At 40.2% G+C, this 72,089-nt stretch overlaps 4 protein-coding genes across 5 annotated transcripts in view; 1 reads left to right on the top strand and 3 right to left on the bottom strand.

Moving 5' to 3' along the window:
* Positions 1-339, bottom strand: part of LOC142432306 (olfactory receptor 7A10-like) — a 978-nt gene extending 639 nt beyond the window's left edge. Inside the window, exon 1 of the mRNA XM_075537439.1 lies at positions 1-339. This exon is cut by the window's left edge and continues 639 nt beyond it. Within this exon, the coding sequence (XP_075393554.1) occupies positions 1-282 (282 nt within the window). The 5' untranslated portion in view covers positions 283-339.
* Positions 340-21,362: 21,023 nt separating this feature from the next.
* Positions 21,363-22,283, top strand: LOC142451540 (olfactory receptor 7C1-like). Its single transcript, XM_075553321.1, has one exon. The coding sequence runs from the start codon at positions 21,363-21,365 to the stop codon at positions 22,281-22,283; it is 921 nt and encodes a 306-aa protein (XP_075409436.1).
* A 12,688-nt stretch (positions 22,284-34,971) lies between these two features.
* Positions 34,972-44,689, bottom strand: LOC142432289 (olfactory receptor 7C1-like). 2 transcript variants are annotated; one of them, XM_075537425.1, is made up of 2 exons: positions 44,662-44,689; positions 34,972-35,930 (listed from the first exon to the last, which is right to left on the bottom strand). In XM_075537425.1, exons 1-2 carry the CDS (start codon positions 44,687-44,689, stop codon positions 34,972-34,974), a joined length of 987 nt encoding a protein of 328 aa, XP_075393540.1. The 2 variants fall into 2 exon arrangements, with proteins under 2 accessions (XP_075393540.1, XP_075393545.1); XM_075537430.1 differs by lacking the exon at positions 44,662-44,689 and having other exon boundaries at positions 34,972-35,931.
* An 18,901-nt stretch (positions 44,690-63,590) lies between these two features.
* LOC142432280 (olfactory receptor 7C1-like) lies at positions 63,591-64,514 on the bottom strand. The gene has a single exon (XM_075537417.1). It carries the CDS (start codon positions 64,509-64,511, stop codon positions 63,591-63,593), a length of 921 nt encoding a protein of 306 aa, XP_075393532.1. The 5' UTR covers positions 64,512-64,514.
* Positions 64,515-72,089: the final 7,575 nt, after the last annotated feature.

Raw genomic sequence — 72,089 nt, 5'->3', positions numbered from 1 at the left:
ATATGCAATTACTTTGGTCTGCATCTGGATATTGATCAGCATCTTTGGGACAGTGGTGGAGGTGAAACAGATGTCAGCAAAGGAGAGGTTGGAGAGGAAGAAGTACATGGGTGTGTGGAGGTGGGAGTCTGTGGTGATGGCCAGGATGATGAGCAGGTTCCCAGTGAAGGTGACCAGGTACATGGAGAGGAACAGTCCAAAGAGGAGGGACTGCAGCTTTGCCTCCTCAGAAAGCCCCAGAAGGATGAATTCTGGAAACTGAGTGTGGTTTCCTGGTTCCATGGAGCTGATGAAACTACTGGGAAAGAGACAAGAGCATTGCAAACTCTGCCATAAACTGTTAACAACAGTTTAAGGGATATACTGTCATTTATATTTTAAACAGTTAATTAATTAATCCCTGTTCATAATCTGTATATCTCATGTTCTTGAATCTCATGTGATCAATATTCAATCTGATGCTGAAACCGTCCACCTGTCCTTTCTTCTAACACCATCTTTTCCCTAAAGCATTATATTTCTCTACAAATTCCGTAAGACTTTGATAGTTCATTGAACAAATGTGTTTGACCAAATGTTTTATGTCAAGTATCCTTGAAAGTTGTGGGAACTTCAGTGAAAAAATAAAAATTATTACCCTTATCTGATGTGAACAGCAGCAGATGCAATTGTTGAACTCATCCCTTACAGAGGTAGGAAGAGTGATGGAAATTGAAAGTCACAAGGAAACATTTGGCCCAGTGGACTCATGGAACAGGCAAACAGCAGTCATGTCTGGAACAGAACTCTCCTCCATGTACTAATAACCAACTAAGTAAGTTCAAGAGGACAACACTTGCCGAGGGACAAAATTCATAGAGGAAGGGTGGGAGGAGGAATGGAAACAGGAAACACAAAGACACAGCAGTATAGGCTATGGTACAACAGGGAAATTAGTGGATGAGTTAATCAAAATGTGTATGATTTCTTGAATGCTGGTCAGGTCTGTAAACCACGTAATTTATGGTAAGACATAAGCAAATTACAGAGAAAAAAATAAATGGTTCTTAGTATAATCCCTTCTGATACAGAGGCTTACAGCAGAAACCTGAACGCAGTTAGGATGCTAGTCACGAGAAGAACAATTTGCACAGAGACAGTGCCTGTGCTCCCCCCCACAGGACTATTCCTCACCCCTCTGAGAACAAGTGTAACTGAGGTGCAAAAAAGGAATCTGGTTTGATATTGTAGTTAAGAATTATGGGAATATGGGTCAGATGGTTATGCGGTTGTAAAAGACTCCATTATAGCGAACACAAACGTCATTTATTATTTTTACTTGTATTAATATAACACAACATGCTATATAATATCCTATTGTATTATACTGAGCAAGCACTTGACCACTAGCTAAGAGTCTGGCATTTACAATCAACAAGGAGGAATCTAAAGGCAAGCCTGGTGATCTGCTTCCCAAAGGTCACAGCTTTGAAAATCCCAAAGCACAGTTCTACTCTGCACATGTGGGTTCATCCAGAGTTGGAGTTGACTTGGTGACAGCTGACAGCATTAATATTGTTATGTGATACAGTTTAGTGTTATTGGTATATAATAATATAATGTACACGAATGGTATATAATTCAGCCTTCCACAAAAGTTACTCTTCCCTCAATGTCTATGTGGTACCCTATTTCCTTTCTTGGTCTATAGATGGCAGCTTAAGTTATCTGCTCAATTTATAACTCATTTACTGATAACTGTTCCTACTTTCCTCACATTGATCTACGATGGTGTGTTATGGAGGCTGAGCCAATTCAACAACAAAAATGCACTAAATAAAAAAGCCAGTTTCACTCTCCTGTGAGAACTGGGTTGAGAGTCGATAATCCAAAACCAGGTCTTTGGGTCTTTCAAAAACCAGTAATCCCTTGAAGAGGGATTTTATTTGTGGCCATCTTCTGCCATATGATGATGGGAAGCCAGTCTACTGAGAGGAAGAAAAGAATGATGGAGACAAAAGGGGAAGAAAGGAGATTAGTACAAGCTTTGTAAGAATCAGAGACAGGAAGGTTATGTAACCTAGTTCTAAACTGCACAATACCCAGAAAAGTAAAAATAGTGGACTTAATGAACTAGATAAATATTTTAATATATATGCTGCAAATGAATTCCTATGCTCACATTATAAATATAATATTAAAATATATTGTTGACATATTCATATATAGAAAATGACAGAGAATTTTAAAAAATAACTTATTTTCATTCCTTTTAAAAAATTCAAGGCATTTAGGAGTCATTTGAATATTAAATACAGTGATTCTTTAATATTCTAGTGACATGCTAGTGGAGTCTACAAGCTTTAAAAAACAGTAATGATATAAATTTTCTGTAATGTGTTTCAGAAAGCAAAAGCAGAGGGAATATTTCCTAATTCATTCTGTGAAGCTGGCAGTTTCCTAATATCAAATGCAGGAGTCCTGGTGGGATAGTGGATTATCATTAAGCTGCAACAACAAGATCAGCAGTCTGAAATCACTAGCCGCTGCATAGGAGAAAGATGAGGCTTCTCTTCCATCGACAGTAAAAGTCTTGGAACCTCATGGGGATAGTTATACTCTGTCCTACAGGATCTCTGTGAGTCAGAATTGATTAGAGGGCAGTGAGTAATATCAAAACCAGATACAAATATATAACAAAGGAAGACTAATACCCATAACAATAAATGCAAAAATCTTCAACAAATACTAATCGAATCCAACAATGTATGACAAGAATAACATATTACAACTCAGTGGTATTTATTCCAGCAATGGGAGTGTGGTTCAGAATTTGAAAATAAGTTTATGTAACATCCAACATCAACTAGCTAAAGGAAAAACTGAAATTTAGAAAAACTAAACATCAACTAAAGACAAGAAATCATAAAGTCAAATCACAATAAGCATTTGATAGCATTAAAAACTATTACTTACTTTTAAATTTCCCCCAAAAAATGTTGTAAAAAGCTTTAAAAGTTCGCTTGATAGAGTACATCTATGAAACTTACTGCTAGGGTCATGTTTAATGGGGAAAATTTAGACATTTTCCCCTTTGGATTCATAACAGGGCCAGGATATTCTCTCTTAAAGCTCTTATTTAAAAGCAAGTCCTAAGAAGCACAATAATGCAAATGTTACAAATAAAACCACACAGACTGGGAAGGAGGAAATGAAGCTGTCTCTGTTCACAGAAGACCTCACTGTCCATGTAGAAAACCCGAAGAAACAGCCAGAAACATAAACTAACAAGGAGAGCAAAATGATAGCTTGCAAAATAAAGACAAAACCTCCAATAAATTACCACATAACAATAATGAACAGTAACATACCAAAATGAAATTCTGCGTCCATGGCAATGATAGATCAAAATGCAAATGAAATTCATAGTCAAAAACTACATAATACCAGTGAGAGAAATGAAAGGACCATATAAATAGACATTCTCTGTTCATGAAAAGGAAGGATCAGTAATACTGTGAAATGCAATATCTTCCCAACTAGATCGATATACTAAATATACTTCTAATCAAAACCTAAACCAGTGTATAGCTATTTACAAACTGATGCATAAAGTTCATACTTAATCCTTGTGGTCTTCTTCTCCAAACCAAGAAAACAAAATTTTAAAAAAATTTTAAATTCCAAAACTACAAACTCCTCATTAGACCAACATCAGACAATTGCCAAGTGAGAGACCTTTTACCAAATAGTTCACTGACACACATCAATACTTGCATGGTCATCAAACAATGAGAAATATCAGGGAACCTGTCACAGCCCCAGGAGTCTGACTATAATGCAGGATTTTGGATAGAGATGAAAATAGGCATCTAAGTGACAGGTTCATGGGAATTGTCTTTACTATATTTGTAATTTTTCTATAACAAACAAACCTGTTATCTCTAGAGCTTCACCCATGCTGGGTTGCATGTCACAAAGAGCATAGAAACCACATAACCGAGAGTCAAGAGTTACCAACAATGACAAAATAGAACAGAGATACATCCCAATATGCAAAAATAGCCAATATTAAAATACACTAACAATCACACTGACACAAAGTAGAGAGATCAAATGACAAGATTTTAACCATTGAAAACAAATTTATCATTTTAATCTACTATGGTCATCTCTACAATAGTCTGCTGGATAACCAGGTTATTCCTGTATCTCAATTATGGTCAGAGACAGTAACGAGAATTAGAGTTCCTGCTGAGATGGAAGGGGACCCAGATGGGGGCAGGGGAAAAGGATAAGAGGGAGTTGATATGAAGAAGTACAAGAAGGAAAAAAATGTTTTGAAACGATGATGTACAACATTGCTTGATATACACTGAATTATGAAATGGTATGATGTTTGGATTGGCTCTTAACACAATTGTTTACAAGAAGGAAAAAGAAATCACAATAAATTCGTATTAGAAAAAAATATTGAAAGAGTAAAATTAAGTAAAAATGTTAACATTAGTCATATGCAAATATCTTGAATACAACAAGCTGTGAAACTCAGAGTTCAATACTTACCTTGTACTAGAAAAATCACAGCTTTAAGTCGCATATTCTGCATCTCTTAAACCCAAATTCTGATGCTAATTTTATGGGAGACTTTAAAAAATCAATAACTTTTAAAAAATTTAAAATAAAATTTAAAAAAGCAATTTAAAATGTCAAGCTGCCTCATCTTATTCGGTCGATTTGGGATGTATTATAATTCAAACTTCACAGATTAATTGTCCACTTCTACAGTGCTTTCTCCACTCTTCATCTCTCTAAGCGTTTCTCAGGAGAAGGAGTCTGCTCTGCACATGGACAGAGCAATGTCTCCAAAGGCAAGTTAGACTGCAGACAGACTGTGCTGCTAATTCTGCCTTGACTCTCTGCTAATTTCAGAGTTGTCCTTCCTTAGCCAAAATATACAGCTGTGTGTTACATGGCTGCTTGCCTACCTGTCCACACTCATGATTCACTTTCCATTCCTTGCTTTCATTGTCAAGTTATTAATAGTATACCCAATTTCCAATGCACACCGTATGGTTTTAATAACCCCAACATTACTCCCCTTCTGTCTCTTCTTTCAAAGCTCAGTGTGTCCAGAACCTCTCTCTGTAAAACCTTCACAAATGTCCCCAGAAACGACAACATTATGATGCATTTCAGTAGGATTGCAGAGCCGGGATAAGCATGCACTTACCGTCTGTTACCTTACATAGAGTGTAAGATGCTTGCAAGAAGGGAAAATGTCTACTCATTTCTTTGTGTCCAGACTAAAATTTAATGCTAAATAAGAGTTCTGTGAGTGACTATGTGAACAAATAGTTGAAAGAGATTAACAGACAGGTTAACGCAGTGAAGCAAGGAAAGCTGTTGAGAGAAGGAGGTTGCAGGAATGAGAGCCAGCACCGGGGAAGACAGATCAGAGAAAGAAGACATTGTCATGTAACCAGAATCAGTTTCTAGAACCAGAGACTAACTCATCAGGACGTTATCCATTAAACTTGCTTTTATTTGTTATACCTGTTGATACGCCTACAGACACTACCAATAAGAGAGGGCCATCACGCATCACCATTCTCCAGGCATCTGGGATGATGTTGTACTTCATCTAGAGAAGACTTCACCAGTGCTGCTTCTCCCATGTGCCACTCCTAAAGTTAGAGGTCCTGCCCCCAGGAAGACATGGAGATGAACCACTCATTAGAATTCTAGAAGGTACAGCTGTGTTTTCTCATGCCCTTAGATGAATCCAGTAGATCTGGGTCAGTGTAGAGGAAGTATTTACAGTCCTTTGGCTCTAGTGGATGAAATCCCTTGTGCCTCATCAATGAACTATTCTTTTGTCTTACATTCCCTGGGAAATTTATTTCTCTGGAGCAAAGAGGACAAAATTCAAACGTGTGCCAGTTTGACCCTCAGGAGACAACGTGGAACTCATTGTACAGCTTCTCCCACTGGACTGCTTCTTCCCAGAAGGTGGTCATCTCTATTGTGCTGTGTCTCCAGCATGCAGGGTAATGTCTAATGATCACTCTCAGATGCATTTCCTTCTCCAAAGTCCCAACGAACACAGCTGGACATCATTTACCAAGATGCTAGAATTTTATGAAGCACTTCTGGTCACATAGAGCCCCACCACATCACAAGTGTATTTTTACCATTTTTTTTTGAATTTCAATTAATGGATAATAGACCCTGAGTAAATTGAATGGCATCTCTGTAGGAGGGTGTTGGAAGATAAGATGATAGGATATTCTCAGTGAGTGTCTACACATCTACGGGTCATAATACATAAAACACCTAAATGTCATAATGCATATTATTTTTATGGGAATGCTTTGCTAATTCAAGTCAATGACACATGTGATATACTAAGTGTTGTCTGAAAGGGAATCTGTCCATCTGTTAGCTTTCTGTTCTGTCAATGGAAGGAAGTATTGCAGAAGGATCCGCTCTAGTTGAAGATGTGAGGAGAGAAGAGGGAAGTCTTTGTGTGGAGGAGCCACGTAAGGCAATAGATGGAGGATGGGGAGTGGAAGCACTGTCCTAGGAAAGAGGCTCCTCCGGCCTGATTGGTATCTGCTTCAGGGAGTCTTTTTTCTTGGCAGGTGAACTACCCAGTCACTCTTCTGGTTTGGCCTGTCAGCATCAATGAAAGTCATAACCACCTGATCAGCACATGGGATGATAAACACATGTGAGTCCATCCTCACACAGAACCTGAATAAAAGTCTAATATTACAGGATACCCAGTGCTTTGCATTCATCGTTGCTTTCTATTTTGCAATTTGTTTGTTTTGCATGCTTTTATACAGTATTGATTATTAGGAGGCTTAAAAAAGTTTGTGGAATATTTGAATTAATAGTTAATGGAACTTTGCCACAAATATTTTCACCACTTACATATAGACCACATACATGCATTGCTAGTTGGGGGAAGGTGCAAATATTGTGATGAACAGATGGGTTGGTTCCTCCAAATGCCATCCCCAGGTTTAGCAAGTGACCAGCCATTCCACTGCTAGGTACTGCCCCAAAAGAATTAAAAAGAGGCATTTAAACAAACTCTGGTGTCTGAATGCTGACAGAAGCAGTATTCACAAGTATTATCTGGTAGAAACAATCCAAATGTCCATCAGCATATGGACACAATGTGGCCCTGACATACAATAGATGATTGTTCAGTCATTGAGCAACCATGAAGCAGGATTACATGATACGGAATGGGTGTTTCTTGGAAACCTACTCCTAGTGAGGAAGAAAGTGCACCCACCTCACTGCTGTGGAGTCAGTTCTAACTCAGAGTGGCCTGTGGGGTAGAGGAGAACTCCACAGAGGTTCCCCAGGCTGGAATCTTTGAAAAACAATCTTCCAGATATTTCTCCCATAGGGTAACTGGTGACTTGAGACCTCAAACCACTGAAATTTAGTTAGCAACTGAGTTCATTTGGTTTTGTGTCAACGTGGTTGCATTAGGATTCTTAGTAGTATAGCAGTTAGTGTTTGACCCTGATGTGACCAAATCAAAACAACTCCACGATGGAATTTACGGTGGACGGTACAGCAGATGCAAAAGGATTAGGGAGGAGACGGCCTCATCACCCAGGCCATAGCTCTGCTGCAATTGACAAGAAGTTTCATCAGCGGTGTAGCCTACTCTTATGTAAGTAGACTTTGTAGCAGACTGCGCCTTCCTCATTGCTGGATCTCGATCCTGCATCTGTTTCATTAAACCTGGTGTTTTGGCCTTGAGCCAGCAGCCTGCTACATTGCCTGACACTCTGGAAGCTATCATTGGTCTGCCACAATGACTGGGAACTTTGGAATTTTTTACTCAGCAGGCAGAAGCCGGACCTGTTGACATTGATTTTTTTTCTGCCTCTACCCCCACCAACCTGTGATCTTCCTGCTTCCCGGGCAGTCTTCTTGCTTCCTGTTTGGGTAACCACAGCAGTTTCTGGGTCATGTTATGATTCCAGTTTAACACCTGACCCCCGGATTTGAGCCAGATTGTGCTTACTCAACTCTCCATCTATCTATATGGCTATAGAGATGCAGAGACATAGACAGGAAAAATAATGTATACCAAGGGAATTCTCACAGTTGTAAAAGTGTGTTATAGATACATATATAGATGGATAAATAGATAGTTATAGATATCAAGATATCATGGGTCTCATTTCCACTGAGAACGCATTCTAGCCCCCAGAGGAGTGCTGAACCTCAGTGTCACCAGGGTTCTATTGGCCTGTGTGCGGTGAGGGAGGGGAAAAGAGACCATATATCATGTGCTCCCATTTATATGAAATATCCCAATCGCCAATAATTATGAGTTGTTCTAAATCGCATGTTTACCCATTTCATACTGGAAGCATTGGCAGAATCCTTCAATTTCTTCATCACTAGCCCTTATGCTTCATGTATAAATTGAAATGTTAGTTGTATTGTATGATTTCCTTGAAAAGGGATAAATATAATCCTATCACAGATATCACAGCACTTCAAGATAGATATTGAAATATCCTTTCAGTGGTGAACTGATCACCATGATCGATATGACCACCACCACCTTCAGGGGCACCGACAACAGAAATGTTGGTGAAAGGAGACATCAGACAGAGTGAGTTATGAAAATATTAATTTATAATTATCCAGGGGTCACGAGGGTGGGAGTGTGTGGAATGGAGGGGAAAAGAGGAGCGTATACCAAGGATTCAAGTAGAAACAAAATGTTTTGGAAAGGGTAATGGTGACATATATACAAATGTGCTTGATCAAATTGACACATGTATTGTTATAAGCACTATAAGAGCTCACAATAAAATTATTTATATTAAAAAGATAGAGAGATCCTTACTGTAATCACAGGGAATCCAGGACAGATGAACCCCTCAGGACATTGGTGTGACAGTGGCAATACCGGGAGCATGGAGGGAAGGCAAGGGAGAAAGGGGGAACAGATGACAAGGATCTACATATAACCTCCTCCCTGGGGAATGGACAGTGGAGAAGTGGGTGGAGGGAGACTTTGGATGGTGCAAGATATGACAAAATAATAATTTATAAATTATCAAGTGTTCATATAGGAGGGGCAGTGGGAAGGGAGGTGAAAATATAAGAAACTGATACCAATGGCTCAAGTAGAAAGCAAATGCTTTGAGAATGATGATGGCAACATATGTACAAATGTGCTCGACACAATGGATGGATGGATGGATGGATGGATGGATGGATGGATGGATGGATGGATGGATGGATTGTGATGAGCTCAGTGAGACTCCAATAAAATAAAAACAACAAATCCCCTAAACAACAACATTAATGAAACTTTTTAAAAAGGGACACAGGAAAAAAATCAGAAAGAAAGAGAAGAGAGAAAGAGAGATACTTTCTGACAATGAATTCCCACCTTTCCTTGTGATGGTGTCATTCCTGCCTTAGTGAATCGGATGATTTTCTGATTTTAAACGGCCCATTTCAGCTCATTCACATCTAGAATCTTGATCATTTTACGTTCCGTTTCACTTTTTATGACTTCCTATTTCCCTAGATTCCTACTTCATACATCCCAAGTTCTGATTATTAAGGTACTTTTGCAGATATTTTTCCCCCAATTTGAAGAATGCCCCATCAGCCAATGGAGATCTGGAAGGCTCTGCTCTGCAGCGTTGACACCGTCCCTGGCAATGGAGACGACTCTACTTGGAGAAGGCAGCTCTTCCTCTGTCACGTTCTGAGTGCCCTCTGACCTGAGGGGCTCATCTTCTGACACTCTGTCTGACAAAGCTCTCCTTCTGTTGGTGATGGTGATGGTGTCCTGATGGTGTCCTGATGCTGTACGTAAGGGGTTGCATGGTCAGTTCCTCTGAAGTGGACAGCTGCTTCCTTCCTTGTGATCTAATGTCAGTTTGGAAGCTACCCTGAAGGAAACCTATTCAGTTTGGGTGACCTGGCTGGCTTTTCAAATGTCAGTGACATGTCTTCCAGCAACACACAAGCCACCAACTACAATAAGGTAAGCATGTGGCAGTGGTCCATTTTAAACATATGATTAGCCTTTTATTGGGAACATTATAAATCACCTCTCTAGGGTATGTGATAACTACTTGATAGTATATTAATTTAGCTAATGTAGTATAATTTCAAAAACTCTTTAGGAAAAGAAAACAGACATGGCCAGGACAGCTTTCTTACCAAATTACATACTTTGATAGATTGTGGACATATACGGGTCAAATATTGAAGTGATTGGACAGTATTTTTATGAAACTTAGGGTTGGAAAAAGGTCAATGAATAATGCTCATTCACCAAAGAAGAACCATGTCTGCTAGATTAAGAAATGTCATTAAAGAGAATTCGAAGTACTATATGACCTTGCTGACCTGCCATTCATCTGCTTCTTCGCACAGTAGGCTATTTTAGCCTTAATCCAAGAGAGTCATTCAGTTTCTTAAATGCACTACAGGTGAGATTAAGACACAGTGCAGTTTACTGAGTGGGAGTTTCTAATCAGAACCTGTTGTGACCTGTGAAGGATGTTGTTCTTGTGAATCTTAAAAAGACAGAGTCTATACTCCTGGGTTACCAAAAGTTGGACACGAACTGGTTCCACAGTGGCCAATTAGAAAAATAATACCTGCATGTTCTCACCTTGGGTGGTGGTGGGGGGTGATCTCTATGAGTGATGTTATTGACTTTCTCCAATGGCAGATTGCCCCAGCTAGGTTACTCACCAACAGATGTGTGATTCCCTTCGCCAACACAGACCTACCTGCCCTCCTCTACTTGAATTTCCATTGAGGTTCACTGAGCAGCCTGGTAGGCGTGTCTGTTGATCTGGGGTGATCACAGAACCATGCCATATGACAGGAGATGACTTGTTTTCTCCTTCTCTCTTCAACATAGAAACTGGCTGCAGCTGAGGGAGGCCTCTGTCAAAGTGGTTACTAAGATGGACAAATAATTGCATGAGATAGCGATAGTGAGCATTAGCAGACATGCTTCCTCCTTACCTGGCAGAATACATTAGACATTTACGTGACTTTAAATCTGAAGCCTGCCTGCATTTTGGCATTTATCCTTATAGTGGTGGCCCATACAGGAATTCTTTTTAAGTGCTTGACTAACCACTCGGCACCATGGTTTCCCAGTTCATCCATCATCAGGACCTTCGTGGTTTCATCACTGTATTTTACGGATGCACAGTATCCAATGTGTTTATGCACCAGTTTCTTTATCTATTCTTCCACTGATGGGAATTTGACCTATTTCCAGCTTATTATTAGAAACTCGCTGTGATAAACATAGGGAACCATATGTCTGTTTGTGTTGTTAGTTCTTTCAGGTATTTACTCAGCAGAGGTAATCCTGGGTTGTCTGGTATTTCTATTTCCAGTTATTTTAGGCATTAACATACCAGTTTTCACAATGTTTTTATATGTTTACAAGCCCCCCACCCCCCATCAATGTATAAGGATTCCAATTTCTCCACACTCTTTCCAGAAATTTGTTTTTTGTTTGTTTTTCTAAAAATAGCACTACTGTTATAGGTGTCTGGGAGCTGTTTTCCAGGTTACTTGACTGAGGCATCAGTTATTGATCATATGTTCACCCTTGAAAAGGTGGCATGGCAATCCATGCTTTTTGGTATTTGGTATTTCAGAAGATGTGTGCATCATTCAAGATTTTGCCAATAGAACCTTTCAATATTGCAACTTGGAGCCTGAATTTTTTTCTTCAGTCCTTTCTCTTTATGAAATACTGTGGTTGTTCTTTTTGAGTTTTAGTACCAGTTCTGTGCACATTTCCTGGTATTATTTTATCTTCTTGAGCTGGCCTTTGCAATGTCCTTTTCAGGTTTTTTACTGCATTTCTTTCATTTGTATCAATATCTTAATATTCAAGAGCAAGTTTCCTAATCTAGATTGACATTTATTTGACTTCTTATTTATTTCTTGCTGTGATATATAGATTTATTGCACCAAATTGGCCAATAGGAAGATGTGGACCTAATTGGGTTGCAGTTTGATTGGAGGGCAAAAATATAAATGGCTTGGCAAGGCTCACCCCTCTCTCTCTTGCTCGCTTGTGATCACACCATTGTGAAGCTGCTTTAGCTAATTCTCTGCCTCAAACTGTGAGCTACACTACGGGTGTTAGACACCAGAAGAGAATGAGCAGAATATTTCTTAAGCAGGATGGACTGAAGAAAAAATTCAGGTCCCAAGTTGAAATATTAAGAGATTCTTTTGGCTAAATATTGAATGCTGCTGAAATCTTCAGTAGAAGATGGAAGGAATACTCAGGGGAATAGTAGCAAAAAGAATTCATTGAAACTCCACCCTTTCAAAAAGTAGCATATGACCAAGAACTCATGGCAAGAAAGGAATAAGTCTAGCTTGCACTGAACACATTAGTGCAAAACGGGCCTCAGGAATTAGTGGAATATCAATTTAAATGTTTTGACAACTGAGGAAGCACTTGAAGTCTCACGTGCCTACATCAGGGAACCTAGAAGACAGCTCCCATACACCTACATCAATAGCTTACTTCAAAATAACAAAGCCAGAAAACCAAAACTGCTGGATAGAGTATGGAGAAATTGGAGCCCTTGTACACTGATGGGGGGGCTTGTCATCGTGTGCAACCATTGTGATAACTGATATGACACTGCCCCAAATAACTGGAAATAGAAATACCAGACAGCTCAGCAATAGCTCTGCTGTGTAGATACCCCAAAGATGTAACGGACACAGCACACACAGACATGTGCTCTCCAAGTTTATCACAGCTAAGTTCATCATAATATAAGCTGCAAACAGCTCAAATGCCCATCAGTGGAAGAACTGATTAAAAAAAACTCTGGTACATAAAAAATGGAATTCTGTGCATCCCTGAAAAATAGTGTGGCTTACTCCCCCCACTATCATGATCCCAATTCTACCTTACAAATCTGGCTAGACCAGAGGATGTACACTGGTACAGATAGGAACTGGAAGCACAAGGAATCCAGTACAGATGATCCCTTCAGGACCAGTGGTGAGAGTGGCAATACTGGGAGGGTGGAGGGAAGGTGGGGTAGAAAGGGGGATATGATTACAAAGATCTACATATAGACTCCTCCCTGGGGATGGACAACAGAAAGGCAGGTGAAGGGAAACATCAGACAGTGTACGATATGGAAAAGTAATAATAACTTATAAATTATCAAGTGTTCATGAGGGAGGGGGCAGCAAGGAGGGAGGGGTAAAAATCAGGAGCTGATATTAAGGGTTCAAATAGAAAGCAAATGTTTTGAGAACGATAATGGCAACAAATGTACAAATGTGCTTGACACAATGGATGTTTGTGTGGATTGTGATAAGAATTGTAAGAGCCCCCAATAAAATGATTAAAAATGCAACAGTGATGAAACCATTACACTCCCGATGACATGTATGAACAGGAAAACCATAAGGATAGAGACCAAGATGAGAACCAAGATCTGCTCTCAGGTCAGGAAATCATCAAATCTGTTCTGTCAAGTACAGAGGAAGTGTGTCTGCCTAATGCTCATGATCATCCACTTCTCTGTCCATCTTAGTGACCACTTTGACAGAGGCCTCCCTCAGCTGCGGTCAGTTTCTTATGTTGAGGATAGAAGGAGAAGACAAGTCATCTCATGTCATATGACATTGTTCTGTGATCATCGCAGATCAACAGACAGTCCCACAAGGGTGCTCAGTGAACATCAATGGAAATTTAAGTAACGAAACTTGGGTAGATCTGCGTTTAAAAAGGTAGTCCTACATACATCTGCTAGAAACCTAGATGGGCAATCTGCCATTGAGAAACAGTTTACCATTACTCATATGGAATCCCCCAACCCAAAGTGGGAATATGCTTGTATTATGTTTCTAATCTGCCAAATTGATCTAGTTTGTATCAAGCCTTTGGCAGCCCAGGACTGTAGACTCTGTCCTTTCAAGATGCACAAGCACAACATCCTTCACAGGGCACAAAGGAAGGCTCTGATTTGAAGCCCCAGTAAGCAAACTGTTTGTCTTATATTTGCTTGTGGTGCATTTAAGAAACTGAAGGACTCTCTTGGACGTAAGGCAGAAGTGCCTTCGTTTGAGAAGAAATGGATGAATGGAAGTTCAGAAATGCCATATATGAATTCAGATTTTCTTTACAGTTTAGTGACATATCTTACTCTAGCAGGCATGGGTATTCTTTTGTGAATGAGCCTTATTAAATGACCTCTACCAACCCTAGTGTTTGTAAAAATAATGTCCAATCACTTGAATGTATATTGAATTTTTGATATGAATAGGTCAACAATCGATGTATTTGGGGCCCAAAAATCTGTCCTACAAGTATACATTATTTTCTAAAGAGTATTTCACATTCTACTACATTAGCTAAATTAATATCTTATCAATATAAATATCACGTATCCTAGGGGATGATTTAAAATTTTCCCAATTAACAGCTAATGATATTTCTACAATGGAACTCTCCCACGTGTTGGGCACACTGTGGGGGTTTGTGTGTTGCTGTGATGCTGGAAGATAAGTCACTGATAGTTCAGACACCAGCAGGGTCACCCACACTGAACAGGTTTCTCTCAGGGGAGCTTCCAAACTGAGAATAGAACACAGGGAAGAAATTTGTTGTCCTCTTCAGAAGAATTGACCACTTAAATCATTATGCTTAGCATCAGGACACGGTCAGATACTGGAGACCTACTGAACAGAAGGAGAGCTTGGTCAGACAGAGTGTCAGAAGATGAGCCCCTCAGGTCAGAGGCACTCAGAACATGACAGAGGAAGAGCTGCCTTCTCCAAGTAGAGTCGTCATCATTGCCAGGGACGGTGTCAACGCTGCAGAGTAGAGCCTTCCAGATCTTAATTGGCTGATGGGGTGTGACTCAGATGGAAAAATATATCTGCAAAAATCACCTAATTATCAGAACTTGGAATGTATGAAGTAGGAATTTAGGAAAATTGGGAGTAATAAAAAAATGAAAGGGAAGCACAAAGATTAAAGTTCCAGACATTAGTGAGCTGAAATGGACCATTTTGAATCAGAAAACAATAATGCTTTACTATGCCAGGGGAGACACAAACAAGAGGAAAGGTATTTCACTCATTGTCAGAAAGGATATTTCAAGATCTATCGTGAAGCACAATGCTATCTGTGATTATATTTATCCATCTTCCAGGAAATTGAGCGATACAACTAATGTTCCAATTTATACACCAACCACGAGAGTTCCTGATGAAGAAATTGAAAAATTATGCCAATGCCTTCACTCTGAAATGGATCAAACATACAATTAAGAAGCATTGATGCAAGGAGACTTTGTTCCCATCGCCTACCATTCAGTAATGCTCAGCTTCCCAACAAGATTGTTGAAGTTAAAATGGGTGCATAAGCAAGTATGGCTAGGTAAGCTGATGGTGCCCAGTTATTAAAATATATAGTGTCTGGGGTCTTAAATGGCTGAAGCTAAACAAGTAGCCATTTAGCAGGGGAGCAGCAAAGCCCACATAGTAGAAAATTGCACCAGCCTGTGTGATCACAACGTGTCCACTGGATAATGTATTAGATATCAGAAGACCCCAAACAAACAAATATGTTGATGTAAATGATGCGAGTCAGAGTGGAAACACAAAGTCCATCTATAAATAATTGGATTACCTCGCAGAATTGTCACAAGGAAAGAATGAGACAGCCAGGGTGCAGCACAGCATCGATGGAACACACAGCATTCCTCTAGTTCTTTAATGCTTCCATCCTCCCCACCATCATGACCCCAGTTCTGCCTAAATCTCTGGATAAACGAGAGCACGTGCAATGGTATAGAAGAGATGGCAACACATGGAATCCAAGAGAGATAAGCTCCTCACAGGAACAATGGTAGTAGCAATACTTGATGGTAGTGGGAAGGTGGGGGGTGGTGGTGAAGGGGAAAAACAGGGAAGTGACTACAATGACACACAGTCCACCACGCTCTCCAGGGGACAAACAACAATAACATAGATGCAGGGAGATAGCGGTGGTGTAAGATATGAAGATAATAGTAATTTATAATTTATCAGGGGTCTATGATTGTGGGCATAGGGTTTGGTAAGGATCGGATACCAAGGGTCAAACAAAGAAAATATATTTAAAATGATGAAGGTAACATATGTACAAATGTGCCTGTAACAGTTGATGTATGGATTGTTATAAAATTAGTGAGAGCCCCCAATGACATAATCAATTTATAATAAAGAAGGAGCATTCATAAATTATTGGCAATTGTCATATTTTATATAAATGGGAGGATATCATTTGAACTCTTCTGTTCCCCTCCCTCACCCCACCATGGCCCCTAGAACCTTGGTGACCCTGAGGTTGAGCACTCAGCTGGATCCCAGAATGAAACCTCAGTCAAAATAAGACCCCTGACATCTTGATATCTCCATCTATCTATGTATCTATCTATCTATCTATCCATATATATCATTGTATCTATCTATCATTCTATTTATAACTTCTAAACCTGTGTGAGAAATTCCTTTGATACCTATTTCTCTTCCATTCTGTACTTCTCTGCATATCTATATATCTATATCTCCATGAAGATAGAGAGAGGACTACATATCAAGGGAATGGCTCACACATTTGTAGGAGGGAGGAAGTACAATCTGACTCAAATCTAGGGGTCAGATTTTAATGGGAGACATAACATATCCCAGTCACTGGTAAGGTAGGCAAACCAGGAAGCAAGACCACCAGGAAGCAGGAAAACCACAGGCTGATGGAGGTAAAGGCAGAAAAATTCAAGTTCAACAGATCAAGCTGCTGGCTGCAGACTTAAAAACTCTAAGGTTGGTAGTCTTTATGGCAGGTCAATGATAGTTCCCAGATGGTGAGGCAGTACAGCAGGCTCAAGGTCAAAATACCAGGGTCACTGAGACAGACGGAGGATCCAGATCCAGCAAGGGAGAAGTGGCAAGTCTGCCCACTAAGTCTGCTTACATTAGAGTGGGTGACACCCCTGAGGAAACTATATTTTCAATTGCAGCAGAGCTAAGATTTGGGTGAGGAGACCATCTACTCCCTAATCCTCTTACATCTGCTTTACCATTCACAGTAAATTCCATCATGGAGTTGTTTCAGTTAGATCACATCAGGGGAAATCATCAATTGCTACTACTAAGAATCCTGGCCCAACCACGTAGACACAAATCCAAATTAACACATTGTTGACCTAAATTTCAGTAGTTTGAAATCTAAAGGCACCGCTCCTCGATCAGAGAAAACTTGGTCATTTGTTTTATAAAGATTCCAGGAGTTCTGTTCTTCCCCCCAGGTTACTCTGAGTCAGAACTAACTCACAGCAGTGAGTTGGATGCGCTTTCTTCCCCACTAGGTGTAAGTTTCCAAGAATCACCCATTCCATATCATGTAATCCTGCTTCATGGTTTCTCAATGATTGAACAATCATATATTGTATGTCAAGTCCACATTGTGTTCATCTGTCGATGGACATTTGGATTGTTTCTACCAGTTAGTACTTGTGAATACTGTTTCTGGAAGCATTCATTTACCACTGTTTATTTAAATACCGCTTTTTAATTCTTTGTAGGTAGCACCTAGCAGTGGAGTTGCTGGTCACTTGCTGCACCTAGGGATAGCATTTGGAGAAACCAAAGAGCTGTTCTTCACAACACTTGCACCCTTCCTGTCCCTCCCAATCCCCCCATCTGGAATATGTGTGGGCTATATGTGCCTGATTGACAAGTTTGTGGCAAAGTCCAATTCAGTATTAATTCAAATGTTCCACATACATTTTGAAGCACACTAATAGTTACTAATATATAAAACCATGCATAACTGAAAAAAGAATTACAGAGTATAAAGTAACACAGGATACAACGCACTGGGTATTCACGTGCAAATCCTGAGTATCCTTTAATATTAGACCTTTTATTCAGGTTCTTTGTGGGGATGGACTCACATGTGTCTATCATCCCGTGCACTGATTGGGTGGTTATGACTTTCATTGCTGCTGACAGGCCAAACCAGAAGAGTTACTGGGGGAGTTCACCTGCCAAGAACAAAAAGCTCCCTGAAGCAGATACCAATCAGGCCAGAGGAGCCGCTTCCCTAGGACACTGCTTCCACTCCCCATCCTCCGTCTATTGCCTTAAGTGGCTCCTCCTCAGAAAGATTTCCCCTCTTTTCTCCTCACATCTTTAACTAGAATGGATCCTTCTGCAATACCTCTTCCATTCACAAAATAGAAAGCAACCAGATAGACAGATTCCCATTCAGATAACACGTAACATGTCAGAGGTGTAATTGATTTGAATTAGCAATTCATTCTCAAATGTAATAATATAACTCTATGAATATATTGACATGGTATGAGAAATGTTATTAAGCTATATGATGTATTATTATATTGTATGATATTATGAAATAATATTTTAATATTATCTATGAACCCTCTTATGGACTTTGTGACATTTAGGCTTTTATCTATTATAACTTGTAGATGTGTAGATACTCACTGAGAATATCCTTCATCTAATCTCCCAAAACCCTGACTAAATGGATGGCGTTACATTTCATTAGGCTGTATTGTCAATTAATTGAAATAAAAGACACAGTAAAAATAAACTAGTGAGGGTGGTCGTGCTGTGTGTGAGCAGAAGTGCTTCATAAAACCCTGGCATCTTGGTAAATGATGTCCAGCTGTGTTCTTTAGGTCTTTGGAGAAGGAAATGCATCTCAGAGTGATCATTAGACATTACCCTGCATGCTGGAGACACGGCACAATAGAGATGACCGCCTTCTGGGAAGAAGCAGTCCAGTGGGAAAAAGCTGTACACGGAGCTTCACCTTTTCTCCTGAGGGTCAAACTGGCACAAGTATGAATTTTGTTCTCTTAGCTCCAGAGAAATAAAATTCTCAGGGAATTTAAGACAAAAGAATACTTCATAATGAGGCTCAAGGGATTTCATCCACTAGAGCCAAAGGACTGTAAATACTTCCTGCACACTGACCCAGATCTACTTGATTTATCTAAGGGGATGAGAAAACACACCTGTACTTTCCAGAAGCCTCATGAGTGGGTCCATCTGAATGCTCTTCCTGGAGGCATGACGTTTGACTTTAACAGTGGGACATGGGAGAAGCAGCCCCGGTGAACTCTTCTCTGATAATACCTGGATGAGCTACAACATCATCACAGGTGCTGAGACTTTGATGATGTGTGATGGCCCTCTCTTATTTGTAGTATCTGTAGGCGTATCAGCAGGTATAATAAATAAAAGCAAGTTTAATAGATAAAGTCCTGATAAGTTAGAGTCCCTGGTTCTAGAGACAGATTCTGGCTACATGACAATGTCTTCTTTCTCTCATCTGTCTTCCCCGGTGCTGACTCTCATTCCTGCCACCTCCTTCTCTCAGCAGCCTTCCTTGCTTCGCTGCATTAACGTGCCTGTACATCTCTTTCAACTATTTGTTGACATGGTAACCCTCAAAATTTTTATTTACTCTAAATTATACTATCGAAAGAAAGAAATGAGTAGACATTCTCCTTCTTTCCAGTATCTGACATTCTCTGTAAGGTAACAGACGGTAAGTGCATGCTTATCCCGGCTCTGCAATCCTACTGAAATGGATCATAATGTTGCTACCATCTCTGGGGACGTTTAGTGAAGGTTTCACAGAAAACGTGATGGTCACACTGAGTTTTGAAGGTGGACACAGGAGGGAAGTAAAGTTCGGAGTATTAAAACCATGCCATGTGCATTGGAAATTACACATAATAATTAATAACTGATGAACAAGGAAAGCAAGGAATGGAAAGTGAAGCATGAGTGTGGACAGGTAGGCAGCAGCCATGAAACATCAGCTATATTTTTCCTAAGGAAGGACAACTCTGAAATTAGCGAGAGTCAAGTCAGAATTTGAAGCACAGTCTGTCTGCAGTCAGACTTGCCTTTGGAGACATTGCTCTGGTCTATGTGCAGAGCAGACTCCTGCTCCTGTCTAACCCACAGAGAGACGAAGAGTGGAAAAGACACAGTAGAAGTGGGAGATGAATCTGTGAAAATTTGGATTATAATGCATCAAAAAATCCAGCAATTAATACAACACCGCATGGCATTTTAAATTACTTATAAAATAAGAATTTGGTTTAAGCAATGAAAATTATGGGAGTTAAAACTGATTTTGTCTGGTGTAAGGCAGGTAGTGGACTCTGATTGAAATACACAGCTTGTCGTATTCAAGGTATTTTCATATGACTAATTTTTAAATTTTTACTAACTTTACTTTTCAACAGTTTATCCTTACCAGCGAGTCTTCAACCTCACAGCAATCTGATCTCATATTTCCGTCACTTATAACTACATCTTCAACCCAGATTTCTTTTTGCACATCACTTACACCATCCACCTTGTCAGAGAGTGTCAGCAATACTCCTTGTCAGGGGGAGCAAGCCCCCATCTCTGCCTAAAAGGTCCTTCTCATGTCTAACATCCTTGTTACCTTCAGATTTCCTGTACAAGGCCTCTTTGTCAGAAGTGAGACACAAAGATGCATTTATTTTTACTCCATAACTTATTTCCTTGCTACTGTGAATGAAATGATTTACCGACGCAACCATCATTCCACAAATCACACACATTCTGATTTAACTCATGTAATGCAATTTCCCGATGTGCCATTGCTTATCCTGCTGCCTCTTTCTGTTTCCTGTTTCCTTTCCTCTTTCCTCCACAAACCTTGTGAATTTTGTTCCTAGGAAAATGCTGCCTTCTTGACCTAGTTGATTATTGGCACATGGAGGAGAGTCCTATATCAGGCATGACTGCTGTTTGCATGCCCCATGAGTCCATTGGACCAATGATTTCCATGTGTCTTTCACCTGCTATCACTTTCTTACTTCGGGAAGTGATGAGAACAATAGTTGCATCTTATGTTGTTCATATCAATAAGGGTAAGAGTTTTAATTTTTTCCCTGAGGTTCCCAGAACATTCAAGAACTTTGGGCATAAAATAATTGGTCAAACGCATTTGTGAATGAACAAAGTCTTAATGGATTTTAGAGAAATATAATTCTTTAGGGAAAAGATAGTATTAGAAGCCATAACAGCAAAGCATTATAACATCAAAGACCATATTGAGGACTTGCGATTGAAGAACATGACATATATAAATATCAATGGGTATTCATTAATTAACTGCATAAAAATATTAAAATGGTATAAAATATAAATATACCCCTCAAACTATTGTTAACAGCTTATGGCAGAGTTTGCAATGCTCTTTTCTCTTTCCAAATAGTTTCAGTAGCTACATGGAACTAGGAAACCAAACTCACATTCCAGTATTCATCCTTCTGGGGCTTTCTGAAGAGGCAGAGCTGCAGCCCCTCCTCTTTGGACTGTTCCTCTCCATGTACCTGGTCACCTTCACTGGGAACCTGCTCATCATCCTGGCCATCGCCACAGACTCCCACCTCCACACACCCATGTACTTCTTCCTCTCCAACCTCTCCTTTTCTGACATCTGTTTCACCTCCACCACTGTCCCAAAGATGCTGATGAATATCCAGATGCAAACCAAAGTCATTACATATGAAGACTGCATCACCCAGATGTTTTTTTTCATGCTTTTTTTGGCCTTAGGCAACTTCCTATTGACAGTGATGGCCTATGACAGGTTTGTGGCCATCTGTCACCCACTGCACTATACGGTCATTATGAACCCAAGGTTCTGTGGTCTCCTGCTTCTGGCCTCCTGGTTGTTGACTCTTCTGGATGCTTTAGTACATGCTTTAATGGTTTTGCGACTGTCTTTCTGTACAGAATTGGAAATATCCCATTTTTTCTGTGAACTTAATCAAGTAATCCAACTTGCTTGTTCTGACACCTTCCTCAATGTCTTAGTGATGTATTTAGCAACTGGCCTTCTGGCTGTTATTCCGTTCACTGGAATCCTTTTCTCTTACATGAAGATTGTCTTCTCCATTTTGAAAATTTCATCAGCTGGGGGAAAATATAAAGCCTTTTCCACCTGTGGGTCTCACCTCTCTGTGGTTTCCATGTTCTATGGTACAACTTTTTGGGTTTATCTTAGTTCTACCACAAATGAAAATTCCAGGGCCAGTGCAATTGCCTCAGTGATGTACACTGTAGCCACACCCATGCTGAATCCTTTTATCTACAGTCTTAGAAATGAAGACATAAAGCAAGCCCTAAGAAAACTTGTTAGCTGAGAAACATCCTCCATCACAGAAACACATAGTTAAGTTTAGAGTAGTACTTGTGAACAACAAAATTCAATGTAATAAAAATCTGGATTATGCTTTCCTCGATCCTAAATGTGCTTATGTACATAATTTAATATCCTTAATTTTTAAGACAGAATATGAAAAATTTAAGGCATAATATGAAATTACTTCCTGTGCATTTTGTTAAAAATATATTTTCTTTAATGATATCTCTCCTTCGACAGTTAGTCTGGGTGACCACAGGCTTCTTTAGAAAATAGATTTTTCATTCTTAGTCATAGAGTAACAGCATACAATTATCACAAAGGAGCAGCGCTCATTATTATCCTGAACCAAAAATAACTGAGACAGAATTCCATAATACCTATTTTAGGAAACGTTTTCTTGTGATAACATCTAGTATTAAAGTTTCAGCCTACCTGCGTTATTTTATTTTCAGTGCAGTCTTCTTAAACATTTTGAGCATAAAGTTTATAAACTTGTTCTTATAAAATTATGAAATGCACCGTTGGTATATTCAAGTATTGGATGTGACTTCCAGGACCACACTGAAAGCCATACCAGCTAAGCACACTGATACCTTTTCTATCATCAGAAAGATGGTAGCATCAAATAGATTGGAATTATTGATGTCCTGTACATGATTAATCTTCTGACATCCAGATAATAGGAATTTCTGTTGTAATTGTTAGTTCAAAACCAATAGTTTCAGGGGGAAATTAGGAGTTGATATCAAGGGCTCAATTCGAAAGCAAATGTTTTGAGAATGATGATGGCAACAAATGCACAAATGTGCTTGATACAATGGATGCTGGTATTGATTGTTATGAGTCATACAAGCCACCAATAAAATGATTAAAAAAAACCCAAATCTTTAATATCCATACCTTACTGGGCCTAAATTTGATCAGCAAAATTATGCGTATCATTTCTTGGCATCAGTGACACTACTGGAAATTTATCTTTACTGTTTCAAAGAACCCAGTGCTCTCCAATACTGCTTGACCATGAAATTAGCTGCAGGACCCAATGCCCATCTGTAGACAGCTGGACATCCCTTGCAGTGGGGTAGTGGGGAGGAGATGAGTCACTTAGGGTTCAGTGTAGCAACAATGAAACTCAAAAACTTCCTCTAGTTCTTGAATGCTTCCTCCCCGCCAAATTATCATGATCCTAATTCTACCTTGCGGACCTGGTTGGACCAGAGGATGCACAGCCATGCAGTATGGATCTGGAAACACAGGGAGTCTAGGACGCAGGAACCCCTCAGGACCAGCGGTGAGAGTGGCGACACTGGGAGGGAGGGGGGTTTAGAAAGGGAGGACCGATCTTGGGCGATGGACAATGGGAACGTGGGTGAGGGGAGACGCCGGGTAGTGTAAGATAAGGTAAAATAATAATTTATAAACTATTAAGGGTTCTGGGGTGTGGCATGAGCGGGGAGGGAAGGGAAGGGAAAACAAGCTGATTCCAGGAACCCAAGTGGAAGGCGAATTTTGAGAATGACAAGGGCAACGAATGTATAAGGGTGCTTTACTCAATTGATGCATGCATGGACTGTGATACGAGTTGTATAAGCCCCAATAAAAAGATTTATTAAATTTTTTAAAATTTAGCTGCAGCAAAGCATCTGCCTCACTTTTGCCCTCGAGTGTCCCCCAGCAATCTGGTCAGCATCTCAAATAATTACATGTGAAACCCTTCATTTGCATGATCCAGGAAAAGACACTGCTCTATATGTTCTCTGCAGCACAGGAAGCAGTTCTGTTGGGTTAAGTTTCGGCTACTAACTGAATGGCTGTGTTTTCAAACCTATCCACCCTCAGAAGGAGAAAGATGAGACAGAATGCTCCCATAAAGTTGTACATGCAGTGGAATTTAATCTCCACCCTTTGGTTAGCAGCCTAGCCCTTTAATCAGGACACTGCCAAACTTTCTGATACCATGAGTGAACATGGTGATTATAGTTATTCAAACTTCATTAAGATTTTTTTCATGTCTCAATACTATTATATATAGCTAGTTCATTATTTACTTTTGCTTTTAAAAATCATTGTATTGAGTGTTCATACAGCTCTTATCATAATCCATATATTCATCCATTGTGTCAAGCGTATTTGTGCATATGTTGCCATTATCATTTTCAAAACATTTTTTTTCTACCTGAGCCCTTGATATCAACTTGAGTTCAACCCCCCTCTTTGACCTTCCCTCACTCATGAAACCTTGATAATTTATAAATTAGGGGTTTTTTAATGTATGGTTTCTTTTACAAAGAAAGGCCTCTGTGAGCCCTTTTTCTTTCAGATCTCAAATTGTTTCTTATTCTAATATGGAGTGAGTATAATTCCATTTCTTAAAGGTCACTAAGGGCTATGATCTTGGTGGCATCACTAGTCTCTATTCAACCAAGGAGTCATATAATTTTGAGTTCTGTTCCACATTCTTCTCCCCTATTTTAAGGACTTTCTTGTGTCATTATGCTCAGAGGAGTTTGGCTTGGTATCGGGAACCATCCTGCTCTCAGGATAATGGAGACTAATGTTTCCATGACTCCTGCATCTCCTGGTTTATTTCCATGCGCTTTTCAGTTTCTATCACTTTTCTCTGGATGCAAAGACACAAGTATTTGCACATTATATGCCTTCTTATGCGCACTTAAGACCCTAGCTGCTAATCACCAAGTCAGAACACAGAGCCTTGTCCTTGCTAACTCTGCTCTGCCACTTGACCTTCAGGAGCCCAAGACGATGGTTCTGATTCCACAGGCTCAGGGACTCCTTTCCTCAAGATGTTTTTTTATGTCTAAGAGCTTTACATAACTTCACTCTTCTCATGTCCCTGTATGTTTCATCAAAGTAGGAAAGTCTTCATCCACCAAAGAAACCACCCTTTCTAGGAATGAAAGTTAAAGTTAGTCTGAGATTTGTTTGTTCATTATTATAATCACCTGGATCCACTCACTGAGTGGATGTAGGGGAAATGCAGCAATGAAAAGAAGGGCTGACTTGGACATGTTCCATTGTTACCTGTTGTCATGGTCCACAGAGGCTACAGATGAGAGAGGCACAAGGTGATAGATCAGAGGAGCACTGACTGGTAAGAAGTTAAAAAAGTTTATCCACATTTACAGGTATATTTGTAATACCTGTGTCAAACCTATAAATATTCATGGTACACTCCAAGACCACAGGCCTTTCAACAAGCACCCATATTTCACTACTACTTTGGAAGGTATTTTTGAGTAAAAGAGGAAAACATTTTACTATTATTCCTGGTAACTGAACATGCTTCTGCACTTGACAAAAGGAAGTCTGATCAACACTTTCTTTATACTATTATATTAAAATCAATTGGACTTTTTCACTTATAAGGGATTTTTTGTTAACCATCCATCCTTGGAAGATGTTGGCTCATCAAGTAATACATTATGCATTACTCCTAGTTGTTGCCTGTGACATTATTCCAAAAGTATCATGTGATGATGTAACCATCTCTCTCAAATGAAGAGAAGATGGTGGCAGCAAAGTGTTCTCCACAATCCAAATTTATGCATAGTAATTTACATTTCTTCATCGCAGTCATCACTGTCAGTTGTTTATTTGAAGTAACAGGCAGTTTATATGAAAAAATGTCTGCGGATGATTGTTTAAACAGCCAGCATCTTGAAGACAAATAACATTCAAATAATCAGTCTACAGGAGAAAAACACAACACATAAGTCAACAGCCAAGATAGCAAAGGGATTTCTGGAAGAGAATTTTCCCATCCTAACAAGGGAGAACCAGACACTCATACAGGAAGCAGAAAAGATCCAGCTAAGCTAAATACCAAGAAGAACACACCAAGACATAAAATAGTATAAATATCCAACTTAAAGGAAAAGAGAGAAAATTTTATGAGCAGCAAGAGAAAGGAAGACAGTCACATACAAAGGAGTGCAGGTAAGAATATGTTCAGACCTATCAGCAGATACCATGAAGAGGAGGAGAGTTTGGAGCAACAGCTTCCAAAAGCTGAAAGAAAAAAATGCCTCCCCTAGAATCCTGTACCCTGCCAAGTTATCCGTTAAGCTATATGGTGAGATACGGGTTTTCCAGGACAAGGAGAGACTCAAAGAATATGCTTCCAGTCACCCGACCCTGTGGAAGATACTGGCTGACTCACTATGGCCAGAAGATCAACCTCCACCAAGAACAAACAGGAGACCACCATATAGCCCATCTCCAATCAGAGGGCAACATGCCAGCAATAATTACCAAGACAACAGTGTCTAGGATGGAAAAGAGGACAAGATAGAAACTCTCCACTCAAACACAGCACACAGATAGGAAGGGAGATAGGTAAAGACCCAAAACACAAAGCAGGTTATGGCAACTCTGTATCCAGAGATAGTAATAATTACTCTGAATTCCAATGGACTGAATTCATACTTTAAAAGAAAGAGGCTGGAGGACTGGCTCAGAAAACATAATCCATCAATCTGTTGCCTGCAAGAGACACATCTTAAGGCACAGACATGAATATGCTAAGAATAAAGAATTGGCAGAAAGTTTACGTGCTGCATAGTACTCCATTGTGTGTATGTGCCAAAGTTTACTAATCCACTCACCTATGAATTGAAATTTAGGCTGTTTCCAAATCTTTATGATTGTGAATTGTGCCTCAATAAACATTGTAGCGCATATGACAGATCGTATTTTATTTCCTACTTCCACCGGGTATTTGCCCAGTAGAGGGATGGCTGGGTCATAAGGTAGATCAATTTCCATTTTCTTTAAATATCGCCAGGTCGCTTTCCACAGTGGCTGTACAAATCTACACGGACACTAGCAGTGGAGGAGGGTTCCTACTCCACCACAGTCCCTCCAATACTTGTTGCTCTCTGATTTGCTGATTGGAAATAGCCTCTAGGGGGTTAGGTGGTATGTCATGGTTGTTTTGATTTTAATTTTTCTTATGGCTAGGGACTTCAAACACTTTCTTATATCCTTATTGGCCGTATGGGTCTCCTCTGCAATGAAAGTTCTTTTCCACTCTTTTGTTTACTTCCTTAGGGGGTTAACTGTTTTCCGATTTTGCGAGTCATGGTGGTGTTGTAGATTTTAGTAATGAGCCCTTTTTCTGATGTGCCATTACTAAAAATCCTCTCCGAGTCTGTGGGTTATCTTGTCACCCTCTTGGTGAAGCCTTTTGAGGTGCACAGGAGCTTTATTCTTATTAGACCCCATTTGTTGATTTCCAGTTCATCTGTGTGTGTACTTTTTCCTATTGCAGTGAGCCTATGAGTTCCCTGGGTCAGTGCTCTGAGGTTATCTCAATTCCCTCCTTGGTGGTCCTGATTGTTTCCCATTTAGTTCTAAGTCTGTGATCCACTTTCACTTTATTCTTGTGCATGGGGTGAGGTAAACATCTTGTTTCTTCTGTCTACGTGTGGATATCCATTGTTTCCAGCACCACATGTTAAAAAGGGCATCCGCTTCCCACTTGATGTTTTTGGGACCCTTGTGGAAGCTCAGTTGTCTATATACTAATGATTTTACCCTTGGGCTATCTATTCTTTTCCACTGGTCTTAGTGTCTGTCGTTGTGTCTTTACCACACTGTTTTGACCACTGTAGCTGTGTAATAGGCATTAAAATCGGTTAGAGCTGTCCTCCAACTGTGTCTTCTTCTTAAGTAGTTCTCTCCTAATTCTGGGTCTCTTGCTTCTCCATATAAAATTGGTGGTCAATTTTTCCAATTATTTGAAGAAGGTTGATGGTAGTTGAATTTGTATAGCATTGAATTTGTATAGCATTGAATTTGTAAAGTGCTTTAGGTAGGAATATCATCTTTACTATGTTGACCATTCCAACCCATGAGTAGGGAAGTTTCTTCCATTTGTGGACGTCGCTTTTGGTTTCCTGTAATAGGCTTCTTTAGTTTTGCTTATATAGGTCTTTCATATTTTTTGTTAAATATATTCCTAGGTATTTCAGTTTGTTCTTAGCTACTGTGAAGAGTACTTCCCTCTTAATCCCCTATTCCATGGCCCTGTCCGATGTGTATAGAAAACCTACCGATTATGCTTCTTGATCTTGTATCCTGCTACTCTTCCATATTCCTCTATTACTTTAAGTACTCCAGCTGTGGAGCTTTTGGGGTTTTCAATGTACAGGGTCATGTCGTCTGCAAATAGTGATAGTTTCACCTCCTTCTCTCCAATTTGGATCCCTTTGTTGTCCTTCCATTGTCTTATATTGTTATGCTGATCCTCCCAAATGATATTGAATAGAAGTGGAAACGGGGCATCCTTGTCTTGTATCCTTTTGAAGTGGAATTGTTCTTGTTTTTTCTCCATTGACTCTGATGTTGACCGTTGGTCTTTCATAGATAGCTTGTGTAAGCTTGAGGAACTTACCTTCCAATCCTATCTTCGTGAGTGTCTTGATTAGGAATAGCTGCTGGATGTTGTCAAATGCTTTTCTGCATCTATGGATATTATCATATGGTTTTATCCTTTTTCTTCTCAATGTGATGTATGATATTAATGGATTTTTGAATGGTAAACCATCCCTGCATCCCTGGGATGAATCCTACCTGGTCGTGGTAGATGACGGGTTTTATATACTTTTGTATTCTATTAGCCAATATTTTGTTAACGATTTTTGCATCTATGTTCATTAGCAATATTGGTCTGTAATTCTATGTACCTGTGGGGTCTTTGCCCTGTTTGGGTATTAAAGTAATGCTGGCTTCGTAAAATGAGTTTGGGTGTTTGCTGTCCTCTTCTATATTATGGAATACTTTGTGGAGGATCGGTGTCAACTCTTCCCTGAATGCTTAGTAGAATTCTGCTGTGTAACCATCTGGCCCTGGGCCTTTTTTCTGGGTAGGTTTTTGATGACCCTCTCTATTTCTTCTTTCCCTATGTGTTTGTCTGCGTTCTTGATCTCTGTCTGAGATAATCTAGGGAGAGACTGTTTTTCCAAATATTGGCCTATGTCTTCCAGGTTTCTGAATTTATTAGAATACAAACCTTCATAGTACTGTGTGATTATCCTTTTTTTTCCCAAGAGAAAATTTTAAAAGTCAGTACCTTGTTTCTTTTTTTTTAACATGGAAAAATATTCAACTTTATGAATGACTGAGCAAAAATATATTTAGAAATACATATTAAGTGTCTTTTAAAAATGTCTTTAAATGTCCATGCCATCTTTTTTTTATTATCCTTTTAATCTCATTGGGGTCTCTTGTTATTGCCCCTGATTCATCCCTCATCCTAGCTATTGATGTTTGTTTCTTTCTATCTTTGGTAAGCTTTGCCAGAGGACTGTCAATTTTGTTAATTCTTTCGTAGAACCAGCTTTTAGTTGCGTTTCTTTTTTCATTGTTCTCTTGTCTCCCCTCGGGTTTAACTCTGCCCTGATTTTTATTACTTCTTTCTCTTGCTATTGGAGGGGTAGTTCTGCTGACTCTGTTCTAGTTGATGGAGGTTTTCTGTTAATGTATCTGACATATGCCTTTCTTCTTTTTTCTTGTATGCATTTAATGATATCAAGCTACCTCTGATAACTGGCTTTGAAGTGTCCCATACGTTTTGATACCTTGAATGCTCGTTCTCGTTAGTTTCTAGAAACTTCCTAATATCCTCTGTGATCTGGATCTGTACCCATTTGTCCTGACCCGTGGGAACTTCAACGTGGACCCTGGAGGGGGGAGTGGTAATTGGGGGGAAAAGAGACATGAGAAATGGAGACCGACAACAGTCTGATCAAGTCTCATTTATTGAGTAAAAGTCTACAGTTCATATAGGGCAAGGAATGGGAAACAAGCCGCAAGTGTTTCCCTGAGAACAACGACCACAGAAAAAACAGTTCCTGTGGAAAGTTAGAGAGCCCAGGAAATAAAGATCAAGACAGTCACAGGGCCTCATGGCTCCGGACAGGCAAGGTTATACCCGGGCCTCATGGCTCCCAACAGTTCCCCCTTTTTTATTTTGTAAAGCCAAGAGAGATTCCTTTGGGAACTCCGTCTGTCTTAATTTGTCAGGCATCAAGAGTCATCCTTAACTGTCATTGATCAATTGAATGCTTTCATAAAATAAGAGCAAACCAATGTCTGTCTTTGGTTGGTATGTCTTGTGCCGATTTTACCCGTCATTGACTGTCCAGTTCAGCACACAAGGGAAGATGGTCTTATCAGAATTTTTTGTATGAGCCACCCTGTTCGCACATCTCAAGGCGGTGGTAATGGACCTGTATAGGTTTGGCCTGGATGGCCTTGATCTGTTGTTTGATTAATGCCATGAGCCTGTTAAACACCACAGGTTCCAGTAAGAGCAAGAGCAATAGGCTATCCAAGGGGCCCAAAAGTGGGTTGGCAGACAACTCTCTTCTTTGCTTTTCCAGGTCTTCTTGTAGTTGTCTGATCTTGTCTCTGACAACCCCAGACTTATTGGCTCAGAAACACCATTTTTCCTGTAAAGCAAAACAGATACCTCCCTGTTCTGCTATAAGTCTAAACCTCCTCTTTTCTAAATTCTCTAATCTTTGGTGGCTTACTTTTGTTCCTCTACCTTTTAACATATTTTGAAGCATATTTACATACATCCATTTACTAGAAGTCTGTCCCATAATTTATTACTCCCAACTTTTCACCACTTACCCTTAATTTTCTCTGTAAAGATTCAAGGCCTTGCTACTCATTGGTGTCCGTCACGGGATCCTCGGTTTTCAATCACAACTTTTAACTTTTACTCCTCGTGTCTTTAAAGCCTCTTTCAATTGTTTAACATAAATCTGATTCTGGCTTAATTCTTATGCCATTTTCCGGTGATTTTACTCACCTTCATCTTGGCGCGGTGGCCGAAGGATTTTTCTTTCACTTTTACTGGCAGACCTCCTTTGCGCCATCTGTCTCATGGTATCCCATGTAACCAGACCCTACTTTGGGCGCCAGAATGTCCCGACCCGCGGGAACTTCAACTCGGACCCTGGAGGAGGGAGTGGGAATTGGGGGGACAAGAGACACGAGAAATGGAGACAAGACAGCAGTCTGATCAAGTCGCGTTTATTGAGTAATAGGCTACAGCTTATATAGGCCAAGGAAAGGGAAACAAGCCGCAGGTGTTTCCCTGAGAACAATAAATGGGGGAAGAAAGTCGCAGGTGTTTCCCTGAGAACAATGACCACAGAAAAAAACAGTTTCCGTGGAAAGTTACAGAGGTCAGGCAGTAAAGATCAAGACAATGGCTGGGCCTCATGGCTCCAGACAGGCAAGTTTATGGCCAGGCCTCATGGATCCCGAAAGGCAAGGTTATGGCCGGGTCTCATGGCTCCCAACACCCATTCATGTCGCAGGACATCGTTGTTCATTCTCCAATTGGTTGCCCTTGCTTTTCTGCACGCTCTCTTACTAATCTCCAACTTAATGTCATGGTGATCTGAGAAAAATGTCTGGATAATATTTATTTGTTTGAATTTACTCAGGTTCGGCTTGTGTCCCAGCATGTGGTCTATTCTTGAAAAAGATCCATCTGGATTTGAAAAGAATATGAAACCCTTTCCTTTTGGGTGGAAAGCTCTATAGATGTCTATCCGATCTGGTTGCCTAATTATGTTGTATAGCTCTCTGGTCTCTTTACTGAGCTTCATTCCCAGTGATCTGTCTTTCTCCAATAGTGGAGTCTTCAAGTTACCCACTATGATTGTTGATTTCGTGATTTCTTCTGTCATCATTTTAATAGCTTGTTTGATTAAATTCAACACACCATTATTAGGAGCATAATATTCAATACTTCCACTCAGTGGTGAATCCAGTTTATTTCTGTCATGAACACACCAAGCTCAGACTCCCTTTAACTTTCATTCCTAGAAGGGGGGTTTCTCTTGTGGAAAAAAACTTTTCTTCTATGATGAAACATATAGGGACACGAAAAGGTGTATATTTTTGAAGAGCTCTCAGACGTAAACAAAAACTTGAGGAAAGGAGTCCCTGAGCGCGGGGAATCACAACCATTGTCTTGGGTTCACAAAGGTCAAGTGGCATAGCACAGTTAGCAAGCACAATGTTCAGTGTTGTGATTTAGTGATTAGCATTTGGGGTGTTAGGTGCTCAGAAGCAGACGTATAATGTTCAAATATGTGTCTCTTTGCATTCAGAGAAAACAAAAGTGATGAAAACAGAAAAGCCCATGGAAATAGATCAGGGGATCAAGGAGCCATGACAACATTAGTCTCCATCATCTTGAGAGTAGAATGCTTTCCTGATACCAACCCCAACTCCTCTGAAAACAACCACCTTATAAGGTCCTTTAAATAGGGGAGAAGAATGTGGGACAGAACTCAAAATTATAGGGTTTATTGGTTGGATAGAGACGGGTGATTCGACCAAGGTTATATCCCTTAGTGACTTTTAAGAATTGGAATTTATCTTCCTTGATATTAGAGTAACCAACAATTTAAGCTCCTAAAGTAAGAAGGGCTCACGGAGTAGGACAAATGGAAATGGGAACACAGGAGGAAATGGCATAAATGACGACAGGTAACGGAAAAGGTTAGAAGTGAATAAACTGTGTCAATTCTCTAATGTAAACCGAGGATCTACTCTGTAAGACCTGACCTAATCACAGGGAGAGGTTTTCTTCATATTTTAAATGGTTACATTTACATTATATAATTTGCCACGGTATTATTGAGTATCTAAGAATACGTGGCAGAGTTGGACTGTGCTCGGCAAGGTGAGCAGTGCGAAACCACCAGCTGCTCCATGGGAGAAAGATGGAACTTGCTCCTCCTGTAAAGAGGTCCAGTTTCAGGAACCTGCAGGCAATTTCATCCTGTACTTTGGGGTTGCTGAACTGGCATTGATTCCAGGGCTGAGGAGTTGGTTTTTGGTTTTATCAAATGCTCACTTCACGCTTCACAAATCATTCCTTGTAAAGAAACAATCCATGACAAAAACACAATTTATAAACTATCAAGGGTTCTTGAGGAAGGAAGGTGGAGGAGGAGAGAGGATTAGCTGATACCAAGGGCTCAAGTATAAAGAAACTATTTTGAAAATGATGATGGCAACATATGCACAAAAGTTCTTGACACAGTGGATGGATGGATGGATTGTAATAAGAGCTGTATGAGCCCACAATAAAATGATTTTTGAAAAGGAAAAAGAAGTCATGAATCACCTATATATAATAGAATTGAGACATGAGAAAACGTTAAGGATGTTTGGATACAATCCCCTTGTGCACTCATGATATAAGGAAGCTTGGCAGTCTCCTAATTAAAGCGTTAGGCTGCTAACCAAAAGGTGGAGATTTAAATCCACTACGTGCTTCCTGGTTAAATAGTGTGACAGTCTCCTCTGTAAAGATGCACAGCTTCAGACAGGCTCTGAGGCAGTTTTATATCACTGTCTGTGTAGTGTGATGCGGACTCCATCCATTACATTGGTATTTGCATTGAGTCTACATTTTACTCTGGAGGAACAGAGTGCTGGCACACACCATTCCTGTGTGACCTACTTACTACCCTGCTAACAAGTGAGTCTGACTCGTTGGACTGAACTGTCTGATAGGGTTTATGGAGCTGCAAGTCTCTATGGGAGTATGTGGTCTCATCTTTCTTCTTCTGATCATGGATAGGCGTGAAAACAGCCTTTCAGTTAGTAGCCCAAAACTTACCTCAACAGAGCTGTTTCCTGTGCTGCAGAGAAAATATAGAGCACAGTATTTTACTGGATCATGAAAACCAAGAGTTTCACATGTAATTATTTGAGATGCTGGCCAGATTGCTGGGAGACACTCATGGCCAAAGTGAGGCAGATGCTTTGGTACAGCTGATTCTGTGGAAAAATATAATTGGAGAACACTGGGTTCTTAGGAAACAATAAAGACTAATTTCCAGTAGTATCATTGATGCCAAGACATGATATGCACACCTTTGCTGAACAAATTGAGTTCTACAAAGTTCTTGACTAATGGTTTTTAACTAACAGTTCCAACAGAAATTCCTCCTATCTGGATGTCAGATTAATCATGTACAGGAAGTCAATAATGTCAGTCTTCTTGATTGTACCATTTTTCTGATGATAGGAGAGGTATCAACCTGCTTAGCTGGAATTGTTTTCAGTGAGATTCTGGAAGCCTTTTCCAATACTTGTTTATACCAACAGTGCTTTTCACAACTTAATAAAAGCAAGTCTATGAACTTTATGCTCAAAATGTTTAAGAAGGCTTCACTGTAAGGAAAGTTATCCAGATAGGTTGAAAGTTTCATGCCAAATGTGATCACAAGAAAACAGTTTTTAAATAGGTATTGTAGAATTTCTGCTCAGTTATTTATGGTTCAGGATAATAATGAGCACTGGTCCTTTGTGATAATTGTACGCTATCACTCTACAGCTAGTAATGTAAAGTCTACTTCCTAATGAAACCTGCAGTCACCCTAAAAAATGCCTGTTGAAGCAGAGAATTGGTTAAAATAAGGATATTTTAAAAATACACATGAAATAATTTCATATGATGTCTTCAAATTTTCATATTATTCTTAAAATTTGCAGAGATTGAATGATGTACATAAGCATTATTAGGACTGAAGAAAGAAAAATTGGTTTTTATCATTTTTAATTTTGTTTTTCACAAATAGTTGGCTAAACTTCATGAAGAGTTATTTAATGTAGGATGTTTCTCAGCTAAAAAGTTTTCTTAGGGCTTGCTTTATGTCTTTGTTTCTAAGACTGTAGATAAAGGGATTCAGCATGGGTGTGACTACAGTGTACATCACTGAGGCGATTGCACTGGCCCTGGAGTTGTCAGTAGCAGCAGAACTGAGATAAACCCCAAAAGCTGTGCCATAGAACAAGGAAACCACAGAGAGGTGAGACCCACAAGTGGAAAAGGCTTTATATTTGCTTGCAGCTGATGAAATTCGCAAAATGGAGGACACAATCTTCTTGTAAGAGAAAAGGATCCCGGTGAGTGGAATAACACCCAGAAGTCCAGTTGCTAAATATATCACTAAGATATTGAGAAATGTGTCAGAACAAGCTATTTGTATTACTTGTCTAAGGTCACAGAAAAATTGGGGGATTTCCAATTCTGTACAAAAAGACAGTCGCAAAACCATCAAAGAATGTAATAGAGAGACCAGAAGAGTCAATACCCAGGAGACCAGAAGCAGGAGGCCACAGAATCTTGGGTTCATGATGACTGTATAGTGCAGTGGGTGACAGATGGCCACAAACCGATCATAGGCCATCACTGTCAATAGGAAGTTGTCTAAGGTCACAAAAACCATGAAAAAAAATATCTGGGCGATGCACTCTTCATATGTAATTACTTTGTTCTGCATCAGGATGTTCATCAGCGTCTTTGGGACAGTGGTGGATGTGAAACAGATGTCAGCAAAGGAGAGGTTGGAGAGGAAGAAGTACATGGGTGTGTGGAGGTGGGAGTCTGTGGTGATGGCCAGGATGATGAGCAGGTTCCCAGTGAAGGTGACCAGGTACATGGAGAGGAACAGTCCAAAGAGGAGGGGCTGCAGTTTTGCCTCCTCAGAAAGCCCCAGAAGAATGAATTCTGTAATATGAGTGTAGTTTCCTGGCTCCATGTAGCTGATGAAACTACTGGGAAAGAGAAATGAGCAGATGTTAACAATGGTTTAAGGATGTACTGTCATTTATGTTTTAAACAGTTAATTAATTAATCCCTATTCACATTCGTATATCTCGTGTTCTTGAATTTCAATATTCTCTTTGATGCATAAATTGTCAAGGTGTCTTGCTTCTAATACCACATTTTCCCAAAGATCTCATCTTTCTACAAATTCATTAAGGCTTTGACAATTCATTCAACAAATGTTTTTGACTAATTAATTATTTAATGCCAAGTGTTCTTGAAAGATTTGGGAACAAATAATTTGATCTTTGTATAATCACTCCCGAGAAAGAGTCAATGTGCAGGAAATCTGAAGGCAGTTACTGTTGATAGTCATGAGAAGAACCCTTTAGGCAGAGATAGGGGGTGTATTCCTCTCCTGACACAAGAATACTCCTCACACCCTCTGATAACAAGGTGGATGGTGCAACTGATGTGCAAAAACAAATCTGGGTTCAAGTTGTAGTTAAAAGTGACAGGAATATGGGATCAGATTGTTTTGAGTTTGAAGACTCCCTGATAAAGATAAACTGTTAAACAGTAAAGTTATGTAAAAGTGTACAAATTAATCCTATGTGAATACCTTGAAGACAACAAGCTGTGCATTTCACCTAGAGTCCACTACCTGCCTCAGACCAGAAAAGTTAGTTTTAATTTGCGTATTCTTCATCACTTACCCCCAAATTCTTATGCCAATTTCATAGAACAGTTTGAAAAATAAGTAATTTCAAATGTCATGCTGTGTCTTATTAATCGGTGAATATTTTGAGACATTATAATCCAAATGCTCACAGATTCAGCTCCCACTTTTACTGTGATTTTTCAACTCCTCATCTCTCTACGGTTTTCACAGCAGCAGGAGTCTGCTGTGCAGATGGACCAAGCAATGTCTCCAAAGGCAAGTCTGACTGCAGACAGACTGTGCTGCTAATTCTGCCTTGACTCTCCGCTAATTTCAGAGGTGTCCTTCCTTAGCCAAAATATACAGTTGTGTGTTACATGGCTGCTGCCTGCCTGTCCACACTCATGCTTCACTTTCCATTTCTTGCTTTCATTGTCAACAGTTATTTATTAGTATGTGAAATTTCCATCGCACACCATATGGTTTTAATAATCCCAACATTGCTCCCCTCCTGTGACCTCCTTCAAAGCTCAGTGTGAGCATCATCTCTCTATGAAACCTTCAATAAATTCCACCAGGAAGGGCAACAACAATATGATCCATTTCAGTAGGATTGCAGAGCCGGGATAAGCACACACTTACCGTCTGTTACCTTCCCTAGAATGTCAGATACTTGCAAGGAGGGAAAATGTCCATTCATTTTTTTCTTTCCATCGTATAATTATGTGCTAAATAAAAGATTTGTGAGTTACAATGGGAACACTTATTTGAAAGAGATTAAAAGGCCTGTTAATGTATGGAGAGAAGCAGGTTGCAGGAAAGGGAGCCAGGACCGCGGAAGACAGATTAGAGAAAGAAGACATTTTCCTATAGCCAGGGACTTTAACTTAGCAGCACTTTATGCCATGAAACTTGCTTTATTTTTTTATTTCAGTTGATTTACCTACAGATACTACCCATGAGATAGGGCCTTCACTCATCACCAATCCTGCAGCACCTGTGATGATCTTGAAGCTCATCCAGGTATAATCAGAGGAGAGCTCACCAGTGCTGCTTCTCCATGAACCACTGAAAAGTTAAAGCTCATGCCCCAAGAAGAGCAAGGAGATGGACGAATTCATGAGACTTCTAAAAGGCAAAACTGTGTTCTCTCATCCCCTTAGATGGATACAGTAGATCTGGGTCAGTGTACAGGAAGTATTTACAGTCCTTTGGCTCTAGTGTTTGAAATCCCTTGTGCTTCATTAATGAAGTATTCTTTTGTCTAACATTCCCTGGGAATTTTATTTCTCTGGAGCTAAGAGAACATAATTCCAACTTGTGCCAGTTTGACCCTTTGGGAGATGACGTGGAGCTCCGTTTAGAGCTTTCTCCCACTGGACTACTTCTCCCCAGAAGGCAGTCATCTCTGTTGAGGCATTACCCAGCATACAGGCTAATGTGAAATGATCACTCTCCAAAGTCCCTCTCCAAAGTCCTAAAGAACACAGCTGGACATCATTTATCAAGATGCCAGGGATTTATGAAACATTTTTGATCACATACAGCACCATCACCCTCACTAGTTTATTTTTACTATGTCTTTTTTTATATTAATTGATAATAGACCCTAATTAAACGGAATGCTATTCGTGTACGGAGGTTGTTGGGAGATTTGATGATAGGATATGCTCAGTGAGTGTCTACACATCTACAAGTCACAATAGATAAAAAGCCTAAATGTAGCAATGTCTATAAGATGTTCCATAGAAAATATTCAAATATTATTTCAAAATATCATACAATGCATTAATACATCATAAAGCTTAATAACATTTAACATACCATGTAAATATATTCAAAGGGCTACATTATTGTTTTTGAGAATGATTTGCGAATTTAAATCAATGACACTTGTGACATGCTACATGTTATCTGAAAAGGAATCTATCCATCTGGTAGCTTCCTATTCTGTGACTGAAAAGAGGTATTGCAGAAGGATCCACTCTAGTTGAAGACGTGAGGAGAGAAGAGGGATATCTTTCTGAGAAGGAGCCACTTATGGCAATAGAAGAATGACGGGGAGTGGAAGAAGTGTCCCAGGGAAGAGGCTCCTCTGACCCGATTGCTATCTGCTTCAGGGAACTTTGTGTATTTTTTTACTGCTGAACTCCACAACTCACTCTTCTTGTTTGGCCAATTGGGATCAATGAAATTCATACCTATTGATCAGTCCATGAGATGATAAACACATGTGAGTGGATCCCATCACAGAGCCTGAATACAAGTCTAATATTATAGGATACTCAATATTTGTACATGCATACCCAGTGCATTGCATTCTGTGTTACTTTCTACTCTGCAATTCTTTTTTCTGTTATGCATGATTTTATACATTAGTAAATATTAGTGTGATTCAAAAAGTATGTGAAAAATTTGAATTAATACTTAATGGGACTTTGCCACAAACTTTTCAATCAGGCACATATAACCCTCACATATTCCTGATGGGGGGATGGGGAGGTATGGTAATGGTGAAAGTGTTGTGAAGAACAGATCTTTGGTTTCTCCAAATGCTATCCCTAGGTGCAAGAAGTGACCAGCAATTCCACTGCTAGGTACTACCTACAAATAATTAAAAAGAGGTATTTAAATAAACACTGGTAAATGAATGCTTGCAGGAACAGAATTCACAAGTACTAACTGGTAGAAACAATCCAAATATCCATCAACGGATGAACACAATGTGGCCTTGTCATACAATAGATAATTGTTCATCATTCAAAACCCTGGAAGCAGGAATACACGATGCAGGATGGTTGATTCTTGGAAACTTACACCTCCTGGGGAAAAAAGTGCATCCAACTCACTGCCGTGCAGTCAGTTCTGACTCAGTTGACCTGTTGGGTAGAGAAGAACTCCACAGAGGTTTCCCAGGTCGGGATCTTTATAAATCATACTGACAAAGCTTTCTCTGATCCAGGAGCTGTTTCTTTTAGATTTTAAACTACTGACATGTAGGTCAACAATGTGTGAATTTGGTTTTGTGTCCACGTGGTTGGGCCAGGATACTTAGTAATAGCAATTGGTGTTTTCTCCTGATGTGACCGAACCTAAACAACTCCATGATGGAATTTACTGTGAATGGTAAAGCAGATGTAAGAGGACTACGGAGTGAACAGTCTCATCATCCAAGTCTCAGCTCTGCTGTAATTGAAAATATAGATTTTTCCGGGGTGTCACCCACTCTTATTTAAGCAGACTTAGTGGGCAACCTTGCCACTTCTCCCTTGCTGGATGGATTCTCCTTCTGTCTCAGTGACCCTGGTGTTTTGACCTTCAGCCTGCTGTACTGCCTCACAATCTGGGAGCTATCATTGACCTGCCATAATGACTGCAAACCTTGGATTTTTTAACTCTGCAGCCAGAAGCTTGATCTGTTGAACTTAAATTTTTCTGCCTTTACCTCCATCAGCCTGAGGTTTTCTTGCTTCCTGGTCGTCTTGCTTCCTGGTTTGCCTCCCTTAATAGTTACTGGGATATGTTATGTCTCCCATTAAAATGTGACCTATAGATTTGAGTGAGCTTGTACTTCCTCCCTCCTACAATGTGTCAGCCATTCCCTTCATATGTATTTCTCTATCTATCTTCATGGAGCTATAGATATATAGATACGCAGAGAAGTACAGAATGGAAGAGAAATAGGTATCAAAGAAATTTCTCACACAGGTCTAGAAGTTTTAAATAGGATTATAGGTAGATAGAATTATATATATGGAAAGATAGATACATACATAGATAGATGTAGATATCCAGATATCCTGGATCATATTTTGATGGAGGTTTCATTCTAGCACCCAGCTGAGTGCTTATCCTCAGTGTCACTAGGAATCTAGGTGCCATGGTGGGGTGAGGAAGGGAAACACAAGCGTTCATATCATACGCTCCCATTTATATAAAATATTCCAATCACCAATCATTTTAATGCTTTTTCTTTATTATAAATAAATTATTTCATTGGGGGCTCTCACAACTCTTATAACAATCCATACATCAATTCTTACAAGCACATTTGCACATATGTTACCTTCATAATTTTAAATATATTTTCTTTCTCTTTAACCCTCGGTATCACCTCCTTACCACACCCTATGCTCACCATCTAAGACCCCAGATAATTTATAAATTACTATTATTTTCATATCTTACACCACCGCTCCCCCCTGTGTCTATGTTATTGTTGTTTGTTCCCTGGAGACGGGTGTAGACTGTGTGTCGTTGTAGTCAGTTACCTGTTTGTCCCCTTCACCACCACCCCCCACCTTCCCACTACTCTCCAGTATTGCTATTACCATTGTTGCTCATGAGGGGTTTATCTCCCTTGGATTCCATGTGTTGCCATCTCTTCTATACCAGTGCACGTGCTCTGGTCTATCCAGGGTTTTAGGTAGAACTACGGTCATGATAGTGGGGAGGAGGAAGCAATAAAAAACTAGAGGAATGCTGTGTGTTCCATTGATGCTGACTACACCCTGGCTCTCTCATTCTTTCCTTGTAACAATTCTGTGAGGGAATCCAATTATTTATAGATGGACTTTGTGTCTCCACTCTGACTCGCATCATTTACATCAGCATATTTGCTTGTTTTGTTACTTCTGATACCTAATACCTTATCCTGTGGACACCTTGTGATCACACAGGCTGGTGCGCTTCTTCCATTTGGGATTTGTTGCTCCCTGATAGATGTCTGCTTGTTTAGCTTCATCCATTTAAGACCTCAGACACTATATATTTTAATAACTGGGGACCATCAGCTTACCTAGCCACATTTGCTTATGCACCCATTTTGAGTTCTACAATCTTGTTGGGAAGCTGACCATTAGAGAATGGTACGCTATTGAAACAAAGTTTTCTTGTATCCATGCTTCTTTATTGTATGTTTGATCCATTTCAGACTGAAAACATTAGCAGAATTTTTCAATTTCTTCATCAGTAACTCTCATGGTCGGTGTATAAATTAGATCATTAGTTGTATCGCTCAATTTCCTTGAGGAGGGATAAATATAATCTTATCACAGATAACATTGTGCTTCAAGATAGATCTTGAAATATCCTTTTTGTGTCTCTCCTGGCATAGTAAACCATTATTATTTTCTGATTCTAAATGGTCCATTTCAGCTCACTAATGTCTGGAATTAAGATTTGTGCTACCCTTTCATTTTTTATGACTTCAAATTTTCCTACATTCCAAGTTTTGATAATTAGGTGATTTTTGTAGATACATTTTTCCATCTGAGCCATGCCCCATCATCAAATGAAGATCTGGAAGGCTCTACTCTGCAGCGTTGACACCACCCCTGACAATGTAGACGACTCTACTTGGAGAAGGCAGCTCTTCCTCTGTCATGTTCTGAGTGCCCTCTGACCTAAGGGGCTCATCTTCTGACACTCTGTCTGACAAAGTTCTCCTTCTGTTCAGTAGGCCTTCAGTATCTGACCATGTCCTGATGCTGTGCATAAGGGGTTTATTGGTTAATTCCTCTGAAGTGGGTAGCAGATTAATTCCTTGTGCTCTATTCTCTGTTTGGAAGCTCCCCTGAGAGTAACCTATTCAGTGTGGGTTACCCTGTTGGCGATTGAAATTTCAATGACATGTTTTCCAGTATCAGAGCAACAAGCAACCCCCCCCCCCAGTGTGCCCAACACGTGGGAGAGTCCCATTGTAGAGATATTATTAGCCTTTTATTGGGAAAGTATAAATCATCCCCTAGGATATGTGATAATTATATTGATAAAATATTAATTTAGCTAATGTAGGAGAATACATTTGAAATACTCTGTTGAGAAGCAAAGTATACATGTACATGACAGACTTCTTGGACCCAAAAACAACGATTGTGGACCTATACATATCAAATATTTAAGTGGTTGAACATTATTTTTACAAACTAGTGCAGGAAAAGATCAATTAACAAGGCTCATTCACAATAGAATATCCATGTCTGCTAGATTAAGGTATGTCATTAAACAGTAAAGAGAATCTGAATTCATATATTGCCTTCCTGAACTTCCATTCATCCATTTCTTCTCAATGAGGGCACTTCTGTCTTACGTCCAAGAGAGTCCTCCCGTTTTTAAAATGCACCACAAGTAAATATAAGACAAACAGTTTGCTTAGTGGGGCTTCAAATCAGAGTCTTCAGCTGTGATCTGTGAATGGTGTTGTCCTTGTGCATCTGGAAAGGACAGAGTCTACAGTCCTAGGTTGCCAAAGGCTGGATACAAACTAGATCAATTTTGCCGATTAGAAACATAATACCAAGCATATTCCCTCATTAGGTTGGGGGTTTCTCTATGAGTAATGTTAAACCCTTTCCTAACGGCAGATTACCCACTTAGGTTCTTAGCAGATGTATGCAGGACTACATTCTCTAACACAGATCTACCCAAGCTTCTCTACTTGAATTCCCATTGAGGTTCACTGAGCACCCTGGTAGGAGTGTCTGTTGGTTTGGGGTGATCACAGAACAATGTCATATGCAGGAGATGACTTGTCTTCTCCTTCTCTCTTCAACATAGAAACTGGCCGCAGCTGAGGGAGGCCTCTGTCAAAGTGCTTATTAAGTCGTACAAATAATTGCATGATACATAGATTGGCAGCATTATTTGACAGAATCTAGTACAAGATTGCGTGACTTGAAGACAGAATTTTTCTTTCATCTTAGTCTCTATCCTTAGAGTAGCGGGGCACACAATATATATATATATATAGTGATGGACTAACTTTACTTAGCATAATGGTTTCCCGGTTCATATATGACATCAGGAAGTTCCTGGTTTCATCACTGTTTTTTAGAAATGCACAGAATTCCATTTTTTATTTATCACAATTTCTTTATTAATTCTTCCACGGAGGAGCATTTGAGCTGTTTCCACCTCATTATTCTGATCAACTGTGCTGTGATGAATTTGGAAGAGCATATGTCTCTTTGTTCCGTGTGTGCTACTTTGGCATATCTACTCAGCAGAGGTATTGCTGGGCTGTATGGTATTTCTATATCTAGTTATTTTGGGTAGTGCCATATCGGTTTTTACAATGGTTTCACACGATGACAGGTCCACCATCAGTGTATAAGGGCTCCAATTTCTCCATACTCTCTCCAACAGTTTTTGGTTTCTGGGTTTTGTTTTATCGAAATAAGCTATTGTTGTAGGTGTGTCGTAGCTGTCTTCTAGGTTCTTTGACCTAAGCAAGTGAGTACTTCAAGTGCTTCATCTGTTGTTGAAGCATTTGAATTGATATTCCACTAATTCCTATGACTTGTTGTGCACTAACGCGTGCAGTGCAGGCTAGTGCTAAGCTTTGTCAATGGGAGAAAGAAAAAAATGGGGGAATTTTCAGAAGAATTAAAAAAAATAATAAAGAGGGTCAAAAGGAATTTAATAGAGTTAGAAACCTTAAATAAAACAACGTGAAAATCCAAAGTTTAAGAATAAAATAACAGAATAAAAGCTCCTTAAAAGAATACAGTAGTAGAATAAATAGAGTGGAAGAAATAACCAGAGAACTAGAAAACAAGGACTCTGAGGTTAGTCAGTTTGAAGAAAGAGTGGGGCGAATTGAAAAGGCTTTAGGATTCTGTGTGACTACAGGATGATAAATCAGATACACGCAAAAGAAATTCAAAGCAGATGAGTGGAAACGAACCCAGAAGACATTTTTCAAGAAATAATTGCAGAAAATTCCCCAAATACGGAACATGAGATTATCATTCAAGATGCTCAACAAACTCCATATAGGTAAACTCTAAGAGAAACACTTCAAGGTGCATAATGATCACACTTACGATTCAAAGAGAATAAAATACGTTTGAGAGCAGCATGAGCTAAGGAAAATGTCACTTACAGAGGAGCATCATTAAGATTAAGTGCTTTCCTTGGAAGAAGTACACCAGCCCTTTTGATCATGAGGTGTTGCTGGGATAGGGTATTGAAAGATCCAAAACAAACTATATCTATGCAAATGAGGAGGGTTAGAGTGGAGATCCAAAGTCCATCTGTAGACATTTGGACATCCCCCCAGAGAAGGGTCACAAGGAAGGGACAATTCAACCAAGGTGCAGTATAGCACCGATGAAACACACATCATTCCTCTAGTTCTTGAATGCTACCCCATTCGCCCCACTAACATGATGTAGATCTACCATACAAATCTGGCTAAACCAGAGCGCACCCATTAGTATAGATAAGAGCTGTGGACACATGGAATCCAGGACAGATAAACCCCTCAAGAATAGTAGTGGGAGTAGCAATATCATGAGGGTAGGGAGTTGGGGAGGGGGAAGGAGGAGGAAGTGGACCCCCATCACAAAGTTGGATAAGGGGTTGAATAACAGAAATGTGAGTGAAGGGAGACAGCATACCATGTAAGACATGAAATAATAATAATATATAATTGAACAAGTATTCATGAGGGTGGGAGGTTGGTAGAGGGAGAGGGACAAAGAGGAGCTGATAGCAAGGGTTCAAGTAGAAAGAAATGTTTAGGAAATGCTGATTTGTGCTTCATAAAATTGAATGATGGATTGTTATAAGATTAGTAAGAACCGCCCATTAAAATGATGAACAACAACAAAAAGATAAATCCTTTCTCCAGCCTCTGTGATCAAGAGGTGTTGGCAGGTTCAGGTAGCAGGTGTGAAAAGATTATATAGATGCAAGCAAGAGGGGTCAGAGTGGACACCTAATACTTTCTGCAGACACTTGGACCATCACTTACGTAAGGTTCCCACCGAAGAGATGGTTCTGTCAGAGTGCAGTATAGCACCGAGGAAACACAGACCATTCCTCTAGTTCTTGAATTCTTCCACCCGCCCACACGCCCGCCCACCCCAAACACAATGACCTCAGTTCTACCTTACAAATCCTGCTTGACCTAAGTACATACATTGGGACAGTTAAGAGCTCTTGACACATCGAATCCAGGAAAGACAAACCCCTCAGGAACAGTAGTGGGGTTAGGGGCACCATGAAGCTAGAGGGAGGAAGGTTAACTGATCACAATGATGGAGATATAATCATGCCCCCGAGAAATGTGGGTGACGAAAGACACCTGGCAGTGTAAGAAACAGAAATAGCAACAATAATATATAATTGATCAAGGATTTATGATGGTAGAGGAGGGAGGGGATAAAAGAGGAGCTTATAGAAAGGGTTCAAGTGGAAAGAAAACATATTGAGAGTGATGATGGCAACATACATACAAGGGTGCTCAATACAATTGATTTATGGATTTTTCCAAAATCTGTAAGAGCACCTAATTAAATTTTTAAAAAAGATTATGTGTTTATTTCTCACTTTCAACCTGTAGTCAGGGTGTGGAAAACATATGCAAACCCTTGAAAGAAAAGGCTATCAAACAGGATTAATAATTCCAGCAAAATTATCTTTCAAATATGAGGGTGGAATTAGGATTTTCCCAGATAAGCAGAAATTAAGGGACTTTTTCCAAACACACCAACCCTGTACGAAATACTAAATATTGGGGTTCTTTAGCTTTAATGAATTATACAAACCCCAAATTTCAAAGTATTGGAGCTAAACTACCACCTAAACACATATAAAATAATAATTTAAAATGAGTATAGAGATCAGGGCTATGTAAGTATAATTGACAATAACATAAAATTAAAATGGATGATTAGTATAGATAAGAGAACTTTTGCAAGTTAAAGGGATCTAAGGGATTTTTTAATAAAATTATCAATAATGATAATAACAAAGGAAAATATATTCCTAAATAATAATCTCAGTTTCAAAATAAAGAATCAAGAAGTCATCAATGTAACCAGGAATGAGGGTTAAGGGGATGTTTAATAAAACGTTTGAAGTAAATTCTTCTCTATTGGTAATTAATTGCAGTGAATATAATTGGATTAAATATTTTCTCAGGAAACAGTGCTATAATGGACGAGAAAAATCACACAGCTACGTTAGAAGAGCCACATATTAGGCACAGTTGCTTAAATAAATTAAAGTGGGCGGGGAGATAGGGGTTGACACTCCATAGAACAATTAAGCAGTAATGCAGAGTGAACAAGAGTGGCAATGTAAATATATGACAATAGTTTTAAGTGAAAATGTATTATGAGCAAGAGAAAGGCATTATCTGCACCACTTTTTGATGAGAAATAGAACCGTTTTCAAAGGGTATAAAGAAAAAAAAACCCACCAGCATAATATTAATTATTTGGATCTAAGAGACATTGGGAACACCACCTAACAGTAGCATAGGACACATTCTACTTCATTGCACCTGTGTTTTTTATAGACTATTTTCAGACACAAGGTATATTTCATTAAGTTTTAAAAGATTGAAACCGAATGACAAGTTGGGAGGGATACGTGATGGGCTTTGCTGCATTATGACGAGTTAACTGCAGAAACTCTAGTGGGATTGAGCTGGGAGTCGGCCTACTCACTTTACTCCCTGACTGGTTTTGTTGAAATACTGCATAACAGAGAGAAGCTGGCTGCTTTTTAAAATAAATCATTTCATTGGGGCTCATATAACTCTTATCACAATCCATGCATACATCAATTGAATAAAGCACCCTTATACATCCGTTGCCCTTGTCATTCTCAAAATTTGCCTTCCACTTGGGTTCCTGGAATCAGCTCATTTTCCTTTTTTTCCCTCGCCCTCGCCCTCCCTGCCCACACCCCCTCCCTCACAAACCATTAATAACTTATAAATTATTACTCTATCCTATCTTACGATGGCCGACGTCTCCAATCACACACTGTCCTGCTGCCCATCCCCCAGAAAGGAGGTTACATGAAGATCCCCGAGATCAGTTTCCCCTTTCTACACCTCCTTCCCTCCTGGTATCGCCACTGTCACCGCTGGTCCTGAGGGGTTCATCGTCCTAGATTCCCTGTGTTTCCAGATCCCTGCTGCACCGCTGTGCATCCTCTGCTCTAATCAGGTCCTCAAGGTAGAATTGGGATCATGATCTTTGGGGGGGGGGGAGAGGAAGCATTCAAGAACAAGCGGAAGGTTTTGAGTTTCGTTGTTGATACACTGAACCCTGAGTGACTCATCTCCCCACTACCCCTCTGCGAGGGGTAGTGTCCAGCTGTCTACAGATGGGCCTTTGGTCCCCATCATGCACTCCCCTCATTCACAATGATATGATTTTTCCCCCTCCGCCTTTGTTATTTGAAACCTGGTCTCCTCGGGCCTTCATGATCCCACATGTTGGTGTTCTACTTCCATGTGGGCTTTGTTGCTTCTGGGCTAGATGGTCGCTTGTTTACTTTCACGCCTTTCAGTCCCCAGATGCTATATCTCTCAATAGTCGGCTGTCATCAGCCTTCTTCACCACACTTATGCACACATTTGTCTTCAGCGATCCTATCATGGAGGTGTGCAGTCAATGATATGATTTTTTGTTCTTTGATGCCTGGTAACTGATCCCTTCGGGACCACTCGATCACACAGGCTGGTGTGTTCTTCCATGTGGACTTTGTTGCTTCTGAGCTAGATGACCGCTTGTTTATCTTCAAGCCTTTAAGACCCCAGTCACTATCTCTTTTGATAGCCGGGCACCATCAGCTTTCTTCACCACATTTACTTGTTCACCCACTTTGGCTTCAGCAGTGGTATCGGGAGAGTGAGCATCATAGAGTTCCAATTTAATAAAAGAAGGTATTCATGCATTGAGGGAGTGTTTGAGTAGAGGCCCAAGGTCCTTCCGCCACCTTAATACTTGACCTATAAATATAGACACATAGATCTATTTCCCCATCCTCCTATATATATTTGCATGTACATGTCTTTGTCTAGACCTCCATGAATGCCCTTTGACTCCTAGCTCTTTCCGCCATCTCCCTTGACTTTCCTCCTGCCCTACTACCATGCTTCATCGCCACCTGGGCTAGAGTATACCTCTTCTCTAAGCAACCTTACCCTTGATCATTTCCCACCAGGCCTGCCACTCCCCCCTCTCTACCATTTGGGGTCCCATGTTTTCCCTTGTCCCTGTGTTTGTTAGCACCACTTCCTTACCCCCCCTACCCCCACACCCCAAGTCCCCCCGGAACTGTCGGTCCCGTTGTTTTTCCTCCAGATAGTTCATCCAGCCTGTCTTATTCAGACAGACCTGTGGAGACACTAACATGCACGAAAACAAGACAGAGGAAAACAAAGCAACAGTATACAACCAGACAACAAAACAACAAAAACAAACCACTGACAAAGAACAGAACAAAACAGTTCACAAGAGAAAAGCTTGTAGTTAGTTCAGGGATCGTTTGCTGGCCCTTAGGAGCATTTTCCAGTGCAGTCTGTTGGGGCACCACGCCCTGGCCCCAAAGTCCACTTTCAGCATTCCCTGGGGACCTTGCCACTCCATTCCCTTGCTGTTCCGCTGCAGTCCCCCAGTGATTTGCCTCGGTGTGGTGGGATCAGGTCAGGTGCAATTCCCACACTGTGTCTCCGGTGCAGTCCCCTGTATCGCCCTTAGTCACTGATTGGCATCATTTCTCATAGTGGGGCCAGCCATGTTGTTCTCTCTGTGGACTGGCTGCTCTACTCAGGAACATCATCATCACGGCCTGGTGGGCCAGGCTGTGCTCCACTCTCTCCTCCTGCCCCTTCATCTGCTCCCGTGTGCTCTGATCAGATTTGTTCATCTCCTGGAGCTGCAGAGTCAATGTCATCCTTTGGAACAAATTCTTTTCGGGGGAGGGGCAGGAATCCACTTAATTAATGGTGCTGGGGCCAGCCTCCCAGACCTCTCCACTGGTTCCCTACTCCACGCCGGGATATTGCATTCACACCTTGGGGCACTGGGTTGAAGTCTGGTCCCACTTTCCCTGTGGAGATATAAACAATACCCTCCTCTTGGGTGGATTAATGCCCCATGCCCCTACTACCCTTTTCTTCCTTGTATTCATCCTTTTGTTTTCCTTTCCCCACCTCCTCCACCATTGTCTACCATGTACATCCCTGGTTTTGGTCTGGTCTCTTCCATACTACACAGTCTTCACCCCTAAAATGTTTGTATACAGTAGCTTTTTCCCCTATGCCACTTTTGCTTTTTTTAAAAAAAAAATTTAATTCTTACCTCTGCGGGCTCATGTTGTACTTGTCCTTTTGTGCCTGACTTACCTCGCTTAGCATGATTTCCTCCAGTTCTTCCGATGCTGCTATGTGCCTCATATGTTCATCACTGCTTTTTAGTGATGCGTAGTATTCCATTGTATGTATATACCACAGTTTTTTAATTCAATCGTCAGTTGATGGAAATTTGGGTTGCTTCCAACTCCTTGCAATTGTGAACTGTGCTGCAATGACCATTGGAGCACAGATGTCTGGTCTTGGTTTGTTTCTTGCCTCTTCTGGGTATATGCCCAGTAGGGGGATTGCTGGGTCATATGGTAACTCTATTTCCATCTGTTTTAGGTATCGCCAGATTGATTTCCATAGTGGCTGTACATACTTACAGTCCCACCGGCAGTGGGTGAGAGTTCCTGTCTCCCGACAGCCCCATCCAACACTTAATGCTTTCTGATTTTTTGAACTGGGCTACCTTTGAGGGTGTCAGGTGGTACCTCATTGTTGTTTTAATTTGCATTTCTCTTATGGTTAAAGATCCGGAACATTTTCTCATATGTTTGGTGGCCATTCGGATTTCTGCGCCTGTGAAACTTCTGTTCAAGTCCTTTGCCCACCTTTCAAGTGGGCTATTGGTTTTTTTCTATTTGGAAGCTAGCAGAGTATTGTAGATTTTAGTAATAAGGCCTTTGTCTGATGTGTCATTGCTAAAGATGTTTTCCCAGTCTGTGGACTCTCTTATTACTCTCTTGGTGAATTCTTTAGATGTACACAAATGTTTTATCTTCAGTATATCCCATTTGTCAATTTGTGCCTCCTCTGTGTTTGTGTCCTTCCCTATTTCTGATAGCCTGTGTGTTCCCTGCGCCAAAGTTCTCAAGTTGGTCCCAATTCCCTCATTGATGGCCCTAATAGTTTGGGGTTTAACTTCAAGGTCTGTGATCCACCTTGAGTTTATTCTTGTGCATGGAGTGAGATAAGGGTCTTGCTTCATTTTTCTGCATGTGGATATCCATTTTTTCCAGCACCACTTGTTAAAGAGGGCATCGGCTTCCCATTTGATATATTTGGGGCCCTTATCAAAGATCAGCTGTCCTTATGCTGATGCTTTTATTTCTGGGTTTTCAGTTCTTTTCCATTGGTCTGAGTATCTGTCATTGTACCAATACCATGCAGTTTTGAGAACTGTGGCTGCATAGTATGTGCCAAAGTCAGGTAAAGCAAGCCCTCCCATGGTGTCCTTCTTCTTGAGGAATTCTCTGCTAATTCTGGGTTTCTTCCCTCTCCATATGAAGTTGGTAATCAGTTTATCCATTTCTTTGAAGAAAGATGATGGTAATTGTATCTGGATGGCATTAAACTTATATAGTGCTTTTGGCAGAACTGACATCTTAACTATATTAAGTCTCCCAATCCAAGAGCATGGAATATTCTTCCATTTGTTGAGGTCGCTCTTGGTTTCTTGTAATAGTGTTCTATAGTTTTCCCTATATAGATCTTTTGTTTTTTTCAGTCAGGTGTATCCCTAGATATTTCAATTTGTGTTTGGCTATTGTGAAGGGTACCACCTTTTTGATCTCTTCTACTGTGGTCTTATCTGATGTGTATAACAGTCCGATGGACTTCTGTTTGTTGATTTTGTATCCTGCCACTCTGCCAAACTCCTCTATTGCTTCCAGTACTCCCCTTGTGGAACTTTTGGGATTTTCCATATATAAAATCATATCATCTGCAAATAACAATAGTTTCACCTCTTCCTTCCCCAGACGTATACCTTTGATGTCACTTCTTTGCCTTATGATGTTAGCTAAAACCTCTAGCACGATATTAAATAGGAGTGGAGACAAGGGGCATCCTTGTCTGGTTCCCTTTTTCAGTGGGATTGTGTTAGTCTTTTCTCCACTGACTACAACTTTGGCTGTTGGTTTTTCATATATAGCTTGTATTGTCTTGAGGAACTTTCCTTCCATTCCTATCTTCGCTAGTGTCTTAAACAGGAATTGGTGTTGGATGTTGTCGAATGCTTTTTCTACGTCTATTGATATTATCATGTGATTTTTATACTTTTTCATGTCAATGTGATGAATAATACTAATGTTCTTTCGTATGTTGAACCATCCCTGCATCCCTGGTATGAATCCCACTTGGTCATGGTGAATTATTTGTTTTATATACTTTTGTATTCTGTTGGCTAGTATTTTGTTAAGGATTTTTGCATCAATGTTCATTAGGGATATCGATCTGTACTTCTCAATCCTTGTGGGATACTTGCCCGGTTTGGGTATCAGAGTTATATTAGCTTCATAGAAGGAGTTTGGGAGTTTGCCATCTTTTTCTATGTTCTGGAAAAGTTTGTATAGGACTGGTATTAGTTCTTCCCTGAATGCTTGATAGAATTCTCCAGTGTAGCCATCTGGTCCAGGGGATTTTTTGGTTGGTAATCCCTTGATAACCTTTTCTATTTCTTCTATTGCTATGGGTCTGTTGAGATTCTTGATGTCCACCGAGGATAGTCTAGGGAGGGATTGTTTTTCCAGGAATTTGTCCATGTCTTCCAAATTGTTGAATTCATTGGAGTACAATCCTTCATAATATTGTGTAACTATCCTTTTGATTTCATTAGGGTCTGTTGTAATGATGCCTCTTTCATCCCTTATTCTTGCTATTGAGATTTGTTCCCTCCTTTCTTTGGTTAGGTTTGCCAATGGTCTATCGATCCTGTTTATCTTTTCAAAGAACCAACTTTTAGCGATATTAATTTTTTCCATAGTTTTTTATTTTCCCTCTCCTGAATCTCAGCCCTGATTTTTATCATTTCTTTTCTTTTGCTATTAGTAGGGTTGTCTTGCTGACTCAGCTCTAGTTTTTGTAAATTTTGTGTCAGCGTATCCGTCATGAGTCTCCCTTCCTGTCTTAGGTGTGCTTGTATTGCTATGAACCTTCCTCTGATGAATGCCTTTGCTGTGTCCCATAAGTTTTGGTACGTCGTGTGCTCATTTTCGTTGGTTTCTAGAAATTTCCTGATTTCGTCTCGGATCTGCACCAGTATGCACTCCTTTTGCAGTAGAGAGTTATTCATCCTCCAATTATTTGCTCTTATTTTCTTTGTCTTCCTTTTGTTGATTTCCAGTCTTATGGGCACAGTGGTCAGAGAGAGTGGTCTGTATTATTTCAGTGTGCTTAAATTTATGTAGATTTGCCTTATGCCCCAGCATGTAGTCTATCTTCGAATATGTGCCATGGGGACTTGAAAAGAATGTGAATTTTTTTGTATTTGGATTAAAAGCTCTGTAAATATCTATTAGGTCAAATTGTCTAATTGTGGAGTTTAGCTCTCTAGTCTCCTTGTTGAGTTTCTTTCCCTGTGATCTATCTTTCTCAGTGAGTGGTGTTTTGAAGTCACCCACTATAATTGTTGAGTCTGTGATTTCTTTCTTAATCTTTTGGAGTGTTTGGTTGACGTATTGAGCTGGCCTCTCATTCGGGGAATATATGTTTACAATGCTTAGTGGTTCATTGTCTATCATTCCCTTGAGCATTATATAGTGTCCCTCCTTATATCTTTTTATGGTTTGCACTTTGAGGTCAATTTTATCCGAGATACGGATTGCAACCCCTACTTTTTTTGTATTGCTGTTTGCTTGGTAGGTCCTTCTCCAGCCTTTGATTCTCAGCCTATTTTTGTCTGTAGCCTTGAGATGTGTCTCCTGTAGGCAGCAAATTGATGGGTTGTGTTTTCTAAGCCATTCTGCTAGTCTCAGTCTTTTAATGCCTGAGTTCAGGCCATTGATATTCAGGGTTATTATCTCCATGTGCACACTCTGTGATGCCATTTTATACCTTTTGTGTTGGGAGTTTTCCTACTTTCCTTTCTCATTAGTGTGTGTTTTGTGTGTGTATCATTCTTGACTTCTTTCCATCCTTAAGCCATTGCTATCTTGGGGTCTGTTTTCTCTTTGTTGTGCTCTGGGTGAGGTTGTTCTATGTGTTCGTCTCTTATTTGTGCTTGGTGAGTGTTGTTCTTCTGCCCATACTGAGTCGGCGAGGATCTTTTGTAATGCTGGGTTTGTTGTAACGTATTTTTTGAGTTTTTCCTTGTCTGGGAAGACTTTTACTTCTCCATCGATCTTGATCGATAATTTGGCTGGGTAGAGTATTCTTGGATTTGCGTTGTTTTCTTTCAATTTTTGGAATATGTTACTCCACTCTCTCCTTTTTTTCATAGTTTCTGCTGATAGGTCTGAGCATATCCTTATGTGGGAACCTTTATATGTGATTGCTTGCTTTTCCCTAGCTGCTCTCATGATTTTCTCCTTTTCCTCAAAGTTTGAAAGTTTAACTATTATGTGCCTTGGTGATTTCTTCTTGGGGTCCCGTCGTGCTGGTGTTCTTTCAGCCTCCTGGATGGTTGCTTGGTTTTCATTCATTAGGCTGGGGAAGTTTTCCTCCAAAAATTCTCTCGGTATTGTTGCAGATGACTTCTTTGTTGTGTCTTCCTCCGGTAGGCCAATAATTCTAATGTTGTTCCGCTTCGTAGCATCAGACATAGCTCTTAGGTTTTCTTTGGCTTCTCTGATGCTCTTATTAGATTTTTGTTCACGTTTATTAAAGTCTGCTTGGTTGTCCTCCACGACACTGATGCAGTTCTCTGATTCCTCCAATCGATTCTCAAGGAACATGATTCTGCTATTGTTTTTCGTTATCTGCTCCTTAAGCTCCTGTATTTTCCTTTGGTGTATGTCTTTTATCTCCTCGATCATTTCATCCTTTTTCTGTAGTGTTTCCCTCATATCCTGCATGGCTCCAAGCAGCATTCTGAGACCTTCCTTTGTATGGCATCTCAATGTCTGCTTCTTCTGTGTATGTTGCTATGTTCAGGACATCTTCTTCCTTTTCCTTATGTTTTTCCTGTTTTTTCGTTGAGGTCGTTGGGGGTGATGGCTGTTTGCGTTGAGTTGTTTTTGAGGGACCAGGTGCCATTTTCTAGTCTCTCTCTGGAAGACTTATAGGAATGCTTCTTCGATCTGCCTACAGCTGATTTTACTATGGGATTAACTACAGCTGATTTTGCTGCAGGATTAACCTACCACTTTATCTTCCTATGGCTTCCCTATCAGGGGAGTGCCCCAGATGGCAGATCCACTGCCTGCCCCAGTGTTGCAGAGGCTGGGCTGAAGTTCCCGCTATTGGTTTGAATATTGATAAGTGTTGGCTGAGCTGCCTTATGTCCGCAGGTACACCAGCAGGAACTCCCTGGTGAGAAGTCTGAGGAGTATCCCCTGGAGAGCAAGCAGGCCTTACCCTAGCCTTGGGCTATCTATGCAGGGTGGAGTTCACCTATCTGGGTGTGACCCAGGCGCAAATTCCCTAGGGTAATGGGAGTGCCCGTATCCGCTATGGAGTGTGAGAGAGCAGGGCAGGAACAAGGGGGGGAGAAAAATAAAAAAGTGAGACTAGACTGTGCAGGGGTACAGGGAAGCGAGGGAAGCAAAAGAAACTATGTAGCTGAGTCTCACTCCCTGCCTGTGGATCTGCAAGGGTTTACTCCCTGCCCCAAGCCCCAGCGGTAGTCCACAGCTGAGCCCCAAGAAGAGTCGCAAGAAAACTGCTGAGCCGCCCCCAGAGAAGTGGGGGGACAGAGAGCAGAGATGTTAACAGACGCCACCGTGTAGCTGAAGCTTGATCCCTGCCTATGGAGCTGTGGGGGTTTGGGTTTAGTCCCTGCTCAGACCACGCTGCGCGGCTGCGGCTGTGGCTGTGCCTTGAAAAAGCCCCTGTGCAGCCCTCCAAGGCTGCGTGGGAATATAGAGCAGAGACGCAAACAGAAGCAACAATGTAGCTGAACCCCGATCCCTGCCGGTGGAGCCGCAAGCGTCCTGTCCCTGCCCTGAGGCAGATAGGGGAAAACTGTGGCTGTGCTGAGACCAAGCCCTGCTATAGGCTCCAAATGGTCCCGGCTTGGGCAGATCCGGCAGCTGGACTAGGGTCGAGCCCCAGCCGGCTTCCACTGAGGTAAGCTAAAAGCCCCCAGCCCCTCAAAACCCCGTGGATCTGTGCCTACTTATCTTTATGATGCACCTCCTGAGATCCAGTGGCGTTGAATTTCCCTCTGAGCAACTCTCCTGGGCTGGATTCTGTGGAGTCCCTCTGGTGTGTGTCACTCCGTCGCCATCTTCCCGGAAGTCCTACATTTGTTATTGGCCTATATTTTATTAAGGACTTTTGCATGCATGTTCATTAGTTATATTGGTCTGTAATTCTCTGTACTTGTGGGCTGTTTGCCCTGTTTGGGTATCAAAGTAATGCTGGCTTCGTAAAATGAGTTTGTGAGTTTGCTGTCCTCTTCTATGTTGTGGAATACTTTGTGGAGGATCGGTGTCAACTCTTCCCTGAATGCTTAGTAGAATTCTGCTATGTAGCCATCTGGCCCTGGGACTTTTCCATTGGTGGGTTTTTGATGACCCTCTCTATTTCTTCTTTTCCTATGGGTTTGTCTAGGTTCTTGATCTCTGTCTGAGATAATCTAGGGAGAGATTGTTTTTCCGAATATTGGTCCATGTCTTCCAGGATTCTGAATTCATTAGAATACAAACCTTCATAGTACTGTGTGATTATCCTTTTAATCTCATTGGGGTCTCTTGTTATTGCCCCTGATTCATCCCTCATCCTAGCAATTGATGTTTGTTTCTTTCTATCTTTGGTAAGTTTTGCCAGTGGACTGTCAATTTTGTTAATTTCTTCATAGAACCAGCTTTTAGTTGCCTTTTTTTCATTGTTCTCTTGTCTCCCCCTGGGTTTAACTCTGCCCTGATTTTTATTACTTCTTTCTCTTGCTATTGGAGGAGTTGTTCTGCCTACTCTGTTCTAGTTGATGGAGGTTTTGTGTTAATGTATTTGTCATATACCTTTCTTCTTTTTTCATGTATGCATTTAATGATATCAAGCTACCTGTGATAACTGCCTTTGAAGTGTCCCATAAGTTTTGATACGTTGTATGCTCGTTCTCATTAATTTCTAGAAACTTCCTAATATCCTCTGTGATCTGGATCTGTACCCATTTGTCCTGACCCGTGGGAACTTCAACGTGGACCCTGGTGGGGGGAGTGGTAATTGGGGGGACAAGAGACACGATAAATGGTGACCGACAGCAGACTGATCAAGTCTCATTTATTGAGTAAAAGTGTACAGCTCATATAGGGCAGGGAATGGGAAACAAGCCTCAGGTGTTTCCTTGAGAACAATGACCACAGATAAAACAGTTCCTGTGGAAAGTTACAGAGCCCAGGAAATAAAGATCAAGACAATCAGAGGGCCTCATGGCTCCGGACAGGCAAGGTTATAGCTGGGTCTCATGGCTCCCGACAGGTCCCCACTTTTTATTTTGTAAAGCCAAGAGAGATTCCTTTGGGAACTCCATCTGTCTTAGTTTGTCAGGCATCAAGAGTCATCCTTACCCGTCATTGATCAATCGAATGCTTTCATAAAATAAGAGCAAACCAATGTCTGTCTTTGGTTGGTGTGTCTTGTGCCTATCTTACCCGTCATTGACTGTCCAGTTCAGCACACAAGGGCAGGGGGTCTTATCAGAATTTTTCGTATGAACCACCCTGTTTGCACATCTCAAGGCGGTGGTAATGGACCTATATAGGTTTGGCCTGGATGGCCTCGATCTGTTGTTTGATTAATACCATGAGCCTGTTAAACACCACAGGTGCCAGTAAGAGCAAGAGCAGTAGGCTAACCAAGTGGCCAAAAAGAAGTAAGAGATAGGGGAAAAGCCCATTCAGCCTGGTCCAAAGTGGGTTGGCAGACAACTCTCTTTTTCGCTTCTCCAGGTCTTCTTGTAGTTGTCTGATCTGGTCTCTGACAACCCCAGACTTATTGGTGTAGAAACAGTATTTTTCCTGTAAAGCCAAACAGACATCTCCCTGTTCTGCTATAAGTCTAAACCTCTTCTTTTTCAAAATTCTCTAATCTTTGGTAGCTTACTTTTGTTCCTATAGCTTTTAACATATTTTGAAGCATATTTGCATATATCCATTTACTAGAAGTCTGTCCCATAATTTATTACTCCCAACTTTTCACCACTTACCCTTAATTTTCTCTGTAAAGATTCAAGGCCTTTCTACTCAGTGGTGTCTGTCACAGGATCCTCGGTTTTCAATCACAACTTTTAACCTTTACTCCTCTTGTCTTTAAAGCCTCTTTCAGTTGTTTAACATAAATCTGATGCTGGCTTAATTCTTGTGTCAATTTCAGGTGCATATACTCACCTTCAGTCTCGGCGTGGTGGGCGAAGTATTTTTCTTTCACTTTTACTGGCAGGACTCCTTTGGCGCCTTCTATCTCACGGTATCCTTCATATCTGGACCCCACATTGTGCACCACAATGTCCCGACCCGTATGAACTTCAACTCGGACCCTGGAGGAGGGAGTGGGAATTGGGGGGACAGGAGACACGAGAAATGGAGACAAGACAGCAGTCTGATCAAGTCTCATTTATTGAGTAAGAGGCTACAGCCTCTATAGGCCAGGGAAAGGGAAACAAGCCACAGGTATTTCCCTGAGAACAATAAATGGGGGAAGAAAGTCGCCGGTGTTTCCCTGAGAACAATGACCGCAGAAAAAAACAGTGTCTGTGGAAAGTTACAGAGTGCAGACAATAAAGATCAAGACAATGTCCGGGCCTCCTGGCTCCCGACAGGCAAGGCTATGGCTTCATGGCTCCTGACACCCATTCATGTTATAGGAGATCGTTGTTACCCTTGCTTTTCTGGACGCCCTCTTATTAATCTCCAACTTAATGTCATGGTGATCTGAAAAAAAAGGCTGGATAATATTTATGTATTTGAATTTACTCAGACTGAACTTGTGTCCCAGTATGTGGTCTATTCTTAAAAAAGATCCATGTGGATTTGAAAAGAATATGAAACCCTTTGCTTTTGGGTGGAAAGCTCTATAGCTGTCTATCAGATCCGGTTGCCTAATTATGTTGTATAGCTCTCTGGCCTCTTTGCTGAGCTTCATTCCCAGTGATCTGTCTTTCTCCAATAGTGGAGTGTTAAAGTCACCCACTATGATTGTTGATTCCGTGATTTCTTCTGTCATCATTTTAATAGTTTGTTTGATTAAATTCGACACACCATTATTAGGAGCATAATATTCAATATGCTAAGTGCTTCCTGGTTTACTGAACCTTTGAGCATTATGTAGTGTCCCTCTTTGTCTCTTAAGAGAATAAGAAATAATCAAATTAAAATGTTGGTAAACAGGAACAGGACTTCTCGCCTTCATTAGCTCAGAATGAGGTCCACAATATGGTAGTTACATAACTTCACGTAAACTTCAAGATATATAAAAAGTGTATATTTGAGTGTCATTCTGCATTCTGAGTCATTGCATGTGTCTTCGTGAATCTCAGAGCGACATACGGACTAGTATCAGACTTATAGGCTTCAGTTGGACTAGACTGGGATATTTTTTGATATATGATTATGTCTTGATATAAACATTTTATTAAGCATCTCCTCAACCATCTATCCTGTTGAGATGAATGACTCCTTAATTCTCTATTTTCACACTGAGATTTTTTTAGGATTATACTTTTCCATTGTTATTATTATTGATAATTTCATTACCAATTCATTTAGATTCCCTTTAACTTGTGAATGTTCTCTTAGCTATACCAATCATCTCCAGTTTACTTTTACATTGTCAGTTATACTTCCATAGCCAAGATCTCTATACTCATTGTAAATTATTATTGTATATGTACTCAGGTGGTAGTTTAGTGCCAGCATTTTGGATTTTGGGGTTTGCATAATGCTTTCAAACTAGTGAAACCCCTTTATTTAGTATTTCTTGAAATGCTTGTCTGCTTGGTTAAAAATCCATAAATTTCTGTTTATCTGGGAAAATCCTAACTCTTTCCTAATTGTTGAATGATCATTTTATTGGAAGTATTAATTCTGCTTGAGAGCTTTTTCTTTCAACGTTTTTCATATGTTTTCCACTTCCTGTCTGCATAGCTGCAAGTGAGATATAAGCACATAATTTTTGAAATAAGTTTATTGGGGAGCCCTTACACATCTTGGAACAATCCATAAATCAATTGTATCGAGCACACTTGTACGTATGTTGCCATCATCACTTTCAATATATTTTCTTTCCACTTGAGCCCTTGCTATCAGCAACTCTTTTATCTCCTCCCTCTTCCACCCTTATGAATCCTTGATCAGTTATGTATTGTCATTGTTATTTTTGTTCCTTGCACCATCTGCTGTATTTCTTCACCCACATATCTGTTATTCATCCTCCTGGGGCCATGCTTATATATCCATCATTGTGATCAGTTCCGCGTTTTCCCTCTTCTTCCCACCCTTTCCCCTAGCCTCATGGTGCCACTACGCCCATTATTGTTCCTGAGTGTTTGTCTGTCCTGGATTTAACGTGTCGACAGCGCGTGTCTGTACCAATGTATGTACTCCGGTCAAGCAGGGTTTGTACGGTTGAACTGAGGTCATGGTATTTGGGGTGGGGTGTGCGCATAATCTGGTAGAAGCATTTAAGAACTAGAGGAATGCTGCGTATTTCCCAGGTGTTATACTGCACTGTGACTGAATCGTCTTTTCTGTGTGAAGTTGCTGTGAAGGGATATCCATTTGTCTACAGATGTGCCTTGGGTGTCCACTCTGATGCCCCTCGTTTGCATAGATATAATGGATTGTTTTGGATCTTTTGATACCTGATGCCGTTAGCACCTCATGCTCCCCAAAATACCTTCCGAAGTAGTAGTGAAATATGGGTGCTTGTTGAAACATCTGGGGTCTCGGAGTGGAACATGAATATTTATAGGTTTGACACAGATATGTATATAAGTGTGTTTCCCATTGTTACAACTATATCTAATAATGCGGAATATACTTTGTAAACTTCTGGCCTGCCAACCCTCCTCTTAACTATCACCTTTAGTCACGGAGGACCACACCAACAGGTAACAATGGAACATGGACAAATCAGTCTTTTTCATTGCTGCATTTCCCCTACTTCCACTCAGTGGTGAATCCACGTTATTATTGTCATGAACACACCAAGCTCAGACTCCCTTTAACTTTCATTCCTAGAAGGGGGGTTCTCTCGTGCACAAAGACTTTTCTTCTTTGATGAAACATATAGGGACATGAAAGGAGTGTATTTTTGAAAAGCACTCAGACATAAACAAACAACTTGAGGAAAGGAGTCCCTGAGCCTGGGGAATCACAATAGTCATCTTGGGCTCACGATGGTCAAGTGGCATAGCACATTTAGCAAGCACAAAGTTCTGTGTTGTGATTTGGTGATTAGCATTTGGGGTGTTAGTTGCTCAGAAACAGACGTATAGTGTTCAAATATGTGTCTCTTTGCATCCAGAGAAAACAAAAGTGATGAAAACTGAAAAGCCCATGGAAACAGATCAGGAGACCAAGGAGTCATGACAACATTAGTCTCCATCACCGTGAGAGTAGGATGCTTTCCTGATACCAATCCCAACTCCTCTGAAAACAACTACCCACAAGGTTCTTTAAATACGGAGAAGAATGTGGGACAGAACACAAAATTACAGGGCTTATTGGTTGGATAGAGACGGGTGATCCCACCAAGGTTATAGCCATTAGTGATCCTTAAGAAATGCAATTTATCTCCCTCGATATTAGAATAACTAACAATTTAAGCTCCTAAAATAAGAAGGGCTCACAGACAAGGACAAATGGAAACGGGAACACAGGAGGAAATGGCATAAATGATGCCAGGTAACTTAATAGGTTAGAAGTGAATAAACTGTGTCAATTCTCTAATGTAAACTGAGGATCCATTCTGTAAAACCTGACCTAATCACAGGTAGAGGTTTTCCTCATATTTTAAATGGTTACATTTATATTATATAATTTTCCACAGTATTATTGAACAACTAAGAACATGTGGCAGAGTTGGACTGTGCTCGTGAAGGTAAGCAGTTCGAAACCACCAGCTGCTCCATGGGAGAAAGGTGGGACTTTCTCCTCCTGTAAAGAGTCCAGTTTCAGGAACCTGTGGGCAATTTCATCCTGTGCTTTAGAGGTGCTGAGTTGGCATTGACTCCAGGTTAGAGGATTTGGTTTTTTGGTTTTATCAAATGCTCACTTTACGCTTCACAAATGATTCTTTGCAAAGAAATCATACATGAAAAAAACACAATTTATAAACTATCAAGGGTTCTTGAGGAGGGAAGGTGGAGGGGGAGAGAAGATTAGCTGATACCAAGGGCTTAAGTAGAAAAAAACTATTTTGAAAATGCTGATGGCAACACATGTACAAATGTGCTTGACACAGTTGATGGCTGACTGGCTGGATGGATTGTAATAAGAGCTGTATGAGCCCCCAATAAAATGATTTTTGAGAAGGAAAAAGAAATCATGAACCAGCTATATATAATAATATTGAGACATGAGAAAATGTTAAGGACGTTTGGATATAATTTTCTTGTGCACTCATATAAGGAAGGTTGGCAGTCTCCAGATTAAAGCGCAAGGCTGCTAACCAAAAGGTGGAGATTTTAATCCACTACGTGCTTCCTGGTTGAAAAGCGTGACAGTCTCCTCTGTAAAGATGTGCAGCTTCAGACAGGCTCTGAGGCAGTTATTCATCACTGTCTGTGTACTGTGAGGTGGACTCCATCCATGACAGTGGGATTTGCATTGAGTCTACATTTTACACTGTAGGAACAGAGTGCTGGCACGCACCATTCCTGTGTGACCTACTCACTACTCTGCTATCAAGTGAGTCTGACTCATGGGACTGAACTGTCTGGTAGGGTTTGTGGAGCTGTAAGTCTCTATGGGAGTATACTGTCTCATCTTTCTCCTTCTGAGCGCGGATAGGCGTGAAAAACAGCCTTCCAGTTAGAACAGAGCAGTTTCCTGTGCTGCAGAGAAAATATAGAGCACAGTATTTTACTGGATCATGAAAACCAAGGGTTTCACGTGTAATTATTTGAGATGTTGGCCGGATTGCTGGGAGACACTCAAGGGCAAAAGTGAGGCAGATGCTTTGGTGCAGCTGATTCTGTGGACAAGCATAATTAGTGACAACTGAGTTCTTAGGAAACAATAAAGGCCAATTTCCTGTGGTATCATTGATGACAATAAGTGATATACAAATCTTTGCTGAACAAATTGAGGTCTACCAAGGTCTTGAGTAATCATTTTTAATTAAGAAGTACAACAGAAATTCCTATCTGGATGTCAGAGATTAATCATGTACAGGAACACAATAATGTCAGTCTTCTTGATTGTACAATCTTTCTGCTGATAAGAGAGGTGTCAACCTTCTTAGTTGGAATGTTTTTCCATGAGATTCTGGAAGTCTTTTCCAATACTTGATTACACCAAAAGGGCTTTTCACTACTTAATAAGAGCAATTTTATGAACTTTAAGCTCAAAATGTTTAAGAAGGCTTGACTGTAAGGAAAGTAACAGAGGTAGGTTGACAGTTTCACGCCAGATGTGGTCACAAGAAAAAGTTTTCTAAAATAGGTATTGAAGAATTTCTGTCTCAGTAATTTATGGTTCAGGATAATAATGAGCACTGGTCCTTTGTGATAATTGTACGCTGTCACTCTACAGCTAGTAATGTAAAGTCTACTTCCTAATGAAACCTGCAGTCACCCTCAAAAAATGCCTGTTGAAGCAGAGAATTGGTTAAAATAAAGATATTTTAAAAATACACGGGAAATAATTTCATTCGATGTCTTCAATTTTTCATATTATGTCTTAAAATTTGCGGAGATTGAATGATGCACATAAGCACTATTAGGACTGAAGAAAGAAAAACACACATTTTTATCATTTTGAATTTTGTTTTTCACAAGGAGTTGACTAAACTTAATGAAGAGTTCTTTTATGTAGGACGTTTCTCAGTTAACAAGTTTCCTTAGGGCTTGCTTTATGTCTTTGTTTCTCAGACTGTAGATAAAAGGATTCAGCATGGGTGTGGCTACAGTGTACATCACTGAGGCGATTGCAGTGGCCCTGGAGTTTTCAATAGCAGCAGGGCTGATATAAACCCATAAAGCTGTGCCATAGAACAAGGAAATCACAGAGAGGTGAGACCCGCAAGTGGAAAAGGCTTTATATTTGCTTGCAGCTGATGAAATTCGCAAAATGGAGGACACAATCTTCGTGTAAGAGAAAAGGATCCCGGTGAGTGGAATAACACCCAGAAGTCCAGTTGCTAAATATATCACTAAGATATTGAGAAATGTGTCAGAACAAGCTATTTGTATTACTTGTCTAAGGTCACAGAAAAATTGGGGGATTTCCAATTCTGTACAAAAAGACAGTCGCAAAACCATCAAAGAATGTAATAGAGAGACCAGAAGAGTCAATACCCAGGAGGCCAGAAGCAGGAGGCCACAGAATCTTGGGTTCATGATGACTGTATAGTGCAGTGGGTGACAGATGGCCACAAACCGATCATAGGCCATCACTGTCAATAGGAAGTTGTCTAAGGTCAAAAAAAGCGTGAAAAAAAATATCTGGGCGATGCAGTCTTCATATGTTATTACTTGGCTCTGCATCTGGATGTTCATCAGCATCTTTGGGACAGTGGTGGAGGTGAAACAGATGTCAGCAAAGGAGAGGTTGGAGAGGAAGAAGTACATGGGTGTGTGGAGGTGGGGGTCTGTGGTGACGGTCAGGATGATGAGTAGGTTCCCAGTGAAGGTGACCAGGTACATGGAGAGGAACAGTGCAAAGAGAAGGGGCTGCAGTTCTGCCTCCTCAGAAAGCCCCAGAAGGATGAATTCTGTAATATGAGTGTAGTTTCCTGGCTCCATGTAGCTGATGAAACTACTGGGAAAGAGAAATGAGCACTGCAGCTAAGTCAGAAGATATTGGCAACAGTTTAAAGATGTTCTGTCATTTATGTTTTAAACAGTCAATTAATTAATGCCTATTCACATATGTATATCTCGTGTTCTTTAATTTCAATATTCTCTTTATGCGGAAATTGTCAAACTGTACTTGCTTCTAATAACATCTCTTCCTGAAACATTATATCTCTCTACAAATTCATTAAGGCTTTGACAATTCATTCAACAAATGTGTTTGACTAATTAATTATTTTATGCCAAGTGTTCTTGAAAGATTTGGGAGCTTCTGGAAATTAAAAATTCTTACCCTTATCTGATATGAAGAGCATAAAATGCAAATTTTGAGCATGTCCTTACAGAGGTCAGAAGAGTGATGGAAGTTGAAACTCCCAAGGAAACAATTGGTCCAATGGACTCATGTGGCGTACAACAGCAGTCATGCCTGGAACAGAACTCTCCTCCATGTACCAATAATCAACTATGTAAGTTCAAGAGGGCAGCATTTTTCCCAGGAACAAAGTTCAGAGGATTAGGAAGCAAGAAGAAAAGGAAACAGGAAACAGGAAGAGGCAGAGGGATAAGCTTTGGCACATCCAGGAATCGCAATGGATGAGTTAAGTAAGAATGTATGTGATATTTTCAATGTCGTTAGAGTCTGTAAACCACTTAATTCACAGTAGCAAGTAAACAAGTTAAAGAGTACAAATAAATTGATCTTTGTATCATCACTCCCGAGAAACAGTCAATGTGCAGGAAATCTGAAGGCTGTTACTGTGATAGTCATGAGTAGAACCCTTCAGGCAGAGATAGGGGCTGTAGTCCTCTCCTGACACAAGAGTACTCTTCACAACCTCTGACAACAAGATGGATGGTGCAACTGATGTGCAAAAACAAATCTGGGTTCAAGTTGTAGTTAAAAGTGACAGGAATATGAGATCAGATTGTTGTGAGTTTGAAGACTCCCTGATAAAGATAAACTGTTAAACAGTAAAGTTAAGTAAAAATGTACCAATTAATCCTATGCAAATACCTTAAAGACAACAAGCTCTGAATATCACCTAGAGTCCACTATGTGCCTCAGACCAGAAAAATCCGTTTTAACTTGCATATTCTTCATCGCTTTAACCCAAATTCTTATGCCAATTCCATAGAAGAGTTTGAAAAATAAGACATTTCAAATGTCATGCTGTGTAATATTAATTGGTGGATATTTTGAGACATTATTATCCAAGTCCTCACAGATCCAGCTCCCACTTCTACTGTGATTTTTCAACTCCTCATCTCTCTATGGATTTCCCAGGAGCAGTTGTCTGCTCTGCACATGGACCAGAGCAATGTCTCAAATGGCAAGTCTGACTGCAGACAGACTGTGCTGCTAATTCTGCCTTGACTCTCGTTAATTTCAGAGCTGTCCATCCTTAGACAAAATATGCAGCTCTGTGTTACATGGCTGCTGCCTACCTGTCCACACTCATGCTTCACTTTCCATTTCTTGCGTTCCTTGTCAGTTATTAATTAGTATGTGCAATTTTCATCGCACACAGAATGGTCTTAATAATCCTAACATTACTCCCCTCCTGCCTCCTCCTTCAAAGCTCAGTATGACCCTCATCTCTCTGTGAAACCTTCCCTAAAAGTCCCCAGGAAGGGCAACAACATCATGATGCATGTCAGTAGGATTGCAGAGCCGGGATAAGCACGCACTTAACTTATGTAGAATGTAAGATAGTGGAAAGAAGGGAAAATGTCCATTCATTTTTTTCCCATAGTATAATTTCGTGCTAAACAAAAGCTTTGTGAGTTACACTGGGAAAAATATTCGAAAAAGATTAAAAGGCCCGTTAATATAAGGAGAGAAGCAGGTTGCAGGAAAGGGAGCCAGCACCAGTGAAGACAGATTAGAGAAAGAAGACATTGTCCTATAGCCAGGGAATTTAACTTAGCAGCACTTTATGCCATTAAATTTGCTTTAATTTTTTATTTCGGTTGATTTACATACATACTACCCAGACGAGAGGGCCTTCACTCATCACCAATCCTGCAGCACCTGTGACGATCTTGAAGCTCATCCAGGTATAATCAGAGGAGAACTCCCCAGTGCTGCTTTTCCCATGTACCACTGTAAAGTTAAAGCTCGTGCCCCAAGAAGAGCAAGGAGATGGACGCATTCATGACGCTTCTAGAAGGCAAAACTGTGTTTTCTCATCCCCTTAGATGGATCCAGTAGATCTGGGTCAGTGTACAGGAAGCATTTACAGTCCTTTGGCGCTAGTGGATGAAATCCCTTGTGCCTCATCAATGAACTATTCTTTTGACTTACATACCCTGGGAATTTTATTTCTCTGGAGCTAAGAGAACAAAATTGAAACTTGTGCCTGTTTGTCCCTTGGGAGACAACGTGGAACTCCGCGTACTGTTTTCTCCCACTGGACTGCTTCTTCCCAGAAGGCGTTCATCTCTATTGTGCTGTGTCTCCAGCATGCAGGGTCATGTCTAATGATCACTCTGAGATGCATTTCCTTTTCCAGAGTCCTAAAGAACACAGCTGGACATCATTTACCAAGATGCCAGGAATTTATGAAGTACTTCTGATCACATATATCATCACCACTCTCACTAGTTTATTTTTACTATGTCTTTTATTTGAATTAATTGATAATATACGCTGATTAAACAGAATGCCATTTGTGTAGGGAGGGGGTTGGAAGATTATATGATAGGATATGCTCAGTGAGTTATCCACAAATCATAATAGATAAAAAGCCTAAATGTCACAATTTTGACAAGATGGTCCATAGATAATATTTAAATATTATTTCATAATATCATACAATTCAATAATACATCATATAGCTTAATAACATTTAACATACCATGTAAATATATTCATAGGTTTATATTATTATTTTTGAGAATGATTTTCTAATACATTTCAATGACACCTGTGACATGGTACGTGTTATATGAAAGGGAATCTGTCCATATGGTAGCTTCCTATTCTGTGAATGAAAAGAGATATTGCAGAAGGATCCACTCGAGTTGAAGATGTGAGGAGAGAAGAGGGGAGATCTTTCTCAGGAGGAGCCATTTAAGGCAATAGATAGAGGACAGGGCATTGAAGAAGTGTCCCAGGGAAGAGCCTCCTCTGGCCTGATTGCCATTTGTTTCGGGGGCCTTTTTGTACCTTCTACAACTGAACTGCACCACTCACCGTTCTGGCTTGGCCTATCGGCATCAATTAAAACCATACCTACCTGATGAGTCCACGGGATGATAAACAATGTGCATGGGCCCCATCACAGAGCCTGAATGAAAAGTCCAATAGAAAAGGATATTCGGGATTTCTACATGAATACCCAGTGCATTACCTTCTGTGTTGCTTCCTATTCTAAAATTCATTTTTTCTGTTATGCATGATTTTATACATTAGTAATTATTCGTGTGCTTCCAAAAGTATATGAAACATTTGAATTAATACTTAATGGGACTTTTCCACAAACTTTAAAATGAGGCACATATAACCTTCACATATTCCTGATGGGGGAACGTGGAGGGACGGACAGGGTGAAAGTGTTTTGAAGAACAGATCATTGATTCTTCCAAATGCTATCCCTAGGTGCAGCAAGTGAGCAGCAATTCCACTGCTAGGTACTACCTACAAAGAATTAAAAAGAGGTATTTAAATAAACACTGGTAAATGAATGCATACAGAAACAGAATTCACAAGTACTAACTGGTAGAAACAATCCAAATGCCATCAACGGATGAACACAATGTGGCTTTGCCATACAATAGATAATTGTTCATCATTGAAAACCCTGGAAGCAGGATTACACGATGCAGAATGGGGGATTCTTGGAACCTTACACCTAGTGGGGGAAAAGTGCATTCAACTCACTGCCGTGCAATCAGTTCTGACTCAGAGTGACCTCCGGGGTAGAGCAGAACTCCTGGAATCTTTATTAAAAAATGGCCAACGCTTTCTCTGATCGAGGAGCTGGTGTCTTTAGATTTAAAACTACAGAAATTTAGGTCAACAATGTGTTAATTTGGTTTTGTGTCAACGTGGTTGGCCAGGATTCTCACTAGTAGTAATTGGTGTTTTCCCCTGATGTGACTGAACATAAACAATTCCATGATGGAATTTATTGTGAATGGTAAAACAGATGTAAGAGGATTAGGGAGTAGACGGTTTCATCACCCAAATATTAGCTCTGCTGTAAATGAAAATATAGATTCCTCAGGGGTGTCACCCACTTTTATGTAAGTAGACTTAGTGGGCAAACTTGCCACTTTTCCCTTGCTGGATGGATCCTCCTTCTGTCTCAGTGACCCTGGTGTTTTGACGTTCAGCCTGCTGTACTGCCTCACAATCTGGGAGCTATCATTGACCTGCCATAATGACTGCAAACCTTGGATTTTTTTTTACCTCTGCAGCTAGTAGCTTTATCTATTGAACTTGAATTTTTCTGCCTTTACCTCCATCAGATTGTGGTTTTCCTGCTTCCTGATGGTCTTGCTTCCTGGTTTGCCTACCTTAGCAGTTACTGGAATATGTTGTCTCTCATTAAAATGTGACCCATAGATTTGAGTCAGATTGTACTTCCTCCCTCCTGCAATTGTGTGAGCCATTCCCTTCATATGTATTTCTCTATCTTTCTTCATGGAGATATAGATATATAGATATGCAGAGAAGTACAGAAAGGAAGAGAAATAGGTATCAAAGGAATTTCTCACACAGGTTTAGAAGTGATGAATAGAATGAGAGGTAGATAGATAGAATTATATATACATGGATAGACAGATACATACATAAATAGATGGAGATATCAAGATATCATGGGTCTTATTTCGACTGAGGTTTCATTCTAGCACCCAGCTGAGTGCTTAACCTCAGTGTCACCATGGATCTATGGGTCATCGTGGGGTGAGGAAGGGAACACAAGCGGTCATATCATATGCTCTCATTTATATAAAATATTCCAATCACCAATCATTTTAATGCTTTTTCTTTATTATAAATAAATTATTTCGTTGGGGTCTCTCACAACACTTATTGCAATCCATACATCAATTGTTAGAAGCACATTTGTACATATGTTACCTTCATAACTTTAAGTATATTTTCATTCTGTTTGACCTTTGGTACCAACTCCTTACCACAACCTATGCTCACCATCAAAGACCCCAGATAAATTATAAATTTTATTTTTATTATATTTACACCACTCCCCCCTGTGTCTATGTTATTGTTGTTTGTTCCCTGGAGAGAGGGGTAGCCTGTGTGTCATTGTAGTCCGTTATCTGTTTGTCCCCTTCACCACCACCCTCCACCTTCCCACTACCCTCAACTATTGCTACTACCATTGTTGCTCGTGACGGGTGTATCTCTCTTGGATTCCATGTGTTGGGATCTCTTCTGTACCAGTGCACGTGCTCTGGTCTATCCAGAGTTTTAGGTAGAACTGGGGTCATGATAGTGAGGAGGAGGAAGCATTAGAAAACTAGAGGAATGTTGTGTGTTCCATTGATGCTGTGGTTACACTCTGGTTCTCTAATTCTTTCCTTGTGACAGTTCTGCGAGGGAATCCAATTATTTATAGATGGGTTTTGTGTCTCCACTCTGACTTGCATCATTTACATCAACATATTTGTTTGTTTTGAGTCTTCTGATAGCTAATGTGTTATCCCATCGACACCTTGTGATCACACAGGCTTGTTTGCTTCTTCCATGTGGGCTTTGTTGCTCCCTGATAGATGGCCTCTTGTTTAGCTTCAGCCATTTAAGACCCCAGACACTATATATTTTAATAACTGGGCACCAACAGCTTACCTAGTCACATTGGGTTATGCGCCCATTTTGACTTCAACAGTCCAGTTGGGAAGCTGACCACTAGAGAATGGTAGGCTATTGGAACAAAGTGTTCTTTATCAATGCTTCTTGATTGTATGTTTGATCCATTTCAGACTGAAAGCATTGGCAGAATTTTTCAATTCCTTCATCAGTAACTCTCATGGTTGGTTTTTAAATTGGATCATTAGTTGTATTGCTCAATTTCCTTGAGGAGGGATAAATATAATCATAGATAGCATAAATCATAAATATATCATAGATAGCATTGTGCTTCAAGATAGATTTTGAAACATCCTTTTTGACAATGAATTTCCTTTTGTTTGTGTCTCTCCTGGCAGGGTGAACCATTATTTTTTTCTGATTCAAAATGGTCCATTTCAGCTCACTAATGTCTGGAATCTTAATCTTTGTGCTTCTCTTTCATTTTTTATGACTTCCAATTTTCCTAACTTCCTACATCATACATTCCAAGTTCTGATAATTAGATGACTTTTGTAGATATATTTTTCCATCTGAGTCATGCCCTATCATCAAATGAAGATCTGGAAGGCTCTACTCTGCAGCATTCACACCGTCCCTGACAATGTAGATGACTCTACTTGGAGAAGGAAGCTCTCCCTCTGTCACATTCTGAATGCCCTCTGACCTGAGGGGCTCACCTTCTGACACTCTGTCTGACCAAGCTCTCCTTCTGTTCATTAGGCCTTCAGTATCTGTGTAACTGACAGTGTCCTGATGCTGTGCAGAAGGGATTTAGTGGTTAATTCCCCTGAAGTGGATAACAGATTCCTTCCTTGTATTCCATTTGGAATCTCCCCTGAGAGAAACCTGTTCAGTGTGGTGACACTATTGGCATTTGAAATTTCAGTGACAGGTCTTCCAGCATCACAACAGCATGCAAACCCCCACAGTGTTCCCAACACGTGGGAGAGTTCCATTGTAGAGATATTATTAGCCTTTTATTGGGAAAAATTTAAATCATCCCATAGAATAAGTGATAATTATATTGATAAGATATTAATTTAGCTAATGTAGTTGAATTTGAAATACTCTTTAGAAAAGCAAATTATACTTGTACATGACAGACTTTTTGGACCCAAATACATCGATTGTGGACCTATACATATCAAAAATTCAAGTGATTGGACATTATTTTTACAAAAGTAGGGCTGGAAAAGGTCAATTAATAAGTCTCATTTACAAAAGAAGATCCATGTCTGCTAGAGTAAGATATGCCAGTAAACAGTAAAGAAAATCTAAAATCATATATGGCCTTCCTGAACTTCCATTCATCCATTTCTTCTCACACGAGGGCCCTTCTGTGCATCTGTCCAAGAGAGTCTTTCAGTTTCTTAAATGAACCACAAGCAAATTTAAGACAGTTTGCTTAGTAGTGCTTCAAATCAGTGTCTTCCTTTGTGCCCTGTGAAGGATGTTGTGCTTGTGCATCTTGAAAGGGCAGAGTATACAGTCCTGGGTTGCCAAAGGCTGGATATAAACTAGATCAATTTTGTTGATTAGAAACATAATACCAAACGTGTTCCCACTTTGAGTGGGGGGATTCTGTATGAGTAATGTTAAACCCTTTTCCCAATGGCAGATTGCCCACCTACATTACTAGCAGATGCATGTATGACTACCTTCTCTAACACAGATCTACCCAGGCTTCTCTACTTGAATTTCCATTG

This window comes from Tenrec ecaudatus, chromosome 1 (genome assembly GCF_050624435.1).
Source record: "Tenrec ecaudatus isolate mTenEca1 chromosome 1, mTenEca1.hap1, whole genome shotgun sequence".
In the NCBI taxonomy this organism is placed as follows: domain Eukaryota; kingdom Metazoa; phylum Chordata; class Mammalia; order Afrosoricida; family Tenrecidae; genus Tenrec; species Tenrec ecaudatus.
This window is presented reverse-complemented; position numbering and strand designations above follow the sequence as displayed.

Excerpts from the sequence above, each read along its gene's own strand:
- LOC142451540 (XM_075553321.1), top strand. The coding sequence starts at position 21,363 with ATGGAACTAGGAAACCAAACTCACATTCCAGTATTCATCCTTCTGGGG.
- LOC142432289 (XM_075537425.1), bottom strand. The coding sequence starts at position 44,689 with ATGATGTGTGTTTCATCGGTGCTATACT. Across the intron at positions 35,931-44,661 it reads TGTTTCATCGGTGCTATACT|TCTGCTCATTTCTCTTTCCC; the intron begins GCACCTTGGTTG and ends CCATTGTTAACA.
- LOC142432280 (XM_075537417.1), bottom strand. The coding sequence starts at position 64,511 with ATGGAGCCAGGAAACTACACTCATATTACAGAATTCATCCTTCTGGGG.